Raw genomic sequence first — 72,089 nt, forward strand, 5'->3', positions numbered from 1 at the left:
TTGTATTACTTATGATATAAAAAAATTTGAAGAATAATTCGGAAGCATAGAGGTGTATCTCCATGCCTTACTTTTTGTTATATGACAAAATGGTCTAAATTACGAATGTAAATTAAAAAATATTTTTTCGAGTATTGTATTGCTTAAGCTATAAAAAATTCAATTTAAGTAATAACTTAAAATCACTTCTCTAGATCTCCATGCATTGCTTTTTGTCATATGACAAAGTGGTCTAATGTTGTTATTGTCGTTGTCTGCAAGGATGTGCTTTTGTAGTTTCCTATTGTGAGTGTTGAACGACACTTGATTGTCGAGCTCGCCGAGTGGCTCCGTCTTTGTGACTTTGTAAGTCTTTGTACTGCAACTAATATAGACACAAGTTTTAATATAATTCAAATATTTTATACAGTTAATTCAATATAACTGATTACAACTGTTATAGATGAATTTCAACAATAAGTGATACATATCTCAAATTTATTTTTAAATGCACTTTAAAAAAATAATTACAACCTAATTTTTTAGTTTTAAAATTAAACATTATGGACAGCATTCGATGTAATTCACGCTATACTTTATATATATATTAATTTTTCTTAAAATTTAAGAAAACAAAAGAGGCTGTTATATTTTATTCTTGAAAATAACGTTAATCTGTCTATCGTTTTAAATAACATAACCTAATAACAATAACTTGAGTGCAATCCCACTTAGAATTAAATTACTACCATCCCACCAACGAATGAAAATCTTTTAAATTTAAACTATAATTTATATATTATAAAAACTATCGTCATACAAATCATTTTATATTATATATAGTTTTTTTTTCATATATTCAAATTTAATACCAATACTTCATTTTTTATTTAGTAAGTTTGTAGAACTTTTAGTAAGGCGAAATGATTTTTAAATATGTTGTATATTTTGGGCATTTAATTTTGATAAATATATATATATATATATGTATATATATATATATATTTAAAGACATATATAAATATTAAATAACAAAAAAGGTTTTAAACCATGAATTTAAAGTTTAAATAATGTCTCAGATCAAAACTTACAGTTTAAAACTTAACTTCAAAGAACAAATGAAAATCCTGAAAAGCAACTTGAATGTCTGATATTATATTAAAATAGTTTAAATAATTTAATATATTTTAAAGTATTATTAAAATTAAAATGTACCAAAATCAATATATGATAAAAATAATAAAATAAAAAGTTATGTATAATATTAAAAAAAAAAATAAAACTAAAAAAAATGTCGTAAATATCGTGATTTCGTAAAGTACCTAAACCAAGTTCACCGCGGAATTTGGTCGCGTTCGCGTTTTAACTCGGGTGATTTTAACTTTTAACGTTCAAGCCAAATTGAATGTACATTAAATTTTAGGGTAAATAAAAAAAAAATAAGCTTAAAGTTATTTAGGGAAATTATTATTTTATTTAATATAAATTATGTTTTTTTATTATGAGAGTTAATGTATGTAACAACTACTCGGTCAGTTGTTTATGATTTCAGTTTGTACAATATTATTAAGTTTAAATAATAGAATATATATTATTATTTTCCCAATTAAATATTGTTCATATGAAATTATTTTATTAAAACAAAACAAAAAAATCTACAAATCTGCATACACAACCCTTTTATATATGTTATATATAAAATATCTATTATAAACTAAAAAAATTATAACATTAAATCTTTAATATCTGAAACTTTACAATCATAAATTTTGCATACTTACATATTACAGATATTAGAAATATTTTTATTTGAATATTATTGAACATGAAAACATCCATATATAGTTTTAATGACAACAATATATCTAAATTCAGAAAATTTGTTTGAAATCAATAGCTATATTTTTGTAATTTTATTTTATGAATTCTTGTGTACGAATGAATTACTACAAAAAATTATATATATATATATAAATAACAAAATATATTAAAAGTAAAAAGTATAGAAATTGAAAAAATATCTTTAAATCTTGGAATAAAAATTCAATATATTTGTATCAATATTTCTTATAATGTTCGAATGATTAAAAAATATACTTAAAGGAATTAGGAACATTATTAGTGGGAGACAATTATAAAAATATATATATATATGCATAAACATTATATATTGTCATATATATCTATATATATATATATATATATATATTTATATAGATGTTGAAATAAATATTCATAAAGTAAATAAAATTGTGTATTAAATAATCTATGGTATAGAGGCCAATAATGAGAAAAGGTGGGAATATGTATTATTTATTTATTCTTGTAAAAGCATGGATCGAAGATAGACAAAGGGCGTACGTGCATTTTACAGATTTTCAGTTCACTTCATGCACTATTTAACAAAAGTTTAAGTATTATTTTACAAGACCTTTGTAAAGTGACAAAAGGTGCGTATATCATACTTGGAAAAATATGATCAAACAGTTATAAACTGCACGGAACGTGGCAACAAAAGGGATGGTGAACTCTTCATGATGCGTCAGAGATGATAAACTATGAAAAGATGAAAGAATAGATTACAGAACAAGCTTTGAATTGTTTTCTTCCAAAAAACAGGCGATGAAAATCAGAAGTAATATAGTCTCAAAATTGAGAAGGAAATGTAATAAGTGAAGCCAGGTACGCCAGGCTAACTTGCGTAGTCTGACGCTATAAATTTAGAGATATTATTGTCGGACAATATATATATTAAAAAACATAGTCGACGATTGAATGCGCTTATTAAAAAAACGTAATGTAGGTGCATGCTGCACCATTATTAAGTAACACTAAATTAGAAAAATATAGTTCATATATACGTTAAAATTCGACAAGGAACGATTAATTAATAGGATGAGATCACGCTGTGTAGCGAGAGCTATTAGTTTTGAACTTAAGATTATATTATATATAATAATAATAATAAAGAGTAGACGTGAAACTTGCCCAACAGCCGGTACTGCGGCCAGAAGAGTCCTATTGTAACAGTTTCACTATTGATTAAAAAAAGCCCCTTAAAGCTTTGTGAATAAAGTCTAGAACTTAGAGAAGAGTACTTAATCTGCTCTGGTGACAGAAATTCTTTATGAAATAGGTTTCTTCTGTGTGTTATTAAAGCTGGACAGTTACAAAGAATGTTCATGGTCGTTTCCTCATCTTCTAGGCATAATCTGCATTCCGAGTTAGCAGATAATTGTAGTTTATCAAGGTGATATTTCAGACCATAATGACCTGTAATGATACCCGTTATCAACCTTAAATTACATTTTGAGAATTTAAGAATGCCTTTGTAGGAGTACGGTGTTATCAGTGCTTTGCTTTGTCTGAGTCCTGGAAAGTTTACCCAGTGCTTCAGCCGCATATGATTTTCCATTTCCTTGATAATCTGTTTTGTGCTGGCTTAGTATATTCCACAAAAAGGTTGAGGGCCTATAAAAGCAGTTTTTGATGCAGCTCTGGCTAGCTCATCAGCTTTTTCATTTCCCAAAACTCTCCTGTGGCCCGAAACCCAGTAAAGGCTTACCTTATTCCGAGTTGCAAGTGATTGCAGAAGCTCGTAACACTCTAGGACCTGTTTTGATTTGAAAGTCCAAGAAGAAAGAGCTTTAAGAGCACCTATATTATATATAAATATATATATAAAAATTTTTTAAAGAATGAAAAATTAATAATTCTGTGTTTTGTGTGGAATAAAACCGTTGGAGTTTAAGTTGGGTTAGAGAGGCGATCTCGTGCTCAAAGCCTACTTAAACTTAAAATATGGTCAGTTGTGATAACATACACCGGGTTATTCGAAATACATTTTCTTTTTAAGAGAATATGTTCATCGCAAAAAGGTTCGAATTTTTGAAACGTGTATTCATGGCCCACATCCAAAAACCACTAACTTGAAAGGAATAAGCATGTACATCACAGAGAATTACAGAGTCATAATTTTAATACTTAGAGTATATTTATAAAAAAACAAGCATAGATGCATATGAGATGATTTATAAGAACATATTTGCGTTAATGAGTTGTGAAAGTACTGCTGAAAGTAGTCGTCAATGCATTTGAGTATTTATTTTTGCTCTCAGTTAGTATTTTTAATTAAACACCATTAAATAATAATAGACTCTATGTTATAAGTAAGTAGAAGTACTTTTAGTTTTATACATGACACAAGTGGAGTTGAGTAAAAAAAAAAAAGAGTATATGAGTAAAGTGCCGCCAATATTCGAGTATGATTCAAGTGTTGAGTCCTCATTGCAATTATGTGGTACATGCCTGAACTAAATAATACTTTAGAATAGGGATCTGAAAAAGATTTTGATTATAGGTTAAGCCCTGGCGTATATGTGTAGTTCAAAATGAAAACTATATTTTTAGGGAGGCAGAACAAATACATTACACTAATTAATGGTTTAAAAACTTATTAAACAAAGGATATACGCCAATTTTCTAACTTGTATGCCTTCAATTTATAATGTGGTTATGCTTAAAGACTCTAGTCTGCTGATATCAAGGAGCAAAATCAATATTGTTATATTTCTATCAAGTAGAATAGCGCAATTATTGTTATATCTGAGAATTGAGTTCTCTTTTCCAACTATATTTTATTATTAATATATTACATTTAAAAATGCTAAATATATAAATACATATTCGTTGCTTGCTAATATATTTATATAGATAATGCTTTACGCTTTATTTTTTATTGAGCTAATTTCAATAGATATAATTCAAATAACATGTTTACTGAACGCATAAGTCACTGAAACTGAGAAGTTGTTTTTCTATTTTGAAAATTTATAATACACAAACTATTATGTATATATATCGTTTATTTATATATAACTTCAAAATCGTTTATTTATAACTTAAACGCAATTAGTACGCTACATAGTTTAAGCAATAATTTTAGTAATTTTTAGAGGTGGTCCATGTCATTACACTTTGAAAAGTCATAGCATCATAAAATATTTATAATTATTTTGTGATATATTTTAGATTTTATTGAAGTGAGAAAATAAAAAAATAAATAAATTCTAAAATAATTTAGAAAATTTTTTTTATATGCATTAAGGAATATATTGTATTAAATGCGCTAACTTTGACTGTTATGTGTAAACCTTCGGGTTCTTTACAAAGCCAGTTAGAGACGTGGTTAAATTGCAAAATCTTATTTTCTTTACAGAACTGCGATCGTATATATCGCATGAGTGTTTCACTCATCTAAATTCTACTGCTTCTTCTAATTTTAGAAATAAGTTCAGGCAATGTCTGTGTTTAGTTGGAAATTTCCGCTTCTCGCTTTAGCCTAAACACTGTATCACACCAAAATGCTTTATATATTTCTTTGTAGGGCCATGTATGTACATATCACATGTGTCAAAGTTTATTTTGTAGCTTGCATGTTGCTTATAACACTGTTTTTGTTCAATATTATTTTTAGAAAAGAATGTCCTATCACCACGTAGTCAGTTTCTTCTTATAACATATAAGCTACAGGTCAGTCTTTAACTCTTTGAATTACAAAACTTCTGACCTCTTTGTATAACTGTTTTATTAATATAGAAATATATAGGCATTGTTGAGCACCAATTATAATAAGATCGTTTGCGTCTTCAAAACTTTCCAAGTTTCTTTGTTTAGGAACTCAAAACATATAAAATCTTTTTTTATTTTCCGATACTATACTATACATATACTGACGAATAGTTAGTACTACTATTGCTATATTTGTATATACTATACTATTATTGCTTGCATTCGAATATGTTTCTAGAAAAAGAACTTCGTAAACTTCCACATTTCTATTTTTAGAAAACCATACAGCATAAATGGAGTGTTTAGCCGTTCTATTGTAAGTTAATGAATTGCTTAAGTACATTTCTGGAAACTGTATTATGAGTTGCTATCTATAGATAATTGTAAAATTCTAGAAAGCGAAAATATAGTACCATATGTACTCAAATTAACAACTTTTCATTTTCAATTCAAAACAAAAACTTTTAAATAAGTAAGTTTCAAGATTTTAATTTAATATAATGATAATATTGATTTCACATATGAAACGAAAGTTTAATCATTTTAAATTGATAGGTGCTGTTATTCAAAAATTAATTAAAGAATTTTTCTCTGATTAGCGGATATATATGGATAATTAATACACCCTAGCACCTCACTCAACTATTACTAATTTTGTTAAATAACTTATTAGTTGGCTTTTATGCTCATAAATAATGATTCTTACGAATGTAGAACCTTTAATGGGGAATTCCATAAATTTTACAATTTAAATTTTTATTAATAAAAATTATTTTTATTTTTTCTAATATTGATTGTGGGAATAATAACAAATGTTTATTGTGTTTATTCGTGATTGAAAAAGCTCAATTGTGTTGGTAATATATTAATAAAATAAAAAAAAATTGAAATAATTGACTAGGTTAAGTTAGATTGGAGCGGCGGCCTTGTGCTCAAAGCCCACTTGAGCTTAAATAATGGCTGTGATATCCGGTTGTGATATCATGGACTAGCGTTGTTCATATGTGAAGTAGAGGTCAGCGTACAAACAACGCTAAAAGATGCGACTTTCTTATTCAAATGAGAGTGAACTAACATAACAAATCTGCAAACATGGCCAATTCCCTAATTTTATAAGATAACAGGTCTATCAGGTCGTTAAGATAAGGTACCTCAAACATTTTAAATCTTCTCTTGGTCAATGATGGATACTGACATATAAATGACTTTACTAGCTATTTACTAGCTATCAACCTAATGGCGAAAATTAAATACAGTAGTGGTATTCACAACCTAGAATAACTAGATCGGTAAACGAGTGTTTTGCTGCTGTTAGTTTGCACTGATACTATATTAGTGAGCAAGCTCTCGTTACTCGAGATTAGGTTTAAATTGCTCATACAGTCAGCCAAGTATTGTGTAGTGAATACTGTTATTATAGTTAATGAGTTCAAGAGAAGTAATTACTATTCTCTAATATAAATATTAATTTTAAATATTTACGCTTTTATTAGATGATGATGGTTGGTTTATTGGAATTGGTATCAATCAGCACCTTTACTATAAATAATTGATAGACCTTCTGTAAATCTTACTGTAACTTTAACAAATGTAGTATTTCCATGTACTTGTGTACTTAGAAGTAAACCGGAAGTCTCTAGGTTAATATTTGTTCTAACGGAACACTAGACAATATGACGGCATGAAGCCAGGCTTAGCCTACCCTGTCGTATTACTTGTAAAACATGTTTTCCGGCATTCGAGGAAAAGACACCAGAGCATCTGTTGTACCTATCTGATCACCAACTGTGATGCACTAGGCCGCAGAAGACTAGGCAAAAGTTTAGGTGTATATCAACTAGAGGATGAAGACCTTTAAAAGCTCCTTCCGTAAGAGCTGGTATGTTTCCTCGAGATACTAAATTTTTAAATACAAAGGGTTGCACAATAGATCAAGCTAGTCGCAGTGCATAAAAGTTCTTAGTCTAACCCATAAACAGTTACGATTATCGTTATCATCTGTTGTATCTATGTTCAGGCTTGTCTAGAATTAGGCTTAAGCTTTTTTGGTTGTTCCATTCTTTAACACACTCGACGATACTTTCAACATAAGTATTAGTCAGATACATACTTTTATAAATATTCATTTGGCTGGTTATAATATGCTCATTCTTTTCCCACTATTATTTGTCTAAGTTGGCGGATTCGTTTCGACTTTTCTGTCACCTATGTATCTAATATATTTGGTAAAGAAGGCTATATTTGAATGTTTAAGTGAAAGAGGTTATTGATAAGAGTTGAAAATTTTGTATTTATTTAACTACTGTTTATAACCTTATTTCCTAAAATTTACTATTAACGGAGTCTAGTCTATTTAAACTGAATTTCTGATCAGAGGTAAACATCATCATCATTCGTGACTAAACAGACCGTGTAGGACCTAAGCCTATTTAACAATAGTCTTCCATTCTTCTCTGTTTTTTGCTTTTGTTTTCCAATTTCTTATGTTCATTTCTTCTACGTCCTGCTGCACACTGTCTTTCCATCGCTTTCTCCTACCTCGTTCCTATAAATTTTAAGCGGTACTCTCATATCCGGCATTCTTATCACATGTCTAACCCTGGTTGGATCGCTGGTTTTTCATAAATTTGTTGATTGTATCACTTTCAGCTGGACGTTCTAGCTCGTGGTTGTATCTAATGCGATACATTCCGTTTACTTTCACAGGTTCAAACATTTTTCTAAGTATTTTCCTTTCAAACACTGCTATCTAGCTTGCTTCAGTTTCAGTTTTGTATTTATTTAACTTATTTTTTAAAGTTTTTCCTTGTATTTACTATGTACTTATTGTAGATTCTTATAAGTAGTATAAATAATTAGGAGTTCTACTCTGGCCATGATGTAGGGAGATATATAAACCACATTTGCACAATAGGCTGATTTCCTGCATTCTAAAGAGGTTACACTAAATATTATCCAATAAGTTATTTGCTTTTGACATTTTTTTGAAAAACTATACCATATATAACAAAAAACTCGTATGTTTGTATGTGAACATGCATCAACAGTTTAAAAAACAAACAACTTAAATATATAAGCACCCAGTTTTTTAGTTATTCATTCAGCTTTTTAAATAGAATCACTGTCGCTTCTTATCAGTTAACAAATAAAAAAAAAGCTTAAACTGAGAACAGTTTTTTGTTCTCTTCTGGCCTATTTTTATTTCTCTCATTCTCTATTTATTAGGGGTTCAATTTTTATTTGCTTGAGTGCTAAGACGCGTGTCCGACGAGGTGGTTGTGTATTTTCGGCTTTGTTTTGCTATCAAGTTTTGGGTAACTTGATTTTGCTGACGTTTTGTGCGACACAACGACGAAAACAGCTTCTACAGCTACAGCTCAGGGCACAAACAGTTCATGTGTTTCTTGTTTTTTATGAACTATTCACTCTGTTTATTAATTTTAAACAATTTATATTATCGTCGTCATATCAGCAAAAAACAACGATATGTGTGAAGAAAACAAAAATTGATATTAAATTGATATTAAAGTGAAATGAATTGAATTGAGTTGAGTTGAATCAAACGCTACAATATTATGAGAAAAAGCGATACTTGCACGTTATTAAGCGTCAGTGAAGCGATACATTGGCGAGAGTGTGCATCATGGCAGCGTACATAGCCGCATTGGATGTGGGCACCACAACTGTGCGGTGCTTCATAATAAAATCATGTAATGGAAGTCTTGATATACAGGGATCAGCTTCGGAATTAGTAAGTTAATTAAATGTTATTTAATAAACTAAAGACTCAAAATATATACCTACATATATTTATATACAAATATGCATTTATTTCAAGGTAACGTTAATAAATCCTCAGCCCGGTTATTTTGAAATTGAACCGGAAACGCTTTGGCTGCAAATCGTTAGAGTTATAAATGGCGCTGTAAAAGGTAAGATAATTCATAGGTTAAAGGAATTTACAATAAAAAACTATTAACTAATTTGTTGCATAAGTGATTGCTATTACTAAATATAACTTAACGAGCTGTTAGTGCTTAAGTGCTTTTAAATTTTTAAGTATTATACGTACACATTTTTCAGTAAAAATAGTTTAAGATCCCAAACAGCTTAAGCTAATATCGGTTACTTTGCATGTGAGTGCTTAATCTATATATTTATGAAATATATTTAATCATAACATCGTAATCAGATTAATATAAATTTTCAAAACAGTTCTGATATGTTTGTGTTTATAAATAGATAAGAATATTTTATTTTGTATTTGCTTATATTAATTAATGTCAACAAATATTATTATTTAGACGGATTCGAATAGCAAAGAAAAGACAAGGACAAAAATTTGTTGTATGGTCAGCCAAATTTCAATAAATTAAATAAATTTTTGTCCTTGTCTTTTCTTTGCTATTCAAATTCATCTAACATTTAAATAGTTTCTTTTCGTCATAAGGACGCGTCACTCTCGGCAAGAAAAAATTAACAATAAAATATTATTATATTTCTATGGATATGAAATTAACACATACCTTACTTCCCGGTTACTTAGTTTTAATAGCGGATAAATGTGTTATGTTATTAATATTATTAAATAATAGGCTATGAATGTACCTATTGTGTGCGTAAAGACCCAACTAAAACAATTCTAGTCTAAACTAATTATATACTATGAATTTCGTATTTTGCTGGGGGCTTAATTTTACCTATTTAATTTGAATCTAAGATCCCGCTTTGAAGGTAGTCGAGTCTTGCCGCCGCTGGGCAGTCGCATAGTCGACAGGAAGCTCTTTCTACCGCACCTATAATTTCGAAATGTGTTATATATATTAATATTAACAAAGATACACTTTTTTTTTTAATAGAAGTTTACCAAAAAAAAGTATTTAGTCATATTAATTTTATTTCCTGGATGCAAAGGTGTAAAAACTGCGCCAATTAACGCAGTATCAGTCTTTTAAATATCACATGTAAGGTGATATCAAAAGTACTATGTGAAACGTTGAAACTAATCGTCAAAAAACTGATTGAATCTTATTAGCGTGGCCTCAGACCTGGCAAATCTACCATTGACTAGATAATCACTGTGCGTCAAGTCCTGGAAAGGACCCAAAACAAACAAAAAAAAAAATACAAATTGATACACACCATTTATTTGTCGATTTCAAAGCCACTTTTGACACTACGACTAGAAGAACTTTATACCGCTATGTCTGAATTTGGTATCTCAGTAAACCTTATACGGCTATAAGTTTTACCTTATACGGCTATAAGTTTTACTGAGTTAAGCAAATACCACCAGCTCCGATAGAATTGTAAAAAATTCTCTCGTGGACGATGTGTCAGACATCATTGTCACTCAAATAATGTCAAATAATTTCTTCAATTTAAGTTTGGAAACTATTATCCGAGCAGCAGTTTTTAAACCGGATGGCATGATATGTGATAAAAGTGTGATGCAGCTTGCGTGTGCCGACGAAATTGATATCGTTGGCTTGAAAACGTGTGGTTTTTGCAAATTAGAATAACAAGAGAAGCACAGAGATCTAGTGGCAAATGCGAAAAAAAATTCAGTCTGTCAAGAAACAAATCCCCTGAGCGTCTTGGGATCTACGTCACTATTGAAAATTACAAGTTTGAAGTTGTGAAAGATTTTGTTTATCTGGGAATCAGCGTAAGCACTGAAAATGAACGTCAGCCTAGAAGTATCACTCCTGTCGACAGATGTTATTTGGCGCTAAGTAGGTAATGGAGAAATAAAGCCCCCTCTCATTAAACAAAAAACACACTCTACAAATCGATGTCGTTTATGGCATTCGGAAGAAAAATTCTTTGGAATATATATGGTCCCTTATGCATTAGTATTGAGTATAGAATTAGATGGAACGATGACCCATATAAGTTATACCGCGACGTTCACATAGTTAAGCGCAAAAAATTTCGAAGTTTCGCTGACTTGGTCATGTCGTGCGATAAGGAAAAAAAGGTTTATGTCACTGTATCAGGGAAATAAATTTTTTTGCTTTCTTCTAACCTATATAATGTCAGCTCTAAGCTGTAAGCTCTAAACTGTTGAACAAAACATAACGCAAAAAGTCAAAGTAGGTTTGGAAGGCACTAGCATTTTCGAATATAAAAAATATTTTGTCCTAATGTTTGAACACGATCTTCATAATGCATCAGTATTTTGATATATTAAAAATGTTTAATTAAAATTGACCATTGTAATGCTCAACCACCAATTTGTTTAATTTCAAATTTACATTTGAAAACTATAACTTTTTTTTAAAAAAATGTTTTATAATTTTTTTTAGAAAACATTATTTATCTCAAAGTTCTTATTCAATTCGTTTTAGTCGGTTTTTCATGTTTAATTAGATTATTTATTACTAATATAAATTAGTTTCTTGCACATGTTTCTTTTTTGTTTTATTTTTGTATCTTATATTTTTTATTTCTGTACATTTTTATATTTATGTAAAATTAATAAAAAAAATTGTATAAATATGACTATCAATATATGTGAATATGTGGAGGAGCCTTTTAAGATGCTTATCTAGGTTTAATTATTTGCAAAAGAGTTTTAATTAATCATGCATAGATTTTTAGCTATCGGCCTTTGAAGCACCTATTGCTGTTTTCTACAAATATTTCTTACTTTATAATACTTATATTTGCTATTTGGTATATAACCTAAGTTTTATGGACGACCCGTTTTTGAGATATAGTGATATGTATGACTGCATGAATTTTCACATAAAGTTCTATAAAACACCCTGTATCTCGGTTTATATTGGATATGGAACTTAGTCCCCATATCTTGTTTTTAATGTCTTGGACCAAGAAATAATTTCATCCAGTATTTATGGCAGTTATGGTGGAAACACCCTGTATAAAATATTGTTTATGTTAACTTTTTTAACCTTAATGAAGTGTTCATATAAACTTGATTTTATTTACAAAGTCTTGAAATGGAATATGTCTGTTTTGTTAAAAATACAAAGTACAACAAAACTAATTAAATATAAATTTAATTAAAAATTTTTTTAATATCTTAAATAAAATTTAAATTATAAAAACATTTTTATATTTTTATTATACTATTATAAAGTAATTAATCTCTTTAGATGCTCAGTTGAAACCTTCACAGATTACTTGCTTAACCTTATCAACCCAACGATGTACATTTTTGACATGGAATCATCGTACTAAAGAATATTATCACAATTTTATAACATGGAAGGATTTACGTTCGGATACGTTAGTAGATCAATGGAATTCAGGACTTAAGCTGCAAACCATGAATAAAATTTCATATGGCCTATATCTTATAACACGTAGTAAAAGATTTTTAGCTGGTAGTGTGCTAAAAATGATGAATGGTCAGGTTAGTTATTTTTGTATATATTGATCACATTAGTATTTAAATAAATAAAAAAAAATTTTAATAAAGGTCACTTTACGTTTATTGTATGAAATCGAAAATAATATTCGATTGCAACAAGCTTTAAAACAGAAGACTGCACGAGTTGAGCTCTTAGATTCTTGGATTTTATATAAACTGCGGTCAGTTAAGAATGTTAAAATATAATTAATTTTATCTAGTATACCTATTTATTTTAGATCGGGAAATGGTTTAGATTGCAATGTTGAGCATATAACTGACATTACTTCATGTACTGCAACTGGTTTATTTGATCCATTTACACTAAGTTGGTCTTCAATGATTAAACTTGTATTCGGAATAGATGTGAGTAAAATGTATAATGTATGTCACATGTTAGATACATATTGGCGTTATATATTGTTTGTACATACATATATTCTCTATTAAGAGAAAAGAAATGAAAATATGTATATAATAACTGAAGGATTGAAAAAAATAATATAGAATAAAAAGGGAATAAATCGTGATAACTGAAATATATCGGACAGAATTTCCCAACAAAACTCCACAAGACTTTAAAAAAACGCTAAAGCAAGTGATGTGTACCTACTACTCGTAAGGAAACATGAAACATCTGTCCATTTTTTTAACTTGTGTATTGTCCACAAACAAATATATCACTCTTAACTAGTTTTCATTGAATCGAAAGAGATCTAGAAATCTCAAATTAACTTAATCTCTGTTACACAATGAGACAACACGATATATTGCGGTTAATTGTTATATCTTTTAATAATAATAATCATATTTAAATATAAGAATATAAGAAAGAATAGTGTTTGGTCATACTATATATAATTCCTTGATTAATATTACTTTAGGTTACTTTGCTGCCCAAAATTGTTGATAATGCTTATAAGCATTTTGGCAACGTTCATCCCGCAGCCTTAGGAGCAGATTGGCAAAATACCGAAATACCTATTTCTAGCTCAATAAGTGATCAAACGGCTTCAATATGGGGCTCTCAGTGTTTTGAAGAAGGAGATGTTAAAATAACAATAGGCACAGGTATTTATTCGATTTATTTTATTATTATCATAATATAATATACATTTTTCTTATCATGCAGGAGCTTTCCTTAACACTATAACTGGTAAAAGTTGTCACGCGTCAATTATGGGATTATATCCTCTTGTGGCGTGGCAATTTAGAAGAAAAATGTCTCATACGTTACTGCCAAACACAATATTTTGTGTAGAAGGTGCTGCTCATGATATGGGAACTGTTATTAGTTGGGCGCAAGCTTGTGGTCTTTTTACTGATCCATTCGAGACAGCTGCTATCGCTGAATCTGTAGAAGATACATGCGATGTATTTTTTATACCCGCCTTTAGCGGTTTAGGTGTGAGTATACAATAAATTTTTTATGTAGAAAAATATCCAATATATTTTCAATATAATTTATAGCCACCCATTAATGATCATAAAGCTACATCTGGTTTTATAGGAATAACTCCATCTACAAAACGTGCTCATTTAGTTCGTGCAGTTTTAGAAAGTATTGTATTTCGTTTAGTGCAATTATGTGAAACCACTGAAAAAGAAACAAAATACAAAATAAAACTCTTAAGGTAATATATTAAAATATTTAAAGAAATATATTTTTAAAAAACTATTTTCTTCTTGTCTTCTTATAGAGTCGATGGAGGTGTGTCACGCAATAATTTTGTATGCCAATTTTTAGCCGATGCAAGCGGAAAAAAAGTCGAAAGGTCTCAAAATGCTGAATCAAGTATTATGGGTGCCACTTATATGGCTGGACTTAATTATGGATTGTGGGATGATTTAGAGAGTATACGAAAATTTCGTAAAATTGATCGTATATTTGAACCCGACATAAACAAATATATTAGTATAAAGCGGAGAATTTCTGTATGGAATAAAGCAATAGAAAGGTTTGGGAATTGGTATTAAGATTGGTTTTTAAATAATGGTTGTTAAATCTTATTAATTAGAAAAAAGACAAATCTTGCTCAAAGCATAAAAGCAAATAATATTTTAAAAGAAATTTTACATTTAATGTAAACATTTAAAAATAAATATTTTAATATATTTTTATAAATCATAGCAATGTCTTTTGTTCAAATTTCAAAGTTGAAGAAGTTAAGCCCTTAGTTTTGATTAAATCTTAATGTAACTTGAGATAATATATTTGAAACTTATTTAAACTAGAATATATCAACATGGTAGAGTAACAATTCCCTTACTAAAGAACAAATCGGGGCAAGCGTATCTTGTCAACCACTTATGTTACTGCTTTAAGGTTGACGTTTGGCTAGAACAAGAACTACATAACCAGGCAATAATGATGATACTCATATCTTTTCAAGTGACATCAAAAGTGTTTTAATAAGCTAAATATCCTTGTCCAAAACAATCACGAATGAATTAAATGGAAGGTAAAATGGGAGCTTTGTAGCCCTGGAATCAGGAGAGCATTAAATGAAATGGCTGGATTGAGATAATATACTAAGTGTTATTGCTTATAGGGATCTTTAAACTAAATTGTATTAAAAATTCTATAAAATTTATTAAAAATTATCATTAAATAAATCTTGATAGGGCAATGTAAATTGAATAAACTCTTAACAAAATTAAATATATTCTAAATTCGAGGGAATGTGCTGTTTTTTCAGGCAAGGGACTGCAATAGTTAAACATATATTAGCAGATTGCCAAATCACACAAACCGTTAAATCAGATCACACATTCTAAATCTATAACAGAGCTTCATAATTTTTTACATTTCAATCGCATTTCCTATTGGTAAAAAATTTTTAATTATCAAGATACCCTAAACAAAAAGATAAAGCGTCAGGAGCATTTTGACATGAAATATTTTGTTTATAGTAATAACAACAGCCAAAGTGCCAGTAGTTATAGAAACTACTGGCAAAGAATAAAAAAAAAATTAATAACTTCATGAGAATACAAGTAAAAGAAACTGCTGTAAAAAATATATTTTTCAAAATAAGAAAAAAATAAATTTGAAACAAAAATAAAAATTAATTAATAAAATAAAAAAAAATAAAATTTTTTCTTATAAATAAAATATTTATAAACATTTATAATGTTAATGTACCTATTGTGACCTGACCGTAAGAAATATATAATATCATCCAGCATTTTTTAACTAATAGCTCATTTGCATACATAAGGAACATTTATATGTAAATAAAATCGATAAAGTATATATCGAGTTATAAAACTAATAACACTTAGAATTTTATTAAGAATGAAATATATATATATTTATTTATATACTTTTATTATTATTATTATTATTTTATTATTATTATTTTATTATTATTATTTTAATTGTTTTTTATTTTTTATAATTGTATTTTACTCATAAATGTAACTTATTATTTTAATGATATAACTTGGCAAAAATTATAAAAATAAATATATTATTCTTTATGTATAATAACGTTATATGTATATAATTTTGAAACTAAAGAGTGTCCTCACCGATTAAAGATACTTATTTCTATATGTAATTTTTTATAGTTTGTTTCATATTTATATATGTTAATAGGACTTATATGAAGATAAAAACAATTTATTAGTTTTTGTTTTATTTTTTTATATAATTTTAATAATAATATCTTCCTCAATATGGAGCATGTAACAGTTAAAACTAAAATTAAAATATATATATTACATTTATAAATATATGTAAGATATTTTTCGAACAGTACAGGCATTTTATATTATTTTAATTAAATGAATTTTTGGCTGACCATACAGCTGTTTCGAGTATTGCTAAATACCCATCATCAGTGGTCTTGGAAATAATTCTTGTATTTATGGTAATTATTCGTAAATAATTTTTCGAGACTGCAAGTACCAGGAATCGAACTGGTGTTCTGCCAAATTTGGAGCTCAGAGTCAGCTTATAAGATATGTATATTAATTATTTTTTTTTTGTGAAGTTAAAACTTAAAATTAAGATAACTTTAAATTTTAAATATGTAACAATTATTATTATTATAATTATAAAACTATTAAAACTAAAATTAAAATTTTAAATATATTTTTTATGTGATATTTAAATAAAATTAAATTTTCTTATATGATTAAAAGTGTTAGATACGTAGACGTAACGTAATAGTTAATACTTTTTATGGTTTAGAAATACAACAGTGCGTGATTCTTTTAATGCCAAATAAAGTGCAGAATTTTCTGTTATAAAAAGTTTTTCATTCTGTTGTGAATGCTCATTGTGTTAACACGGGAAGGTTATTGTGTGTGATATTTAAGCTGCGGAACAAAATTAGTTTGTGAAAATTTTGAAACATATTTTTATTATATATAAAAGGAATTTCAATACAAACTTGAATAGAATTGAAATACATAAAACTGTGAGCTTCTATAAAAAACAAATGTGTTTAAAAAATTAATCACAAGAATTTTAGATTTTTGAAAAGAAAAATCAATTAGAAATACAAAATTTGTTTATTTGGTTAGAAAATTGTGAGAAATGTCGAACGTAGAATCATCTACTGCTGCTATGCAACAGCCGCCGTCCTCTACTAGTCACCTAAATCCAGTAGGAGCAGCTGAAATGTTGCCCGAAAATGCTGGCCAAATGCCTCAACAGGAAACTGTTGGTACGGCTGGGGGGCCCAATAGTGTTGGACAATTACGCAGCAGTAGCGTAAATCTTAATAGTCCTAATGGTGGAGGCTCTAATTTAGTTATAAATGAGCAGGGAGGCAATGGCAATAATGAAATAGACGCAAGTGAACCACCTACAAAGAAACCTATGTTAGATCACCCTAGCACTTCATCAGGTGGGCACGAGAAACTAGAGTATCGTTTAGGTGGCATATTATGTTGTGCCGTATGTTTAGACTTGCCGCGTACTGCAATGTATCAAGTAAGTAAAACTTTCCAATATTTATTAAATACTTCAAACAAAAAAAAAATAGACAAAATATTTTAAAACATTGAATGAAAAAAAAATATTTAAATTTTATTTATTTTGGAGAAGTAAAGGATCAATTAATTGATACATACATATATTTATATATTTGTTTAGCCATAAATATCAAATCTGACAATTTTGGGAACTATTTATTTTTGTTACCTGCTTCACAAAAAATATATATTCCGTTAAATATTGAATATATTATCACTAATAGCATACATAATAAAGTTGATATCCTTCTCTAAATAATGATAAGAAAAAGACCAAAATAAAAATGCTAATGGCTTCTGATTTAAATTTTTCTACGTGCCTTTAATTCTATACCAACAATATGTATCTGTACATGCGTACTGATGTGCGTATTTATTTTTATTTTTTCTGTTGTTTTTTCGTGCTCGGCATACAAACAAATTTTATCTACTCAGCTGTGTTGTGTTTTTATCAGAACTTGTTCCCTTACTTGTTTGCACGATTTTTCAACTCAGCTGAGTTTTGTTTGATAAAATTTTTTTAAAAAAAAATATCTATTAACAGCAGGATATTTTTGTTGTTCGTTTGGTTTAGATTAAAAATTGTTCACATATATATATATGTACTTCTATATAAATCCATGTACAACCATTTATATATATGTACATAGATATATGTACATATACGTATGTATGTATGTTATGGAAGAGAATGTAACTAAAAACGCACTAGGCACTTGCAGTGATGTTCAAATAATTTAAGGGAAACGCAATAGTGAAAATTGATAAAAAAAAAATCCTTTATGCATGTGCCTGGATGCATTATATGTATGTGTGTAATGAATTTAGGAATACCTAACTACGCTATTTGATTTATGCTGTGTAAATAAAAAACATTTCATATATGTATGTATGTTACTGATAACCAACTACAATACATAAAAAAAATTACCCAGATATTTTCCACAACATTTATATCGTTATGATCTAGAGAGTTCATAAATATACATACATATATTTATATATATTTATGCATGTATATACGCATATTTTATTAAGCTGTCAGAAGCTATAAAATTGCCTTGAATGATATTGTAGCGACTTTGTTGCTACATAGATTATCAACATCCATACTGTAATCTATTTTATAAGGCTTATGACTGACTTATAAGATGACAGGGACGTGGGAAGTTAGAAAACGAGTTTTTATAATGACTAATTTAGTAATTTAACTTCCTTCTTCATCCCTTTTGTTCTTAGCTGCATATTTACTATTGTCTATACACTCACGTGTGTGCGAATATATTAGCAATAGCGATGACATTTAAACAAATTATTTTCACTTAAGTAAAGCCTCTCATAGTGTAGGAACAGTCATGTGTTGTAACTTAATCTTTTTTTTTTTTTGCATAGTTGAAAATATTTCTGCGCAATTAAAACATATTTTATACTATTTTACCTAAATAACTTAGATTCGTAGCTTTAATTTTATATTCGTGCACACCCAATTAAACAAGTTCAATATATAATATATAGTTCTATTTATAAGAATATAAAGTTTATTTGACTTTTAACTTAAGTGTAAATAATGTATGTAGAAATATTTACGAAACTTACACTTTAAAATTATTTATGTATATTCAAATAATTATTTTAACTCAAATTAAATCAGGTTAAATTACATTAGATCTGCAAAAAACAATATACAGTGGACGTCCAATATAACGAATTTTATGTTGCACCCCTTGTTCGTTATATCGAAAAATTCGTAATATCGAATGTTATACATTTACCTACCAATATGGTTATTTTTAGGAGATTTCATATATTTGAGTTCATAAATTAACTTATAAACACGTACGAGTATATATTTATTTAAAAGTATTTTTTATTCGGTTGTTACAAAAATTATTTATAAGAAAGGACGCATTCAATCATAGTGTAGAGTAAAAAAAATCATTAATTTTTGTTTGTTTTTTACTACACTCAAGACTTTTCTGAACAGTTTTTTCTTGTAGTTCTCTTAGTACAGCTAATTTTGTCAAAATTAATTTTTAAATGATATTTTCAAACAAATACATATTAAATATAAACACCTTAATATGTACATATGTATGTCTGGATAGTATTTCGTATATGATAAACTGAATTTGTGAACAACAGATCAGTGGCGCCTGCATATATGCATTTTGCCATATATAGGCATTTTTCTCAGAAAAAAAAAACGATCAATTACATGCATATTCTAAGCTGAATAATGCTGGTTTTATAGTAAAATTATATTCAAAAGCATAATTTGTACAAAACAAAAACGAATAAGAAAAAAAAAATTTTTTGTTCGTAATATGGAGCAGAATTTTTTTTTTCGTTCGTTATATAGAACAATCAATGTAAATATTTTGGGTGTTCGTTATATCGAAAATTCGTAATATCGAGCGTTCGTTATACTGGACGACCACTGTAATTAGAAATATTTTTGTTAATTATGTAAAATAATACAGCATTTCTTATTATATTAAAAGACTATAATATAATGGGTGTATATGATTTTGTCTTGTATTGTTACTTCGATATAATTTCAAGAGGTTTTTATTACAGCTTCGGTAGTACTTGAGAAAGCCTTTTTGCTTAACTCTCCTTTCTTGTGTTATAGCTCCGATGCAAATTATTAACAATATCCAGTCATCGATAACAAGTGGTTCCCTTAGATTGATAAAGCCACTCCATAAAATATTTAAATTGATATGAGTAACGTGCATGGTTCGTACTTGTTTCAAATATAGAAATTTGCAAATTGTTGTGAGCGATAGTTGATCGTTGATGACATATACTCAGCCTTAAATCACTTATAAAACTGCAACTATTTTTATATATCCTTTCAGGACATTCATTGCTGTTTAGCTTTTAGAAGTCGAAATAGGTGCGATAACCTCAAAAATTACTATGGAATATGGTTAATATTAAAATTCTATTAAGAGTTTTAATACTAAAATGTTAGTTTTGTTTTTAAATCGGTTTTGTTTTTTCAAAATTTTAACTTTTATTACGATCGTTGTTTTTTTGTTTGTTCTTTAGACGTCATGATAGGTGCAATAACTTTAATTTAGGACTATGAAATATGGATAATATCAATATTCTATTGAAACTAAATCTTGGAATTAGTTTTAAGGTAAAAAGCATCGATGATATCATTTGTATTTAGCATTAAAAAGTCGTAATAGGTTTAGAACTATGGAATATGGTTAATATCAAAATTCTAATAAGACTAAATATTGGTATAAGTTTTAAAATAAAGAGCATCAGTACTGTTAGTGTTGTTTGTCGTTTAAAAGTCGTAATAGGTGTGATAACTTAAATTTAGGAGTATGAAATATAGGTTATAGACAAAATTCTGTAAATGCGAGCTTATTTAGACTAAACATTAGTAATAATATTAAATGTAAAAGGCTTTGTGCTTAAACATAAAACATACTTAGGTATGTATACCCGTGCGCAGCAGGGTAGCAGTGGTCTATATCTGCTATGAAAGTGAGTGAATTGAAGATGAAGAGCAGTTTATAATTTTTAGTTGTACTTATTATAACAAAATGTGCTTAATTCATGTCCCTGTAGCTAATTTAGGAATATATAATATATATATATTTGTAGGTATGTCATCAAAAATATATATATTTTATACACTATTTTTATACATACCCATATACATACATACATACAAACATATATGAAAGATTAAGAAGTATCAAGTAAAAACATCAACTGTCTGTATAGAGAGGAAAATCATTTGCATTTTCCGAAGAAATTTTTGTATTTTATTTAAATGAAGGCTGTTATTTTATTTTTAGACAAAGATTTTGTAAACAATTTTAAAGTTATATAAAAAATTTAACATAGAAGTGACGTGGTTGGCAGGAATTGTTTCTTTATACATATTTCTATCAAGAAGCAAAATGAAAATACTATTAGTGCGGAATAATTCATCTTGCAAGCATATCACACCCAGTAAATAAATCTTCAATAAAATATAATTATTTATTTTTTTTTTTATGTCCAATGTTTCTTTATATGTTAACATGTTTATAAGCACTTTAAAGTTATTTAATTTATTTTGGGAGAAAAAAAAACGCCTATCGAATACAATATAAGAAAATGTAATTTAATAATAATTCTTAATTTACTGCATTATTGCCTGCATACCAACAACAATGTGTTGCTATATACATACATATGTACATTTTGTACATTATGAAAAATTGTTGAATGAAGTCAAAATGAGGCGATAGTAAATAATTTAATGAGATTTGAAAATATGTTATTTAAAAATGCATTTTTCTAATTGAAAACATAGTTGAAGAAAATACATTTTGAAAACATTACGACGTAAATATAAAAATGAAATGCCTCGAATATATCTATACAAGAAGTGTATGAATGTATGTATGTATGTATATATATGTATGAATAAGTAAATATGTGCATATTCTATATCAGTTTTATATAACCGAATGCTATTGACGATGGTGGTGACTGTTGACTACACCCATACACAATACAACGAAAGCTATAAAAATGTTGAAAAAATATAAATAAACTACGTAATAAACGCTACCTACAACTACGTCGCTTATGTTTACGCCGTCTCAGTCAGAATTAAAATTATTAAATAGGAACATTTTTGATTTTTGTTATGTTGCTTATTTTCTTGTTTGCTGCGCTTGTGAATATCGAAGTGGGTATTTGGGTTCATTTGTTTTTATGTACATATTATGATGATGTCTAGTTGACATTATTGTATCTCTCGCCAACAAGAATTGAATATCAATTTATTGTTTGTTATTTTCTCTATTCTCTTTTTCGACAATTTAGCTTATAGATTAAAGCATTTCTACATTTCTATATTTTCATTCCAGTTTATATGAAAATACATACGTAATTTTTTTACAACTACTTCCCCTTGCTGCGTTATTGTTGACTGACATGCGTTGTTGTTAGTGTATATTATATATATTATTTATGTATACTTTGAATATGCATATGCATTGTAATAAGTGCAAGTGCGATAGAAAAGGTCAGCTGTTTTTGACAGCAGTTTGTTTTTGTTTGGGCTTGTGTATGTGTGTGTGTATGTGTAAAGTTTTTTGTTTTGGTTCCTCATTTATAAAAATAAACGCAAAACCAAAGCACAGCTAAGCAAATTAGCAATTGCTGTAATTTAAAGACAAAATTGAAAACAATTAGTAAGCTATATTTTGATTTTTTTTCTTCTTATTGATATCAACAATTAATCAAATTAAAATGTTTTTTTTTTGAAATAAAAATTATTTCGTTTGTAGTGGGTAAATTATTAACACATATAAATAATTACTTTATTATATTTTAGTAGCTTTTTATAATAAAATTGTAAGTAATTTGAGGTACTTTTAATAACAGAGACAAATTAATAATACAATTTTTTTTTGTTATCGTTTTAAACTTTAGTGCATTTAAATATTAGAGTCAAATTAATATCACTTAAATATGAAATAAATCCAAATTAAAGTTAGAGCCAATGTAGTATTAAAGCCAATTTAAAAAAAAATGATATGGTTTAGGTTCTTTTATTGTGCTATTAAATATAAATTTATGTATGTTTATACTTACAGAAATTTGTTACTGCATTTTCATATGCTATATACATACATATATAATTATTTCAATAGCTAGAAAGATAAAAATATTTCATTAGAAACGTTATAGTTAATTTTATACCTAATTTTCTTGCTAGGCTGAGTTATTGCAACTGTTTGAATTGTTATATGTAATATATAATATTATATATTATATATATATATATAATTTTATTTATTATATATATATATATAATATTATATATTATATATATATATATAATATTATATATATATATATATATATAATATATATATATATATATATATATAATATTAATGTATACAATATCAATATATTATATATAATAATAAATATTTATTAAATACGTTATGCGTATGTGTATATAATATTATATATTATATATATATATAATATTAATGTATACAATATCAGTATACATATAACAATAATAACTATTTATTAAATACGTTAGTTTTCACATAAGAATATTTATTTATTATTATTATTATTTTTATATAACATTATATACAATTTTTGTTTTAATGATCCAAAATTTTAAATATTATTTTAATTTTTAAAACTGTATTGTTCAAACAATACACAACTTTTTAAATAATTTTTAAAAATTATTAATTGTTTTCATCAATAATTGGACTATAGTGGATGCATATAGATGCCTATAGACTATAGTCGAAATATTTGCGAGAATAAAATATAATTTTTTTAAAATAACTTCAAATGTTGTTTATTAAAAATTTTTAATATTAATCAATAGTAAACATTTTTTTAAATAGTAATAAAAGTTATAAATTATTTTATATAAAAATTAGATATAACAGTTATAATAAAATTAAATAAAATATTATAAATAATATAAATAATCTTATAATATATAATAATATATTTTATATATAATATATAAAATTATTCTTATTTTATATATTATATATAAAATTATTATTTTATATAAAAATTATTATTATATATAAAATTATTTTATATATAAATTCTATGTAACAGTTATAATGCTAATATTACTAACTATAATATTTAAAAAAAACTTAATAATGCCATTATCAATATACATACACTGTCTTCTGTATAGTTGATTTCTATGTTTTTATTAATAAATAAATAGGTTTTACACTTATTTATTTATGAAAGTTGCACATAAGCATGAAATGTTTATTAATTCTGCTATACAATAGAGAGTGTTTTTGTGATACTCCTCCTCTTATTGTAATTAGAACCATTATAGGCCTTATGGTTTTTTATCGTAGATATATAAAAATAGAAAAATAGTTGAGTTGTGATTGTTTTGTTTTATTTTTAATTTATATTTCAATGATCAGGCATTGAAGAACTTGTCATAGCAATAGCCAATATGTACAGGTTGCATTTTGTAAACAATACCATTTTATTTTCTTACCTCGAGATGTAGTAAGTAACGTATAGTATAATAATGTATTTCATTTATGAAACTGGTTTTACAGGTTCTTATCGTACGATTTATTTATTTTGCTTGACTTTCTTTTCAATTGATTTTTCTGTATTAGTTTTTTTTTCGGTTTAGTTATTTTTTTTTGGATGTGTTCAACATTAACAGCTGAGTTTGTGCATCAAAACAAATTGTTATAAACAGAATAAAAACAAAACTAAATAAAAAGTATCTTCTTTCTTTTTCAAATGTAATTTTCTACAGAAAACTGGATTTTGATTACGACGCAGTTACATTAATTTAAGTCTTTTTTTACACATTAGATGAAATCTAAAAGAGAAGCTAGCAAAACATTTTTCTAATATAAATGTAGATTATTGTCTACTATAAACTCTACTAGGTTCCAAAAGAATTTTGCACTGTATATAATATTACTTTCGAAAGAAAAAAAAAAGTTCATTCAACCTTTAAAGCGCTTTATGAGTTTTATTTAGTGTATGACAAAATGAGTACATATCAACATATCAGCAGGCAAAACTAACAGCAAAAATAATCAACATTTATATATGTATGTTATGTCTGTATAAACTGAATTAAATTATATTATATATTTCTTGGTTTTTTTTTATTGTAAATATATTTAAAACTTAAGAAGTTTAGTTCACAAATTTCTTTCCTTTACGTAATTTGAGATTTGTTTATTTTTTTTCGATCAAACATTTGTGTAAATACAGAAAAAAAATCTTTGTTCGAGTATTCGACAAACATATATTTGTCATGGTCATGGTCATTAGCATTGTGAATCTCTTAGATAGTGGTTGTAAATGTTTTATAAAAATACTTGAATTTATTTTATTTTTTCTTAAAACATTTTTTTTTCTTTTTAACTAATAAAATATGTATACAAAAATTTATTGTATTTGAAGCCTATATTCTATAAATAATAGCATTTAATTAAATATACACATGTACACATCATATTTGTACAAAATGGAAAAAGCATTTAATAAGTATATAATAGCACAGTTTTTGTGAATAAATTGCTTAAAACCATTTTAACAATGAAATGAGTTTTTAGTTGAAACAGCTGCTAAAATTTGGTGACCCAATTAAATTCAACTAATGCTGCTGGCCTTGTGCACAAAACACAAAAAGGGAGAAATACATATACAAAATAATGTGGGCTTGATTTTCTGTTAATTTAAATAAACATAAATTCAAATAAAATACAATATATATAAGTATCATGTGTTAATACGAGTTTTTAATTAGATTACAAAAACAGCCAAGACCAGCTTGGTACACTTTCACGCATTTCCCTTTTCTATCAGCTAGTACGAGTATAACAAAATATAAGAAGAATTTGCGTGAAAAGAATATAATAGAATGTTTCCACTGCTTACTTAGTATGTGTAACTTACCACACAAAGAACTTCCATCCTTTTTAACTTACTTAAAATTAAAGTAAGGAAAATTAGATTAAAAATGTCGAATTGAACCCTTAAAAAGAAATTTCCCTCAAGAGAAATGATCAATATTTGAGATATTTGTCATATGTTTTATATGTAAAATGTAAACAAACAACAGCTGAGCTGTAAACAAACGTACTGAGAAAGTGAGTGTTTAATAAAACCATTGTTTCTTTAAATTGAATACGTAATACGTAATAGATTTATATTATATATATATATCTAATTTTTTGTATGCTATATTATTGAGTTAAATTTTTCTAAACAAATAGAAGCACTCCTAAAACTTTCAAAGAACTTTCTGACACACAAAAGTTCTTTGTCACGCAATAATTAACTTATATCAGTGGAAACGACAAAATCTTAAAGTTACTTAAGTAACTTACTAAGTAGACAGTGGAAACATGCTATAAAGCAACATTTCCATTCTTATGTTGTGCGTTTAATCTATGATGTAGAATAATTGTTTTTTTTTTATAATCTGTAAGCTTTCTTTAGCTTTCAACATGTATTAGCGAGCATTGTTTTCTTACGCTGTATGAATTATAGTACAAACTTTATCTTTAGTAAATTTATTGCTTATCCTTTTGTTATCTGAAACTCCATACTATGGTCTTGAAACAGGTACTTCCCAGTTAATGTTTCATCATTTTTAAAACAGAAAAGTTGTAATTTTGTTGTTACCTAAATTATAATATGGATAAGCATAGTATTTTCCATAAGTTAAAAATGTATTCTACATTTGTATTATGTCGCTATATCAATTATAGTACAAATATTATCGTTCCCAAATTATTTTTGTATCCTTTTTTATATATATTCTTATCTAATTATTATCCATAGTTATTGCATTAGTATTTTTTCACTCTTTATTAATGGTTTATGTATTTAAACTTAAATATTTTTGATTACTACTCTTGTTCTTAATCTTATATAAAAATTTGAACTTTCTATAGGAGTGTTTCTCTTATTGTTTAGCTAAAGTTAAATCTACTTTCTAGCTAAAAGTTTACACTAGTCGTAAAGAGTTGACCTTATTAATAATTAATATATAGAAATATGCTAATTTAATTGAGTACTTAAAAAAAATTATTAATGAATGCATTCGTTTTAAAGACGCAAACTCTTAAGCAACTAAATGCCAGACAATTTTTAGCATCTATTGGGTTTAAGGAATCCGTGCTATTCTTTATCTAAAAACATATATTATCTGCCACAGATTTTTGAAGATTTAATACAGCGCCATATATGTTGCTTTTATTATAGTCTTTCTTGACTAAAGCACATTACTAAAACCCGTCCCGCTGGATAATATAAAAAAATAACTATTTTAAACTTATAACTGATGTCATGGAAACTATTTTTCAATATGGATTTGGATATTTAAATTTTTTTCAAAGTGTACATATTGTATTACGTGATGAATTAAAAAATATGTACTTTTTTAGGTAGATTATTTATAGTTGTTTGAGAAATCTATAATATCAATGTTCCCTCTAACGGCAAGACTTTAAAAAGTTATTCTTTAAGTCTGTTTTCAATATCATAATATTATATTAATAACAAATTATATAATGCTATTTTTAACACTTAAGAAAGTATTAGTTTATTTATAGTAGATTATTTTAAAAGAAATAGTATTTTTTATGTTTATACAATAATTTATCGTTCAACTCAAATTTCTAGATAATGACAGTTTTGTTTGGTTTAAAACAGAACATTTCTAATATTATGTTTATCTACTTATCTAGTACTTTATCTACTACTTATTTTAATACAAATATCTGTTTATGTTGTACATTCAACAAATAATTTAGTATATCTAACATTTAATATAATGGAAAACTCAAATATAAAAAAATATCATATGTTTATAAGCTCTTTTTCATTTTATTTGTCTACTGAAATAGTAAATTCTATAATATAAATATATATATATAATATATAATAATATTAATAATATATATAATATAATATATATAATATAAATATATATATAAATATATCAAAGACCTCAATGAAGTATGTATTTATAAGAAATTTATTTAGTTAAATTTATATTTAAAAATAATATGCAACATTAATTTATAAATACATAAAAATTAAAATAAAATGTTATAGCTGTTCGAAAAAATTTTATATCAAAAGTCTATTATCATTATTTCTAATTATTATATAATTCTATTCACCTAAACCTTATTGGTATAAGTAGGTGTAGATCTGTTGTTGCTATAGTAACCAAAATTATTTTATCATTCCTGTAAATGGTGAAACTCCTGCGAAGGTAAATTACGTTATTGGGTCGTCGTAGGCTCTAGCAAAACCCAGAGTATCTATTCTTTAAAATAATTAATATTATTAGAAAATATTTTTATTATATATTAATAACAGATATAGCTAACAATATTTAATAGCTTCGAAAAGAGGCTATTATTAGAAATTAAGTAATTTCTATAGTGAAAAAATAATAACATAAAATTTTTTATATGTCACTATATAGGAAAATATACAATATTAATAAAATTAATAAAATCCTCATTATAGTATAATTTTTCTAACCCGCATTTACAACATGCGAGTCAACATTTTTATATTTAATAATTAACATTATCTCTTTATCACAATCGACCTTCGATGTATTCTAAGTATTTGTGGGTAAAATTATCCACAGTATTACGCTTTAATTTGAGCATTATAATCAGGATTATAGTAGTAAAAATATTAAATATTTTTATGATCTTTAATCATTTAATTGTTTATTAATTATGTTGATTTTATTTATGTCAAATAAATAAATTTTGTAATAGTTGTATAAAAGATATAGTACCAATCTATATATTTATAGGTTTATATTTATAGGTCAACCTAATATATTTTTATATTTTGAGCATAAGATATTTCAAAAAATAAGAAATATATATATAAATATAATATACTACCATATAATGTATGAGTATTGCGTATCCAAATATTGAAAAAAGCTGTACACGTTTTCTACAAGATAGGAAAATAGTAATTTCATTATAAGATTAGGTATATTTACGTATTTATAGTTGAAAAGCATTTAGATAAAGAACAATATATTTTTTTATCATTCAATAAATTTTTAATCAGTTAAATATTACGTATTTGAAATAGTGATACTTGCAGGTATTTTCTAAGTTCAAAGTACATGTATATATATGTAGATGTTTAGGCTGAATAATATAATATATAAGAAAAAAAAGAGTTTAAAAACTAAATAAAAAATAAATAAAATATTTTAAAAGATCTTTTATCTTACTTAATAATCCGAAAAATAAATTTGTATAGAAAAAATAATTTGATAATTATTACTTTATTTTATTACATTATTTAATATAGTATCTTAATTAGGTATTTGCACAATTTATTCTATTTAGGTATAGATCGTCTTTATGTACCAGACACGTTGAAATAAAAAATAATTATTTTAGTAATAAAATAAAAATAATAATTAAGTCAAATGTGAAATTATTTATTTAAAATAATTATTATATAAAACAAATTATTTTTATTAAAAGTATTTTTGTTTTTTTTTTCGCATAGACTAGCGACTTTCAGTAAATTATTATTTAATTATAAAATATTAAAATTTGTATTTTGTATGAGTTTTAAAAAGTCAATTTTTTTTAAATATTCTATTTAATTATTAGTTTATTAACTAGTTCGATTTTTTTTAAACTTTCCATACGATTACGAAAAATACTTGATAGAAATAATATTATTTTAGTTTTTTTAACTGTTACCATTGCCTGAATATAAAACGTATGTAATTAAAAAAAAATATAAAAACAAAATGAAAATGTAATTTAATGTAAGTAAAAAGTAAAGATTGTTAAACTATAAGAAAAATGTCTTTTATACATATACATCAAATGGATAAATGTCTATAAAAATAATTTATATAATATTTAATAGAACAAAAAATTGTATTGCTAATTTAAAATTGAATTTATCAATAAAAAATAACATCATAAAGTTGAAAATAAAAAAAATGCAGTTTTTTATTTCAAAATTAAAGCAATTTTTCCTTAAATTTTCCTCCTTATCCTTACAAATTTTCATCAATCATCATTCATGATATATCTTCCTTGTGTCACTTTATCATTAAATAAACGAACAAACAAAAAAAAAACATTTATATAAATAAATATTAAAATACGGTCATACTAATGGTATCTCTTTTCTTTTTCCCATTTTCAGGAATTTTCTGTGTTTAGTTAATTATTTAGCCAATATTCTTCATTATCTATAGCATTAGTTAAAATTCATATAACTTTAATGGAATTTATTTGTTTTTAATTTCAGTGTCAGATGGGTCATTTAATGTGCGCTGCATGCTTCACACATTTGCTAGCAGATGGACGGTATGAATGTCAATTAATATTTTAAATTACACCACATATAATTATTAAAACAGTTAATTGATATCTATTATATGTACCCACTATTTAATTAATGAATATTTTTATTATTAACATTGATACATGTTTTGATTAATAACATTAATAAATATGTTTGTTTTTAATTTATTTTTATTCTTATATTAACATAGTTTACGTGATCAAATAGCTACATGTCCTAATTGTCGCGTTGAGATATCTAAAACTACAGCCTCCCGCAATCTAGCGGTCGAGAAAGCTGCATCCGAGCTGCCAAGTGAATGTCAGGTAAGCTCCTGAAACTTTAAACTATGTAAAACCTAATAATTTTTATTAGACCTACAAATCAACAAACTAATATACACATTTATTAATATTAATACTGATCCATTTGCATATTATATAGTATTGCAATAAGGAGTTCCCATACAAATCGCTTGAACGCCATGAAGTACGCGAGTGCCAAGAAAGGCCCACCAACTGTAAATATGCACGTATTGGTTGTCAATGGCGTGGACCATATCATGAAAGTATTTATTTCATTAATATTATATAAAAAAATTTTTTTACAAAAATCTATCCCAATCATTTACTTTTAGCCACCGAACATGAACGCAATTGTTTACATCCATCAAAGAAAGGATTCGAGATTATGGCTGCTTTGGAGGCTCATGACGCAAAAATTAAACAGGAGAAAACTGTTTTTAATACTTTGATTGATCTTCTCAGTTATGAAAAGATCATTTTTAATGGTATATTTAAGAATTTCAATAATATCAAAATAATTAATTCTACTTACACATAAAATATAACCCAATTTTAGATCTTCAAATGAAACCATATCGTACTGATGAGTATGTTCATAAATTATTTTATGAAACTGCAAGGTTTTCGGCTTTTAATCATCAGTGGGTGGTTAAGGCTCGCATAAATAATAGCCAGCGAGATCCACATCAATCTAATGAAAGAACTGTCACTTATCAGGTTCGGTTTTATATAAAAATAAATTTATTAAAAATGATAAGTCTACACAAACGAATTACTTATTCAGTCATAAAAAAACTAAAAAAACCCATAATCATTGCGATGACTGGCTGTAATTCATTTGAGGGCTTTTAATATATTTTATTTGTTACATGTGTATAATTTCATTAAATAAAATGTTTCAGCAGATATATAGATATATACTATTTATAACATAATCTTTAATTTTTAATAGCTTATATTGAAGACAAAAACTACCACACCTTTAAGCATCCATTTCTTTGCACTCCGGGGTCCATTTTCTGATATGAAGGTAGCAACACAAATTTATCGTCATGATTTTACTGATCAGGTAATTAAATTTAATATGAATTGTTTTGTTAAAATAATGTTACTTTGTTTACTCATTGTTTATTTGTAAAGTACTTGTTTCATACTTGTTTAAAAAAAATAGTAGATTTATTAAACCGTTTGGCACTGCAATTTGCAGATCAGATTTCTGATGCAGATGGGTTAGAAAAGCGGATCAGGGTCTCAAATTCTCTATACTGCAAATCTGCAAAATCATGCTTTCCATCACTGCTTAATGATGAAGCTGGGTATATATCTATGAATATCTAATTGTCTCTTTATATTCATAGCAATGTCTGCATTCGTTCGACTTACAGATTCTTAGTTTGTAGAAATACAGTCGCATCAGTTAACTCGTACTACATCCTCTTTTGCATTTTTGAAGACAAGCAGTAATTACCTTGTGAATATTATTCCCTTTTTCTTCAGACATCTGCACGTACTAAACATATCTAAATATCTGTGAGTAGTCAGTTTGTTTCGCAGTACATTTAATATCATTCAGATATTAGCTTAACCGTATCTAACCATATAACAATTCTATGTAGGGGGCTTTAATTTCTATTTTGGGTTATTTTTCTATATCCTACTCATCTTGTTCCAGCGTTTCAGTTTATTTCGGCACTTACAGGATTCGAGTGTTGCTTTTTGCTCAAAAATGTAGCTTTTTAATTCCAATTGGATGTTTGATAAGTTGTATAAATTGATATCAGAGGTTTCATTCAACTATTAAATCTATTGCAAAGACTTCTGCATTAAATATGATACCATTTCTTTTGAGAAGAAATAAAATCCTACAACTGAAACCAATCAATCTTGCAGCCATTCTTTATCTTACCTAATACCACTACATAATCCCCTCCATCTCTCTTTTGTATACGTTGTATATTTGCTTACTAGAATCCGTTGGGATACAATGACAAATATATATTCTAGATAAATTAAAAATGACACCAGGACTTTGTATCATTTTGTAATCAAACTAGCTGGATACCTTCCAATCTTAAAGGGAAGTAAAAATTATAGCATATTACAACGTTATTAGCTGTAAAGAAAATAGTTTGATAATTTTATGATTTACATAAAAAAAATTAATAACATAAAAAAAGATTAATACAATTTATCTATATATTTTATTATATCAATTATAAATAAAATTTAATTTTAGTGTACAGAAAGTGACTATTATGTACTCCCATTACCGGATAGTTCGGAATGTAACCGTCTTTTATCAAATAAGGGCATCAACTTTAGGTAACATTTTATATATTATTTCTTTTTAAAAATAAATATTAAATATATTTTTTTCTTTTTCAGGCTCTTAATGTTTCTCCTGAATAAGTAATAACCTTTTATTTTTATATACTATTTTTATATTAATTTAAAGAACTCCGCATAAAATAAAAATAAATCATCTTTTGATATTATGAAAAAAATTAATATATATATATATATTATATATATATATGTATTTATTTACCCTTCAAACAATATATAGTATCTTTTAATATTGTATTACAATTTTTCAAAAAAGTTTATTAAATGCTTTAAACCAACAATTCAAATCTGTTCAGAAATTATTGAGAATTTTTAGTTTATAGATATCTACGTTAACACCTTTAATATACATTTTTGGCAATGTCTAAAGATTAGCTTATTTCTTTGTTTTTTTTTTATTCCTTTGTTTTTTTTTCTTTGTTTTCTTATTTATTTATTTTTTTTATTTATTTATTTTTTTTATTTAATTATTTGTTTTTTTTTAATTATTTATTTTTTTATTTTATATTTATTATTTATAGTTCGTTATTTTTTTTTCTTTAATATTTTTATTTATTTATTTATCTTACTTTTTATATATTTATTTTTCTTTTTATATATTTATTTTTTATATATATTTATTTTTTATATATATTTATTTTTTTATATATAATTTTTTATATATATTTATTTATTTTGTTTATTTATTTATTTATTTTTTATATATATTTTTTTTCTTTCAAAGGTAAATAGTTTTGCCAATAAAGCTACGCTTAGCAATGTGCATAACAAATGTCTCTACAAAAAGAATGACTTTGAAATATAAAAATAAGCAATAAGCAAAAGTTAACTTTCAATTCGTTGAACTTGTATTTCCAAATAAAGCTGTAATTTATAAGCTCGTTCTAATTTAAAGTACGGCAAGTTCTTTGGTTAATCTCATTAATTAAATAAAAAAGTGACAAAAAACCTGGAACTTGAGTACGGAAAGTTTGTGCAGCCTTGGCTACCTGTGGAAAAACACGATTAGTCATAGCTTCTAATTTGACAGGCACAAGCCTAAGAGCCTGGCACTTGCAGTCCAAACAAATTATATACGGACTATAAACTAATTAAGAAATTCGGATATTTCCTAAGACCACTAATGATGAGTACTTGGCAATACTCGAAACAGTGTTGTATGGCCAGCCAAATTTCAAGAAATTAACTAAATTTTTGTGTTTGTCCTTTCTTTGCTATTTGAAGCCCTCTAAATTTTTTTTTTTGTTTTATTATATTATTTAAATATAATTTTTTTTTAATTTAAATATAATTTTTTTATTTTAATATAATTTTTTTAATATTTTTTTTATTTTAATTTCAAATTTTTTATATATATTTTTTATTTATTTGTTTATATATATGTATATATTATATTTACTTATTTTACTTTATTTATTAACTAATTTTATTTTTGGTTATTTGTCTTTTTTACATTTTTTTCATGTTTTTAATTTTATATATTTATTTATTTTATTTATTTTTAATGAATGCAAGTGTATTCTTTTCCTTCTTACTTCTTTTTTTCTTCTTTTCATTCTTTTATTAAAAATAATTTTTATACTATATAACTTAAGCGTGCCTCATGTTAATTAGAAATACTCGATACTTATGTACAGAATATTGATATACAAAATACAACTTTAATATATGATTTTATTTTAAATATCATATAACAGCTCTTCCAAATCATAGTACAGTAAATCTTTAAAAGTACTCAAAACAAAATTAACGATATAATTAGGATATATTAAAGATCTGTAACTGTATGTCCACTCGGTCCTCAATTTTAGAAAGGTGTATGCTTTTCTTATTCTTTGTTAAACACTAATCATTTCTGTGAAGTCAAGCAAAGTGGTAAATTCTATTAAAACTTAATAATTTAATAATACGGCAACTATAAGTGTGAAGGGTATTTAAATTTCGTACAATCAATTCTAGTTTTAAATTGTTTTGGTTATTTTAATTAAGTATTTATAGTATATTACTATAATAAATTACAAAAATTTTCAAAAGATGTTTATTTTATAAATTATGACATAATAGCCTAGTCTGTAAAAATTTCATTGTAGTCTCAATAATTGGGAAACTTTATATTTAAAAATTTTTAACTTAACGGGCTATGCAATAAGCTTGAAATTAAATTTTCATATATATTTTTTTAATATAATAATATAAAAATATATAATTCACTCATTTCAATATATTCAAATTTTTTTCTTTCTTTTTCTTTTTTCAATTATGCAAACTAAAAGCCTATAAAGTGAAGTAGTTAACTGCATACGCGACTAAGAATTTAAATATTTATTTATGTTTAAAAATTTGGAAGTAAATTTTATATATATTAAGTCATAATACTTGTATGTTGTATACATATATATTTTAAATGTATTTCTTAGTTAAAACAATATATTTTTACTAATAATTAAGTTTATTATAACTGAAATTTATATACACTTTATGTCTAAACTAAATAATTTAAATAAAAAGCATATTATTTAAATTGCCATTTTAGTGATATCTTTAAAAATGTAAAAAAAGAAAATGAGCAAATGGAGAATATACAAATTACATCAAAACACGCTTTTAGAATGTTTTCAATTAAAACATTTTTTATATAATACATAAAATATATGTAATATTTTGATTTTAATGGTACATATTTATTAAGATCTGTATTTGTTATTGCAATATTTAATCTAAGCATAATTTAAAAAAAAATTAAATCGTTAAGTGTAATATATGCAATGATCTCATCTGCTTCAACAAATGAGAAAGAAAATTAAAAATAATTATCTTAAAAGAAAATTAAATTTTATTGTAACCAAAAATTTAAACCAGTAACTATAAGTATTTTGTATTTGTAATTATTTGTTATTATTGTTTTATTTTCTCTATATACATATATATCTGTAATATCTACTTATGCTGTAAGACAAAACACCAAGCGTTACGAATGATGAACAGAAGGATATCAATTTTTTTCTCATATGTTAATTCCTGAATAATGATGATCTGTATTGTTTTCAAATATTTAATGATATTTAAATAAATTAAAAAGATCAAGTCGCTTGGAATCTTTACTCTAGCCTATTTAATTCTGTTTTTAAAAGTACATCATCTCTAATGTTAGTATTTTTATTAATCTTAATTTTCATGTATGCGCTTTCTTAAGCAGAATTGGTTTATAATTCAATGGCATACATATTTAAAACAATACAGTATCCATTTCCTTCAGTCTTAACAAATTTGAAAAATTTAATATTGACTGTATAACTGCTTTCTAAATATATGAAATTTATTGTTAAAGCTACAACAATCTCATAAGATCTATTTATACAAAAAAAAAAAAATAAATTAAATATTAAATTGTACTAAATATTTAAGAACAATACACGAGAAACAAAATAGTATAATTATATTAACACACTTTGTACATTAAAATATAAACCTACTACAAATGCTAAATTCAAAGTGTTTTATAGATAAGGCTAATAGATGAATACAATATTTGGTTATAATTTTATTGAATAGATGAATTCTCCATTTGCATTCATATATAATAATAAGTAAAGTAATTATTGTATTGCAAATAATAAAAAAAAAAAACTTAAACCAAACTTTTTGTGTTAGTTAAATTTAAAAATATTCCGACCATCAAATTTTTCACTTATTTAATTTGAGAAAAGTAAGAGTAATTATCACAATCATACACGATTTATTATGCATATTTGAATAATATGGTAGTTTGTTTGAAGCGTTTCTTTCATAATTTTATTGCGTAGAAACGTTATAAATAAGATTGTTTAGATTGATACAGAAAAATGTAGATACTAGAGCATCAAATATTATTTGAGCTATATGTACTTCGACTGCTTCAAGTATACTTTGAGCATTTGGTGGCACAGTCGCTTGATAGTGATAGATTTTATACATATAATACAAACCGAATATAAAACGAAGCATAAAGCATTTCCTCTAAGAGCATTTCAAATATATATGGTTGATTTCACAGTCGAATTTAAATCTCGATACTAACCTTAGGTGAGGCTAGGTTAGTTTGGAATAACGGGTCTGTCTCTAAAGCCCATAATGTTAAACTTAGCCAATTCTCCATTTTGCTGGATAACAGCTGTGTCAAATTGGTAAGAAAAGGAGCTCCAAAGATTGTAAATCTTCTAGCCAATTATGGACGCTGACATTTGAGGTGGAGTACAGTTTTCTCCTCAATTCTTTCAACCACGAAGAAGGAGATTATAGGGTCGACCTTAAATCATAGTGTGTATTCATTGTATGCAGTGACCTTGCAACACCGATACTGGATGTCGTATGTGAAATATTGTGGTATTTATATATATATATATTGCTGGTGGTCGTTAAGAGTGAATCCTGAAAATATAAATTGAGCCTACCGACAAGCGAATAGAATAACCTAACAGGATATATGTTTTGTATTAATAAGGTTTTCAGCTGCTTAAAGTTCTTTCACCATTTAAATGCCGCATAGAACTTGATTCAAAATAAACGACAGTTCTTTTGTCTGTTGCTAGATTGAATCTGTTCTTTGTAATTTCTAGTTACGTTAATGCATTTACTCGTATAGGTTATTTTTGGATTCTTTTTTAAATTGTTCAATATATTTTTTAAATCTTTAAAATCCATATATGATATTGGACATTTTATTTTAAATTAAATATTTTCATTAATATATACAGTTTCATAATTTTAATAATGAGTATTGTTATTAATATTAAGGTAGTAGTTGTGTCTATATTTTTAATGAGTAAGATATAAGTTCTAGAATGCATTTTGTTTTTTTTATTTATAATTTTTATTTATTTCATTATAATCTATTTAACAAATTATTTAACATTAGACATTAATGTTTCTTAATGCTTGCTTTTTTATATAAGATTTGAAGTGTGCATGAGTTTTACATATTAATAATATAATTACTATAATGAAAATCATGTATATTATTGTTGTCGTGTTGTTTGAGGTGATGTTCGATATTGCTATATTATTGCTGATGACTTTTTCATTGATTTTGGGTACCACCTATGGTGATCAAGTTTTTGTAGCTGATTTCTCAAATTATTTTTGTCGCTTTGAGTCGCCTGTTTTTTTTTTTTTGTTGATTGTTAAGCTTTTGCGCTTTGATTTCTTTTATTCTTTCACTAGGATTTCTTTTTTTATATTCTTTAAATGTCAGAGAGCAGAGTGCGTGCCTTGGCAAGAGCATCTGACCTGCAGTTGCCCGAGATATCTCTGTATTCAGATACCTCTGTACAGCGATACCATACTGACCTTATTCGTGTTTAAGTTTGCTGATTTAAGTCAGTTTTCACTCTTAATGACAATTGGAGAATCGTTCATTAAAATTTTAAATTTAATTTACTCGAGCTTTTTAAACACAGAAATGCTGACAGAAAAACATATCCTTAACATAACACATATTAATTAATTGATATTCAATAATATGCTTTAATATATTATTTTACTATGATTTCAAATAGCACAGAAATTATTTATGAAAAAAATTGATAACATTTCTTTATCTTAAGCTGCGAATAATGAATTCATTAATTAAAAAACAGCTTTATTTAAGAAAACTTATATTAAAAAAATTAAACCTATAAACACTTGAATGAATTTGTTAATATTATTTATTTATAAATCCAATAGACCATGTGTATACTTTATGTGAAATGCGATAGCTTCACGTGGATTCTTCTTGAAATCAGGATGTTTAAGCAATGCTTGATAAGAATTTGCTTGACTAATAAGTTTATTTTGTTTTTGCCTAAATTTCTGTTTAGGATTTAATTTTTGTGGTTCTTCATCAAATTCTTTAACACCAGTTTTGATATTGCCTTTTGCTTTGGTCATTTTGAAAAGTTCATCTAGAGAAGGCAGTGCATCCTTTAGTGGCTTCAAATCACCTACTACAGCAGTCTTCTCTCTATTTTTACGTGCATTCTCTTCTTTACGTTTTGCTGCCATCGTAACAAATTTATTCATTAAATTTTTATGTTTTCGTTTCAGTTTGTCCTTTTTTTTGCCAATTTTTTTTGGTGTAATTGTTTTATGAAGCATTTCATTCTTATTTACTTCGTCAATTAAGGAATCTGTGATTTCATTTCCCTTTTTCAATTTTTGAACTGCTATTTTCGCCCTATTTCTTATATTTTTATTTAGTTTTCTCATTTTTTATTAACAAATCCCAAAGTATAAACAATAATAATCACACTTCAATTTGACAGATGCTCCACACAGCATGTCGGTAAACTGGGTTGACGAAAACCTCAAAAGTACATTTTGTTGGAAAAAGTACTTTTGCAGAACATTGTCGCTACTTAAATATTGTATATCCATTTATTTCATCAGAACATATCAATTTTAAATATATTAACTCTTATTTTTTAGATTGCGTAAATGAACTAACCATAAAATGATTCCGCAAAATTGAGATATAAATAAAACTGACAGAAATCGTATATACGAAATGGAAATCAACTTTCAGCTTTTAATAATACATGGTTGAAAATTGAAAAGAAAGCAAAGAACAATTAAAAATATTTTAAAAAGACAAATAAACATTATAGAAACAAATGTTTTTTTTTAACAAGATAAATTGTTATTTTATGCTTGTTTTAAGATTAAATTAATTACTTAATAAAATCAATAATTATTTTAATAAAGTATTAGTGTTGCTGTAAAGCTAGACTTACTTTGTATAGTGACAAAGAAGCTTTATTAAATTTTTAGAAGGGTTTTAGAATAACAAAGAAAGAAATAAAGGACAAACACAATTTGTTTGCAGTCCAAACAAATTATATACGGACTATAAACTAATTAAAAAAATTCTATTATTCCCAAAGACCACTGATGAAGAGTACTTGGCAATACTCGAAACAGCGTTGTATGGTCAGCCAAATTTCAATAAAATTAAAAATAAATTTTTGTGTTTGTCCTTTATTTCTTTCTTTGTTATTCGAAAACCCTTCTAAAAATAATTATTTTAATTAGTAACTGTGTATTCTATTTTATTAAAAGCTATAAATTATTTACAGGAGTTGTATATCCTTCAGTATTACCCATTCTCCATATTTCTCGCCCATGCTTTCTGGTTTAGATGAACCTAGTCCACTAGGTATTAAGTCTATCTGATTACTGAAATGAGGTTTCCACATTGCTGTGGAAATCTTCTCCATACATTCCGAAGAGATGGTTTCAGTGGGTTCAAGTCTCACACTGTGGCTTTCGATGCTTTCCATCTACAGCAAAAAAAAGGAGTTGTGTATATTCCTTTTTATATAACAAAAAAAAATTAAATTCTTTTATGTACTAATTTTTTAATTTGCTTCAAATATCAAATTATAGGTGGCACCCAATAACTTGCTCTCGATGTGATTGTCTTGGAAGATACATACAAAATTGTGTGGAATAAGAGAAATATTCATTTTTCACAGTTACCGCATACATTCTCAACAAATAAAAATTTGTTTTTACTAAGAAGTATATTGTATCATTTGTAATATAATAATGACAACAAAGCAACCAGTGTAAGACCGAATAACGTAAAAATGCTGAAATAGTCTATATGCGACTTTCACTAATGGTTCCCCAAGTAGGCAATGAATAATCTTTAATTGACGTGATGTTATAACCAATAATATGACTACAGTAAAACCTTAGAAATTTCAAAAACTGTAGTTGAAAAGACATTCTAATACTTTAATTAAGTGTATTTAATTTACAGTTATGCTAATAATTTATTTCAATTTAATTTATTTGTATTTTTATATATAAGATTTATCAGTAAACTCCCACAACAATTACCAAAAGATTTTGAACATTATAATTTGAAGTTTCTTTAACATTTCGATTAATGGTTCTTTTAGTTGTATTTGCATATCCCAGAACTTGATTTCATTAATAAGGCGTTTAATTTGTCCTGTTAAATTATTGCAATTACCAATGTTTTTAATTTTATTTAATATTAATAGATGTAGAACAAAAATATATATATAGGACAAAACATCATTCAAATCAGAAAAAAAATACAAGTACATTTAAATCTATATTTTATGAAACTATTTGTTTATTTTAAGAGATTATTAAAAGTCAACTAAATTGTTTAAATGATATTTTAAATTTGTTGTTTCATCTTTTTTATAAAGAAACGAAAATACTTTAAATATTGTTAAATCGTTTAGGGAGAGTTTGATATATCCATGTTATCCGATTTTTCCACACTAACAGATTTCCGAGATTTAGAATCTGAACTAGGACGTGTAGTTTTTATTTCGGAGTCCTCTATTATCGCCTTCAATTTGCGATCGGGTGTACGTGAACGCCGTTTTGAAGATGAAGTCTTTGAAGTTGGTGGTGCTACATCTCTGCGACTAGAGCGAGAGCGTACAGATGAAGGAGAAATGGAAGTTCGACGTTTACTACGCGAACGCGAAGAACGTGATCGTTTTTCTTCTCTTGTTCTATGAGAACGTTTACGTTCACGAGATCTGGAACGCTTTCCACGGGAACGTGAGCGTCTAGTTCTTGAAGTACTTCTTCTATGTCTTGAACGTGATCTTTTGCTACGACGTTCGCGCGAACGTGTGCGTCGTTTAGAACGTGAACGTGATCGACTCTTACGACGAGAGCGTGACCGTTTATGTGATCGGGAACGCTTCCTCGATCGAGAACTGCGAGAGTGTGAACGAGAACGTCTTTTAGATTTACTGCGAGTGCGTTTACGTGTACGCGAACGGGAACGTCTTCGAGATCGAGAACGATGTGATCTGGAACGACTAGTACGACGCTCACGAGAGCGAGATCGTGAACGCGACCGACGTCGTTTATCTTTTGCCAACATTCCAATTACAGGGTCAATTGCAGCTGAAATCATATTTTGAGCTTCTTTTACAATTGTCATTGCCTCCTCAATTTCGGCTTGTGCGGCTTCATTTGATTTAGCTTCAGGTTTAACAATAGAATCTGTTGAATGATATACATTAAGATATCCACTTTTAAACTCATGACCTTGCATTTTTAACGCATGTATAATGCTTGGCTGTTCACAAAATTCTATCATACAGTAAGTTTTGTTATCTTTTTCAGCCCAGCGCGCATATTTAACTTCTCCTGCACGTTGAAAGCATTCCATTAAATCATCAAGGCGCCATTCGTTTTTAACATCACATACGATTATCGTACGACGAATCTCTTCTATTTTTCTACCATCATAAAAAGAAGGTAATGCAGGATATTCTGGTAAATTATTATCCACTAGTTTTGGATCATAAGTTTTTATTACCTAAATGTAGATTTATTTAAGTAGATTTATTATTGAGTAAATAATAATGAGTGATTCAAATATACCTGCTGAGGCGATTGGCCCTCAATCCTATTAACTACCTCCGGTGGTAGTTTCGAATCTGGTTTTTGTAAGCCCGGCACAATCGTACCATTCTTAGACATTTCCAGTGCGCGATATTCATCAGGTATAGCTAATACAGGTATAACAATAAGAGCCCGGTCAATAAAGACCGTATTTGTTAAATGTTGAGCCACCGGTACAGAATTACTATCTTCATATTTTACATAGCAAATTCTTGATTGAACGGGACAAGAAACATCACGTACTGTTGGATACAATCGAATTTCCTCAATTTTACCAATATTACCAAATAGCGTTTGCATTTGGTCTTTTGTCGCTTGAGGTGCAATATTGGTAATTTGGACAACGCGTGGTGAATTACCACCCGCCATTATAGACTTTCACTGTGCACAAGTTGTTGTTAAATTATTTTCTTTAAGTATGTTAATGAATACGTGCGTTGTTCAAAACATATTATATTGAACAATTTGGTTATTTAAACACCAATTTTAATTTGCAAAAATGTTATTGCAAACGCTGCTATATAGATTTTTCGGCAAAACGCACAATAAGGGATTTACCATTGAACAATAATTTTAGGACATATTTCGTTAAGTTTACATCGCTGCCAGATAAAATATTTGAACAAATGTTTCTTTTATGTGCCTTGTAATGGTAGTTGATCTCTGAGTAGTGATTAATATGTATTTAAACTTGAGTTTTAAAATAAACGTGTATTAACATAAATATGGGAATTTGTGTGAGTCAAAACATCATGAATTTAAATTATCACAATTTTACATGGTTAATTCTTATTAATACTAATTTTCAGTGTTACATATTTAAAATGAACTACATTTTTAAATTGAACTACTAACACAATCGACTCGACAAATGTTTAGCAATAAATATTATTTTTTATACAATTTTCATTTCGTATCTTATGAATATCGTCAGGATAGAGATGTGTCCAATATATCAATAACATTAATATTATTCATTGAAGTTGTTTTATCACTGATAAAACTCACGTTTTATACAAATTTAATAAACATAATTTAGTAACAAATATTTTCAATAAAATATTAAATAATAAAGTTTTATTTATAAAATTTATTATATTATATTTATTATTATATAAGCCAATGTTGAAAAGTTTACCGAAAAAAATTTTAATCGACATGCTCGTCGTATGCTGCTTGGATAATTTGCATTTTTTCCATATACATACATACTGTTTCTATTTATCAGTTTGTTACTTGATATAAATGCAAAACAAAATTGGATGAAATGTATGGAGTGATTTATAAATTAATATCATCCTTCTCCATCTCATTCTTTACCGAATACAGAGTTAATACAGAGTTAATGATTTGGTTTATTGACATTTTATTTCATGTGACAAATAAGTCAAATTTTGGTAATTGCCCTTTAAGGAAGTATATTTTTCAATGTTACATTCAACATTTTTGGTGTAATTTTAATTTATTTATTCTTAACTAAATTAAGATTAGTTAATCAACTTCATTAGCAACCTAAATCAAATAAACCGATTTAATGAAGGTAATGTGAATATAGTATTAAATTTGAATTCCCCAAATACGAGCTCAGGTGCTTTGGTAATTCGGAATAGTTTAGGATAATATCATTGAACAATTATGTTGGTTATTGAGTGTTGACTTATTAAGTTTGTTCTGAATATCTCTAATTTATATACCTACATTTGAATTTTTTGAATTTGTATATCATTTCAGATTAAATTTTGGTTCATATTCTATAAAACGTTTCATATGACATCTTTTACTAAGTTCGATCAGAGTACCATTAATTTATATAAATTTACTTTTGTGTATTTTATTCAAATAAAGTTATGATTCAAATTGTTGTTGTTTTGCGTACATTTCGTCTAGTATAGGCCAGCAACTTGCTGTTTTTTGCCATACTTGCGAGCCACTGAAAACGCATATTATATATCAAGGGTGCAATTAGACATAATTATATTGAAAATTTGTTTGAAAAATTAAAATACCAAGTTATTATATGTTTGTCTTTAATTATATTCAAATAAAGAAAAATAAAATATTTTATTTGAAAATCAATTTATCAATAGCCGTAATTTTTTCTTTCTGAGTTGTTTACTTTCGTAAGTTGCGAGTATTTTTTTTTTTTTGGTCTGAAAAAGAAAAAATTACGGCTATCATATGTATATGCAGTGTAGTAAAAGGTTAAATTTTTTCTAATTTTATTTGAATATAAATTATATGATTTTTCAACACTTAACCATTCGTCAAATATATTTGCTCTTATTGTCCATCATTCTCTTCAGTACCTTGGTAAATGCTTTTTGTGTCTGGTTGTAGGTACTGATGGTTTTTTGAAAGTTTATTGTTTTAAATTTAATGTGATAGATAAAATATAAAATTATTTGTGCAAAAAATAAATTGAAAAATGTTTTAAAAAATTTTGATCAAATATAAAAATATATAAAATAACTTTGAAATAAGTGAAAATGTTGGCTGTGTATTTGAAAAAGAAATCAGCAGCAACAAAAACAAAAACTACCACAAAAGCAATAATAACAAGAAAAGAAAACAGCATACAAGCAAAGCTAATAAAAGCACTAATTTTTCCTAAGTAATCAAAGAAAAAAATGTAAGAAATAATATGCAAAATTTAATGTGGCTATTTAAGAAAATATTAATTAAATTAGAAAATACGCAATTGGAAAAATTTGTAACTGGGTGCTACTGCTAGTCAGCAGAAGTCATTTACTCACCACCCCCTCCCTTTAATCTTTAAACGTCCTTGGCAGATAACACTTTTTTCCCATCTTCTTAATACAAACGTCACACATAAATATAATTATAAAGGTGGAAACTATGACGACTTCTGAAAATGTTGGAAATCGTTTGACTAAATTAATACTTAACGAACAGAATCATCTAACAGTAGCAGCAACAGCAACAGCAACATCAGCAGCATCAACGACAGCCCTAACGACACCACCAGCAGACATGCAAACACTTCAAACGCAGTCACAAACAACACAGCAGCAGCAACAACAACAACACAATAATGTCATTGTTATAAGAAAATTGAATAATGCTGGTGGTGAAACTTTAAAAAATGGTACTGCGTCTATTGTAACATCTCCCACATCACCCGGTGATATGTCAAACAATGAGCTGAAAGCATTAAAACGAGAATCCGATCCACAGTTTTCTAGATTTGCTGACTATTTTGTTATATGTGGTTTAGATTTGGATACTGGATTGGAACCTGACCGTTTTGCTGGTAATTATTATACATGTTTTATTACTCGTATAATTATTATTAAAATTTAAATTTCCTTCAAAAATTATAATTGAAGGTGATAATTTACATTGCTCCCCCTTGGATCGTGCCTACAAAAGTAAACCTTTGGCTCATTATCCAGAAAATGTTTCTTGGAACCCATTTGATGCACATGGTATCTGCATGGTATGTGTATTCTCTACTCAATGCTTATATTGTAGATATATTTTAATACATACAATCAATGTTTATCGTATATACAAATTATTTTATGAATAAGTCGCTTTGTGTTCAATATTGCAGTCTGCCAATTGAACTTAATTAAAGTTGAATATGATTGTAATGGAAAGTAAAGTAAATATATGAAGAGATATAAATAAAATAAATACAAAATTTATGCATGACTGCAGATCAAAATTAAATATCTACACGATGAGTAAAATGGTGATAGCAGGCTTAAGTAGTTTATAAAATAAAAATATTAATTTTACAGATCATATATACTTGCACATATGTTTATGTGGAAATGTTTCTAATGATCTTGAAAAGTTTTGTATTTCTTTGCTATATTTTATTAATGCAGTGATGTATTATATATCAGATGTATGCATAAGTTTTTTTCGGTTTTGTTTTGGTAAAGAAAATACGTTATTTCCAAAGGAAATTTTTTTGGTATTCAAAATACTAGCCATCTGCGTCTATACATTTATTCATCCTTCAGATAATTTATGTATACCATCCCAGAAAACTGGATGTTTTTTGCGGCAAATCATTTGTTGCTCAAGTGCTGCTCTACGAGCGCGTGTCTCATTGATCAGATCAGTACTGGACTGGAAGTAAAACGGAAAAAATTTATGCATATCTTATGCATATATATATTAAATCTTTGCGAACAGTATAAAAAAAACTGTCATATGAGTTTTTTTATTTCTTGTGTCAATTAATATGCCGTTTGTATATCATGATATACTGAAAGTCCTTGTATTATATATATGTATATTTTATATGAATGGTGATTTTTTGATTGAAATACTAAAACACCTTGTAATATACATACAATAAAACTTTCATAACTCGAACTTCTATAACTCGAATTTTCTATAACTCGAACAAAATAGGGTGTAACAGGATTTAGAGAGCAAATTACATACAATTACAAAAAAATTCTTTTAGTTTAAGAAAAGTCTCCATAAGTCGACTTTTTTTATTTTCTTTACAAAATGGTACTTCGAGTTTTGGAAGTTTGACTGTATTTATTATATATAAATGGTGATACTTTGATTGAAGAAACTCCCACAAGAAAAGAAAACATAAGTTTTGTAGCAAGAAATACGTCACCTATGGGAATAATATTTTAGTACCCATATGTGCTGATGTACCAAAACATCTTGTAATATATAAATATATATTAGATAAGTGTTTGTTCTGATTCTTTGGTTCAAGAAACTCATGAGTTTTTTATGTCTTTTACCAAGAAATCATATGCCACCTATATTTATGTGATAATTTACCAAAACAACTTCTAATATATATATATATATATATATATATAGAAACATATAAAAGATTATATATAGAAACAATGTTTACTTAATTGGCGATTGCTTGTGTGTATAGTATTTTTTTTAATACGCCTTTTATTAATGTTCGTTTAACAAACAATAAACAAAACATAACTTTCTCCTATTTTATTTTAAGGCAAAAAATTATTCGCTTATATAGTAAATCTTCTCTTCAACAAAAAATTTCTCTTTATTAAATATAATTAGTTGATAATCAGAGTTTAATAAATAATAAAAAAAATTTTAAAAGTTTATTATAATCTCTTTTTATGAACTAAGAAATACATTTAAAATTTTTATTATTATCTTTTAAATTAATTTGTTATCAGTTGTTGAGTAAAATATAAATTATTTAATGATTGACATAATAATCTTTTTTATTAAGAAACAAAAACGTCAGTCGTTATCAATTATTAGAAATTTAAGCTTCTGTGATTTAACACCGTTCGAAACTATCAATATATATGATTACATATACAGTTTTCATACGTTAATTAGCTTTAGTCAATTAGATTTTTCCAAACGTTTATATTAAGTAATGAAAACCACTAACCATTAATAATGTTAATATCTTTAATGCATTATTTTTATCTATACCATTAGTTATCTTTACCGCAAGGGTTGCGTTTTCGAACTCAAAAGCACAACATAACGCCAAAGTTTCATTCTTTTGCCACAACTCGAGAGGATGGAAAACGTTGCTATGGATTTAGCTTGGTGTTTTATGAGGAAATACGCAATAGAAACATTTGTAGTGCTATGCATACGTTGCAGGTAAAACAAATTTTAACATTTAATAATTTTTCTAAGTTTTCTAATTTTGAATTAAAAATAATATATAATTATTATTTTAGTCTATGTTTATAACTGAACTCTCTAGTGGTCAACAAAATCATTCATTAGGAAGAATAAAGGAAACCTCTGTGAGCAGATCATTGCCTCGTCATTTTAAGGTTGCAGGTCAAGCACCACAATCCGCACAAAGTTATTATGATATAACCAAGGATAAACTCTACGTTGCCAAAAGTATCTCTTTAATATGTCAGATTCCTTATGCTTTTGCAGCTGAAATGTTTTTAACAAATTTGTACAAGTAAATATATATATATATTATATATATATAACTGTGAATTAGTAGAATAAACTAAATTTTTATTTTATAGATGTCTTCCGCGTCAACCCGGAGCTGGTATTAGTCTCGAATCATATGTTTATAATATACTCTATGAAGTGATGCTACCTCAACCTGGTAAATCAATAAGAATTTATTTGCCACCAATCGAACCACATTTAGCTGGTCTAGCACTTACATTACAACGTCCAGAATTGAGTGTTGAGTTGCCACTTCTTGATTTTCCTTTACGTTTATTATTCACCTATTTAGGTGTTGAATGCGTTATACAATTACTAACGTGCGTATTGTTAGAAAATCAAGTGTTATTACGTTCTACCGGTAAACTATTATATATATATATAATTTTTGTATCCTATATTAATATATAAATATTTTTTCTCTAAAGATTATCAAAAACTAATGATTGTTGGTGAATGTATTACATCTATATTATTTCCGTTCGTTTGGCCGCATGTATATGCACCCATCTTGCCAGCAGCATTGCATCATTTTTTAGATGCTCCAGTTCCTTTTGTTATGGGTCTACATGCTGAATGCGAAGCCGCCAATAAAATTGGCACAGAAGCAACACTATGTTTTGTTGATATAGACAAAAAAATTATACAACTGCCAGAAGAGCTTCCTGTATTTCCCCATAAAACTGATTTCATGGCGGAAGTAATATCTATTTTAGATAAATTCGATATAGAACGTGATCGTTCTCATGAACCAATACTCAAAAATGGTTACGCTTCACGTGATCATGATGTCATGATATCTAGTTGTACCTTGCCAACCGGTCTACAAGCTACACGCCGCAGCAGGGAACGTTTTAATCAATTACAAGAAACTGTCTATACATTAGGCAATAATAATGGTACGAATCATGTTAATCTCGAATATCAACCACTCATTGCGCATCCTTCAAAAATTGATCATGTACCACGAATTGCAGATTTTTTACGCCGTAAAGGAGGCATGCGCACACAATCTCCAAGTGCTGTTACGTCTTTTGGTGATACAAGCACTGATATAGTTGATGCCACAATGTCACCTACGAAAGCTGCTGCTTTAGGCCAAAAGACGAAAGTGACACCAACAATAATTACCAATGAAGAGCAATATTATCAAGATTTACGCATTAATAATTCTTTGCGTGAAATATTCCTTAATCGCTTTGTTCATATGTTTTACTCATATGAATTTTTTGTAATATATCCTAATCAAGATAAAGAAGAATGGCTGTCGAATCGTGAATCTCTACAAAATTTTGATAAAAATTCATTTTTATCAGATCAACCTGAACATCATCGTGCATTTTTGTCACGATTTTTAGAATCTCAAATGTTTGCAACACTAATAGATAATAAAATATTGTCTGTTTGGGAGAAGGAACCAGAAGCTAATTTAAGACTATTTGATCAACGAGTTAAATTATTAAGGTAAATATATAAAACTAATGTATATTAGCAAATATTTAAGTTAATGGATAATATATCTGTATATATATTATATTTTTAAATACACATTTTATTATAAAACGGCCCGAAGTATAAACTTTATATAAGTTTATATAAGTTCTAGATCAATATACTGATTTAAAGGCGATAAAATAAGATTGACACATTTTTGTGTATTACATTTAATACGTACGGATACTTTCTACAATGTAGTTGTTTTTAATTTTGTTACACGACTATTGTCACTATTTTTAACATTTCTTTAATCTATTTAGTGTGGTATTTATTTGAATTAAATTGTGTATATCGGTATAGTTGGGTTTATATTTAATGTTTATATACTGAAATTCTAATACATATAACTTTATTCATTTTGTTTTAGAAACTGTTTTTGTTTCAAAGTATATAACTCGGTATTTCTCTAAAACTCAGTTCAATCGATAAAACTAAAAATTTACAATATTATTAAATTTAAACTCAACATCTAGCTTAGACTTTTGCAAATTAACTTAGTATTTGGATTATATATGCAAATATGCACCTTACATATATTAAGTATTTTTTTTAAAAAATTAATATAACATTAGGATATAAGTTGTACTATATTATATGTAAATAATATATTACTTACTTTCATATTGCAGAAAACGTCACGGTGAAAATATGATTTGTGCAACCAGTTATGAACCATGTGTGATGAGTCAGGAAGCGCAGCAAGTATTTGAGAAACGTTTAAGTTGTGTCGACATTGAAGTGACGCCACCAAGCGAAATACTTTCAAATCGTGCAGCATATTTTCGAAGTTTTCCTATATTAGAAAAATCTGTTTTAAATCAGGAATGTGCATCGAGGTAGTTCACACAATAATAATAAAAACTTAAATTTATTGTAATCGATTTAGTCTCGTTTTTCGGAATGCTATTTTACATATATATATATACATATCACAAATGAAACTATTGTATAGTATTTATTATTTATTAATATTATTTGTAAAACACAAAAGATTGTTTTTTATTAAAAGTGTCTTCCGATATTATAAGTTTGTTTTTCTTTTTAATTGATATTATTGTTAATAAAATATATTTTAATGTTAATGCAGTTTGTTTAGTTTTCATTTCTTAGGGTAGATAATAATTACATTACATTCATACCAAATGAATTAATAACTATAATTTGTTCACTATTATAATTAATTTAATGGAATTTTTTTTAGTATGGAGTAACTATAATTATTTAGGTTGAATTTGTTACAGCTCATATTTTGCTTTTACAATTATCAAATGTATCACTTAAAACACACATTACATATTACAAACTTTTAAATGTTACGTATTAATATTTTCTTTTACATATGGCCCGATTTGTTCTCTATATAACTAAACAAATTTGCAGGGGAAACAGCTTGAGACGCGTTAAAAACGGTAACAAATGGCGTGCCAAAGAAATCTGTTTAGATCCCAAAACTACAAATTCCGTTAATCGTCTGTCAGCCAATTTATCTACCACCGAAGTGAGTCCAGCTTTAATAGCACAAGCTAATTGGACGTTTGTTGAACGTTTACTTAAGGTGCGGTAATACACAAAATAATGATTTACATTTATACAACATTTATAATTAATAATATAACATTAGGATATTAAATCAAAAACGAAGCGAATGTTATTGGAAAAAATGGGTACAGAAGCTGTAGCACTTGGTCTCAAGGGTGATGGTATCGAAGAAAACACATTGATTGCATCATTGTGCGATTTGTTAGAAAAAATTTGGTCTCATGGATTACAAACAAAGCAAGGAAAATCCGCTCTGTGGTCACATTTGCAATCATATTTAGAATTGCAGGAATCGCGCATAAATAATACATCTACTACCTCAAATAGTACATCACCAAAAACATCTGGAAGTGGTAATAAAATTGGTACTGGAAGTTATGCAGCAACTACACCAGGTATAAAATTTATTTAAAAAATCAAAAATAAAAATATAATAATAGATTTGTAAAAATTAATTAATGAAAATTACTAACAATTCTCTAAAAAATAATAAAATATAAAGGTAATAATAAAAAAGCATACTACTTTATAATTATTATTAAAAAATGAATATTAAAGTAAAAAAAAAACATCTAATTTTATTACGAAATTATATTTTATTATTTTAATATTAAGCGCTTGCTTGGAATGTTATGCGTAAACGTATGGATTGTAAGTTAATGCAGACAAATAAAGAAATTTGGAATAAAGAAATCTAATCATGTTTTCTTTTATAGATTTATCAACATTCCAAACTGATATTGAAAACTCTCCTCCAAGTCCAAACCGTAGTCGTTCGCGTGATCGCAACAAATTTGTAGGGCTTGAACAATTGTGTCCACTTCCCGAGTCGTTAGAATTTGATGTTAAGTATGTTTAATAACGTACAATAAACTGAAAACTAAATATATATTTCCAATTTATTATATAAATATAACTTTCTTTTCAGAAATGTTTTAGCTATGGCTGATATTAAAACACATATTGGTTATACTCGTGCTTGGGTACGTCTGTCACTAGAAAAGAAATTGCTTTCACGACATTTTCGAACATTGTTGTCTGATGAATCGTTATTGCGCTCATTATACAAGAGATCTGCATTTTTACGTTGTGAAGAGGAGAAAGAGCAGTTTTTATATCATTTGTTAACGTTAAATACAGTGGATTATTTTTCTTTTACTAATACGTATCCTTCAACAAGTAAGTAGAAATTTTGTAGATTTCTTAATAACTTTAGAAAAAAATAAACTTTTTTTGCTATATACAGAGTTACCTTATCGCGTTGTAATATTTCCATCTCGTAAGCATGGTGTGTACCACACTTCCAGCAATGTTTGGATTATCGTGTCTGGCACCATGAATGAAACACAACGTGTACCAGTCCCTAAAGGTTCTTTAGAATTTATATTTCACGTGAGTAATAAAATAAAAAATTATATATCTTGATAAAATTGTATAATTATATTTTTCCTGTTTAGTATAAAAATTTAGGTCTCTTAACAACAATGCGTATCGGACACGATAATTCAGGAGCTTCATCTAAGTGGCTAGTGGAACATATAGTTATGCGAAATGAAGTAACTGGTCATACATATAAGTATGAAAAATGTTTATATAACTATAGGCACATGTATTCTATGTAAGTAACATTATACATATTATCTTTAGATTTCCTTGTGGTCGTTGGTTAGGAAAAGGCGTTGATGATGATTCCACAGAACGTTTACTTGTAGGACAACGAGCATCAACAAATGCTAAAAATTCTGAACTTGTACAAGCTAATCATACACCACCACGTACTCGTAGTCCAAGTGTACAGCGTCCAGAAATGATACCACCATCTGAAATCCAACATCAGTTAGGAAACTGTGTGAATGTCATAGTAAAGTGGCATTATAAACCAAGTCGTACTCGTGATGTTGGTACATTGACTAATTTATTGTGCGGTGATAATGGGTTGGTAAAGTGTATGGAACAAGTATTCACATGTGGCTATCGTTCAACCAGATTTTTCAGTAAAAATTTATATATTTGGGATTATTTCAGTAAGACATAAAGTTCAATATATTTGATTTTAATTATAATTCATTTTCTTATACTACAGCAAAAATTAAAGAACAATTTGAACAATATTTGCAATATGAACAACAACAACAAATTGACGATTCCGGTTCCAGTATGGACTCATCCTTTAGTGAAAATGGTATTAATAGCATGCAACGCAGAGAATTGGCAGCTATTTGGCGCTATTATATACATCTCATGGATGAAATAAATACTGCCGGAAGTACACTTGGAAAGGATGGAAAATTTCAATTGCTTATATGTCTAAGTTTGAGGTATTAATATATAATTAAATAATGTCAATTAAAAATGAAATTATTTGTTAGTGTTTGCGTAAAGGAACATTTATAATTTAGAGAGGTTTCGAACAGAAAAGTGAATGGTAACAGCATTTCATTTATTTTTAATTGAGTTTTTGGCTGACCGTAAAGCTTTTTCGAATATTACCAAATTACCCATTAGCAGTGGTCTTGAAATTATTTCTTTAATGTAGTTGTTTGCAAATAATGCAGTTACAAAAATAAGTATTTACAAATAATTAAATATAAGAAATGATTCCAAGATCACTGATAGTGAATATTTGGCAATACTCGAAACAGCTGAAAGTTCAGCCAAAAATTTAATTAATAAAAATAAATAAATATTTTGTTGCTACAGTTCACTACTCTTCGAAATCTCTCTAATAAATACAATAGTTTCTATTAAGTAAAATAGTCTCTATCGTTATTACTAACGTTAGAATCAAATTTAATTTATAACTAATTACTTTTTATAATTTTTCAGTTAATATTAAACTTTTATTTTTATTATGCACCTTTATTTGTGTAAGAAAAATTGTTTAATTAATATAAAAATTTAATAATTTTATTTTTGTCTTATAGAGACCACTTACTAACACGTATGATAAAACCAATGGCTATGACAAAAGTAACACAAGAAATGTATGAGGAGGAAAGCTTTATGAGGCGTAAAAATTTATTAACATTTCTTATACAAATTTTGGAACCTTTGGATGATTGCCACATAATACTTGAAAATTCAATAACTCAAGGAATTCCATCACAATGTTAATTTAAAAAAATATATATATATTAGTAACGAATTTTAATGTAATCTTAATTATTCATAATCGTTGTTCTCTATAATTTATTAAGCAATTTCATCTTGCCCTTAATTCTTACCAATTTTTAACTATATGAAGATTTATTTTTAATTAATTGTGTGAACAATTTCCAGTAATTTTACCAAAGTTCAAAGAAATTATGAATTTTATTTTTTAATTCCATTTATAAATTTAAATGTATTTATTTTTTTTATCAAATTGAAATTATATGTGCAATTATATAAAGCAAAGATATTACATTTTAAAATTATTATATTCTATACAACAAAAAAGAAAAAAACAAATATTTATATATATATATAAAAAGATTTTATTTTTTATTTTAAATATAAGATGAATTTAGTTTGTGTTTGTTTTAAACAAACTTTTAAATGGTAGCTTTTTTTTATAAACCAAAGATATTTTTCCTTTAGTTGTAACTATAGACTTTTGAATGAGATTATTTATTATTATACATCAATCTATGCACATCACTTATTTTAAGTTATTTCTGCAAAATTTCTTACTTATATTATAATAATTAATTTAATGAAATGTTTGGTTTTTATGGATTTTTGTGAAATTTATTTTAAGTAAATGAATGTGGTTTGATAGCATGTCTTAGTATAAGTAAAAAGTGTTCAAAGAAATAAAAACTATACTTCATGTTTTAAAATCAATAACTATTGTTACTTTAAAATATTAATTTTAAACTTAATTATTATAGTTTTTGTTGTTCCCATATATAATTGGTTTCACCAATCCGTGTAATAGCTATGAGGCAGATCAAAATTGAAACGGCAATAATAACATATTATTTGGAATTATTAGTAACTTAAAAGTAAAACTATAACTAAAAAGTACATGATTAGCGTGATGATCAGTGAAGGTTTTTTTTTTTGATGACTACTAGATATAAAGTAATCTAACAGAAGATTTATTGACTGTTATTTGTATTTATGAGTAATATCTTCATGGTGTATCATAATGAGAATATTGGATTTCCTTTTAGGGAAAGTAGCCAAATTGCATATAGATGACTGCATATCGTTGAATCTTCCCATCTTTAGGAATCCCCTTTCTTGAGGATTTTAATCAATACAACATCTAACAGTAAATAGCATTCTAAACTTCGCCAAAGGTTCTAAGTCGTTTCAAACCCTGTGTTTCTTCTATATACGGCAACACAATGGTCAAATAGGCATAAGTGGGTTCGTCGGTATAACCTAACTTAATCTAACCTAATTGTATTTATGTTTTTCATTAGTATAGTTTAGAAAATATCAATCGACATCTAAAATTTCATTTGAATCAATCTTTGGAAAAATTTAGTATATTACAACTTACAAATCTGCATCATATAAGCTGCAAATCTAACCTGTTATATTCGCTATATAACAAGTTATATGGTTATATTTTGCAAATCTAAAATTTTGGATTGAGTAAACTCTACGTTTTTTAAATATGTGCTATTCTGCTTTCAGTTCGATTTACCATAAAATCGAAAGGTTATTATTATTATAATAGTTCATTTCACACCCAAATAGGTTCATTCGAAGTGCAAACGAATTTATTTAATATACAAACCAAACCAATTATATGTAGAGTACAAAATTTAAATTCAAGCTTATATTTTAATTCTATAAAATCTAGTGTATTTTAAGACTCGAATGCGTTAATAATTACATTGCGTTTATCACAATTTATATAATACAAGTTTCAGATACCATAATATGTTTAGATATTATTATCTTCCCTTTTAGTATGGATTTTATATAAAAAAATGTAAGTTTAAACTGCGTATTTGGTGAGTTAATTGCGATAATGTAAACATACTGCATATAATGTGCATAATTAATAGTTAATAAAGGCATGCAATTTTCCGGGTATCTCATATATACTTATTCTATTAAGAATATCAATCTGGATAGACGATACTCTTGAATAATAGGTTTTAGAATTGCATATTTTTATGTTAAAGTAAAAGTAGTTACGACATCAGGCGTTAACTAATAAATAAAATTCTTGAGTTTATTACACAAACGATGGTTAATAACATTTTAAAACAGTATATTATGTCAATTGTGCGATATATAAATAATAAAAATAAATAAAATCTTACAAAATACTTTACAAACATCAAATACGATATTTGTGTACGATATATTAAAGAAAATATGTACATGGTGCATTATTATGTTAAGATTACACAGTAGTACACTTTTTATAAAAGTTTTATTTTGCTATACAGCAACCCTGTTTTATGTTTTGGTACAAAATCGATTTTAAGTGATTTTAGTTAGTTTTTATTTGCAAATGGGTGCGTAGTGTGTGTTTTGTTATTCGGTTTAAATTGGTTTTGATCTATTACAAGTGATTGAAAATATTGAGATGCTCTTTAATACTAAACAAAAGCATTGACAATTGTTAAAAAGGATCATATTCTTTTAAATAAACATACCATATTGTAATCATTATATAAAAGGTCAGTGTCATTTATAAATTAATATACCTATAACTTTCAAAAGTTTTATAAAATGGAAATTATATAGCACTCATAAGTAAAATACTGTATTAGATAATTCCTAAGGTTAAGAATATAATGATGTAAAAACATTTACTTGGGAGATGTGTTTTTTCTTTTGTGCTTTAGTTTTTGCTGATGAAATAATCTGATACGTTTCTTTCGCTTAATCTGTTATAAAACTTTTAATTACAGATTTTTATCAGCAAAAAATCTTATTAGCGTGCAATTTTATGCCATGTGTCTCCATATGACATAAAATGTTGAATTTTTTTTTTATATTAGTAATACTGGTCCATTTATATATTAGCATTAGTTTTGAATACAATTTTCCAAGTTTCAATTTCCCAAAAATAGAGAATTCTTGTTGATAAAATAAAACTTCGATATTTGCAAATTTTTTTTAAAATTAATCATAAAAAAATTTTTTATATAACATGAAAAATATAATTATAAGTTAATTTAGAAATGTTCATTGCAAATAAATTTTATTGCATTTCTTTAAAAATTAATTTTAATTCCTTTCCAAATTTAAATAAAGTAAACATATTCGTTCAATAACAGTACATATTGCCCGTATTTTTTTTGCTTTGTGTTTTTTTGTTATGAAAATAGTTAACTTTTCAATTGCTTTAAAAAAATTATATTATTTTCATACTACAATTTAATTACAAATTTTTTGTCTTATTTTCAGTATTTAATAATATCAGTATTTATAACTATGACTTACATAAATTACATATATTGTTAAGTTTTTCTTGATATCTGTTATACATCGATGTAAAAATGCAGGTAAAGGTTTATTAAGCTATTAATATGGTAAAAAATGGTATTAATACATTAAATACCATAATACTATTAAAAATGGTATTTAATACATTATTGCATCATTCATTGTTTATTTGTTGTGTCCAAGCATATAAAAAATAAGACCAGGTGCAAAAAGGATGCCAATTATTAGTAAATAACTTAGTATGACAAGGGCATATATTTTTGCTTTATGGGGTAAAAAATCCGGCAAATCATCTGTTAGTGATTTTGTTGTGGGCATCCAAAATAAATAGTTAATTCAAAGAGAAGAAAAGGGAAGAGGATCAGCTATAAAAATGATCGTTCTTACACCCTTAAAAAACTGCACAAATTATTTTAAACAGTAAAAATTGAGTCGGTATGAGAACTGTCCGACACAGATTGCCGTGGTCGACTTAATCAATCGTCGTTCTCCCAGGAAGTCACTTTTAATTACAAATATGAGTCAATAAGTTATGGAGGTGGCAAAACAACATTGTAATTGGACTTTAAATGATTGGAAATAAGTATACCCTAGAATGTGAGTTTAAATTCAATACGTTTGAATGAAATTAGAGTGTGAGAAAGAAAAATTAAAGAAATGTCACACCGACTAGTCTATTAAAGTAATTGTTGGATGAACTGGTAGTCCAACGCTTTGGGGTTGTTTTTCATACTATGAAATTGTACATCTGGCATTAATTAGTATGATTCCTACTACTCAGAAGTTTGATCCTTTCAACTGAAAAACACTTTTTACAGATGTACGACTTCAAAATGCTTATGTGGCATTTGTTAAATGTTGCATGTCAAATTAATAACTACAACTATAATATTTGTTAAATGTTGCATGTCAGATTAATAACTTTCTACATATTAAAATAATTTTTATATGATTTTGTTTACAAATAAAAATTGTTTATTTAAAAAATGACCTTTCGTTATTAATGTAACCCGCAGGGATCTAAAATGCAGTTCTATTTGTATAGTTCCTTTGTGTGTGGCGAACGGCACTTCGTCGTCGAAATCAATGAAAGGCTCTATGACGTAAACCCGGCCGTTCGTTTGTCAATAGATTCACGTACCAAATATCAGCTCTACACTCAATTAAAAAGAGATATAGCTAAAGTACTGATAACAAAGGTAAAGCCTTTAACATTGCCTGGATTGGATCCAGTCATCATAAAAATGTGGTATGACGAAACTCCAAAGCAATCTTAAACTTTAAACCTAAAAGAGTTCCTACATAAGTGTTAGTTTAAGACTATTTTTAATAACAAATATTTGTATTTACTTAAGATATTAGTCTTTTTTCTCGAGATTATATTAACAAGACTAAATTAAGATATAAGTTCTAAAATCTTAATGCTTTGATCTATCGTTAATAATAATGGTTGGTTGTTGTGTAAACAAACCTTCCTCTTGGAATTGATGAAATAAAGAAATGAGATGATACATTGACCTCCAATTAAAATTTGTCATTGCACCTTGTTGTTGTTGTTTGAACCCTTTGTAAGAGTTGTGAGCGGCGTTTGAATATTGAGACAGATGAGTGGTTTTAGGATGTACATCCAGCTGTTGTTGGAACCATTATTCCTTTTCCAATGCCACAGTTTTCTCTAAAGAAATATAACGAAATACAAAGTAAAAAAAGATAATTTCGGTTTTATTTGAATTTTTAATTCTTTATGCTTTAGTTATGGAAAACTTCGCTTTGCGTATTTAATATTTTTTGTGATATTTTGTCAAATTTCTTTAAACTACTTCTGTTGAGATGTCTTCATTCTCTGAACTCCTATTTTGACGTTATACCTAATGCGGCATTGGTGTATAGTCTATGTAAGTAACATATAACATAACATATATTCCCTGATAAGAGTGACAATGAAAATTTTTAAAATGAATTAACCTTCTATAAGTTTCTTGTATATATGTATTGTTTTTAGTTACTTGATAGTAGTATGTAAGTATGATCTCAAGTTCCGCATGTACTCTAAAAAAAATTAAGTTTATGTATATATGTTTATGTTGAATATATATAGAAGCAAATAACATTAATATGTAATGAAAACCATTGAAGTGCATAACATCTCCTTGAACTCAATTGTTTTAATGTATAAAATGTCTATAAGTATAAAAATAACAGCTGCTTCTGCCAAATATTAGGTTTTGTTGTGCTTAAAACGCTATTATTGATTTCAGCCCCTACCGGCTAAAAAAAGTACATGTGGTATTGAGTGCATATATCGCTTAGAATATATTTTATTTTTGTATACACGAAAGCATAATTTCACTGCGATTCAAACTAATCTGTTAAATATTTTTGTTTACATTAAGTAAAATAAAACGCAGATACATATTTGAAATTGTAAACAATTTGCTTAGATGGTAAACGTGTGAGTGAACACGTCATCATTGTGGGCTGTTATCTTAGATGTAAACGAAGAAAATCACACCATCCCTCATGTGTTCGTTTTGACTAAAGATTTTACAATAAATTGTAAGGTTATATAATACTCGTAAATATTTACTTATAAGATTTCTATATTTGAAACTAAGAGACGTGAAAATAAATTGTTTTGATTTTATTTAATTTTATGCAGCGTCATATATAATTGTCATGTATTTATAGACAGACATTTAGCATTTATTATTTATATATACATCAGTTAAATTTCGATTATTTTTAATTTATTTATTTATTGGCACTAATAGAAGCTAATATTGTATTGAGTGACAATATAAAGACAAAAGCAATCATTGATATGGAATATATACCTTCTGCTCAAAAAGTATCCGGATTTTGTTGTTTGTTAACTACTCCTTAAATAATAGACCTTTTTCATAAAATTTTTTGTTATGTTAATACACCCTTTCTTGACATATGGTACAAATTTGAGTGCCATCTGTCAATTAGTTTGTTTATAGCAGCTGTTAATGTGAGACTACCTCAAGTGCATTTAGCAATTTTTACTATCGAAAATTCTTGTTCTACGCGATTTTTTGACCAAACACGGCACCACTGTCATCGCTCAGGCACCATATTCCACAGATCTGGCACCGTGCGACTTTTTCCTGTTCCCGAAACTCAAATTGCCCCTTCGTGGTAAGCGTTTTAAGTCGATTGAATCGGTAAAAGAAAATTTGCCGAAGGAACTAAAAGCTATATCTCCACGGGCATACGAAAAATGTATGGAAGATTGGGTTAAGCGTTGGCATATGTGTATCGCTTCAGAAGAAGCATATTTTGAAGGAGATAAAATAAATTTGGAATAAAATTTGAATTTGTGTGTTTTATTTACAAAATTCGGGTATTTTTTGAGCTGACGGTATATTGAGTGATATAACATATATTCGTGATTTTTTGCAACTTTTTTGAACAAAAATTTTATTTATTGAAAATCAGTTTTAATAAAATATATATTGGATATTATAATAGTTTCTTATTAGTTTATTAATTTTATAGATGTGAAACTTCTGCACTGGCCGCTAGAAATCACTTCCAAGTCAACAAATTTCTAACCATTAAGACAGTTTTGCAGCGACCGTAACAAATGATAGATGGTTCAAATTTCGGGCTATATGGCGGATGTGTCAAAACTTCCCAACCAAGTTATGTAAATTTTTGAGTTTTCAAAGATTTGTGTGTTTTGGCTTTGTTTTGATGGAACACAATTTGTTTTTTTTTTGTTAGCCAATTCTGGTCAGTTGCCCTTCCCACTTTTCGGTTTCAATTTGTTTTTAAGAATTTTTAATGTTATATTATTGGCTCTCTTTTTCATTTTGTTATTCCATCAGTTTATTGATTCCTTAAACTAAGAGTCAATTTGAAAATCAGTATCAAAGTTAAATATTTTGAAGTCAACAACCCAACTGACCTAAGTAGATCCATAGCACCACCTTAATCTTTTTATGTTATTCTAAAGTTATTACTTTAAGAATTTTAAAAATTTATGGCGAAGTGCCCACAGGTATTTTTTGATATATCGCCATAATACTATAAACTATAGTAAGAGTTTCGCACCCGAAATCTATGACTAACATCTATAATTCGATAATAAAATTTTAACTTATAATCATGATAAATATAATTTTTAACTATGAAAGAAATTGTTTTCTTTTCATAAGTTCATACTATTGAAATTTTATTTAAATGTGTAATCAAACATCTTTACGATAATACGCTTATATAGTTAATTTTTATGATTATTATTATTTTTTAAAAATTCTATTTTAAATTATTTTTCAAGTTCAAATGATTCGTTATCATCTTGCATATATTTAAATATATAAAATTATTTTTGTTTAAATATAAATATTAAAGATAGTTTAATCTTAAGTATAAGTGTAAGGTTCATGAGCAAAGAAAAATTAGTTATGCATGAATTTTTAGTATATCAAGAGGTCATTGTTCATTTAAAAAAAAAAATTAAAATGAAAATTTTTTTTGTTTAAAAGCAAAAAATTATGAATAATTTTACAAAATATATAATTATTTTTATACTCCAATTACTACTGAACTTTGGACTATCGTACGATTTTAAATATCATCATAACTCAGTGATGTATACGTTGACTCACATAGAAAATGAAAAAAAAAAAATTGACTACTGCACGATTTTATTCTTTTTTTCGCTGCCGTACAACTTCGTTATGTACCCGCACAGGCCACGTATGAAATAAAACGCTGAGATAGACTTTACTCGAGATAGACTCGAACGCTAAGCAACAGCACTTGTAGAAAATACGTACACTCGTGTGAGTATCAAGTAGCGCTTTCAACTTGACACCTAAGATTGCATGTTAAGATGTGTGACATAAGATGTTATATCAGAGATACTCTTTTTTGTACTCATTCATAGAACTTAATGATATAAGCTGATATGGTGTATTATGTAAATGTTGAAAGTGATAAACACAGCTAGAGAGTTAGGAATAAAAAATTACAAGTCATCAGTTGTCTTATATGTATGTTTACATTGTTTAAGTGCATATGTTTCGCGATCTGATAGAGTTTTATGAATGAAACTTACATTAATTTTAATATTATGTTAACATGGATTGATTAGTGAAAGACGTGTAACTCAGAGAACGTGACGTATGCGTAGTGTATAACTATCTGTACTTAAAGTATAAATAAACTATTATAACGATGTTTACGTCACTATGGTTTGAAAATATTTATATTTATTCAATTGTTTTTAAACGAAATTAGAATTGAATATTTTATATTAAAATTAAAAAAACATATTAAAATAATAGTTCATATCAAGGCTTAGAAAACTGAAAATCGAAAATAAAATGATATCTTTGGCGGTAAGTAAACGGAATTATATATATTTAATATAACTTGTAATTTAACGTCAAATTTTTCAGACGGAAGTGACTATTATATTTAATAAAAACTAGTATATTTCATAAAGAGGTTTTTAGAACAGTAATGAACTACAACAACAAAAAATAATATAAAATTAATTTTTGTTGTTGTAGTCCACTACAGTGCTAAAAACCTCTTTATATTTAATATATATAATATTTTTTCTTTAACCTATATATGTTTTTACATTGAACCGTAACGGGTAAAATTTCCAGTTAAAAGCTTAGATTTTTATTATAATATTCACATAATAATAATAACGTTCACATAATAAGTTATTTATGGAGCTATTTGTTACCCCACAGAAGGACTCTGGACCAATGAAAGGAGTACATGCACCCTTCTTTGCTAGGGAGTCTGCTATTTCATTGCCCTCATGCCCTTTATGTCCCGGTGCCCACATAAGAGTAACATAGTTCCTTGGCATTCTCTTGCACATAGCTGTAAAGCATGGACCTCTGCCTGAAATATGGCAGCAGGTTTTCCCATAGCGATTGCTTTGTGGAATTTCGGTTCCATAACTTCTGCTCTTGCACTGCCATTTTCCATTTTGGACCCATCAGTATACCATAGCTCAGAGCTCTGTTTTAAGTTAATTTCATTGTTTCTCATTGTTTGGCCACCATGCCAAAGGTAAATGAAAAGTATATTAATTTTAATTGAATTATTTATAGGAAAAGTTAAATTAGTTAAATATGTAATTTATTTTAAGTAAGATTTCTATTTTTAAAACTATATTGATTATTATATCAACCAATTGTGTAGGTAATAGTTTGTGTTATAAATACCTACAATAATGTCCTACATTTACATCCTACCTTAAGGACTCATTTATTACTATAAGTTCACCCATAATTTGGTTTCCCAGTTCACTACTATTGTGCGCAGATTTATAAACTATCTATAGAACCATCTAACTTTAGAAAATATTAAGTTAGAAAAATATTTTTAAAACTTTGTCGATTTCTAAAATTTTATGATATTTTTCCATGTTGTATATTATCATCTTTGAATTGGCAAATACTTTAAATTCTGGATAATAATTCCTACAGTTTCATTTAACTTATATTCGGTCAGTGGTTGATATTCAACTTTTGTTGTCTTTCAGTTCCATCCACTAGAAATGAAGATGACGCCTTTTTATCTGTTGTTTTTTCTTTTTTGGGGAGTAATATATTAATTAATGGCATGCGAAAAACTTAATTTAAACTTTATTCGAATTTGGTTGCTCCATTATTAGGTGCAAAAAAGATAACTGAATATATTTACCACTCACTTCAACGCAAACATGGACGTGAAAGGTTCTACATGTTTAAATTCGCCAATTTTTTCGAAAAAAATTAACCGTTCTAACATTTTAGATATATCTAATATTCTAGTTTTAATGTTAATGCTACTGTAACTAACCTTATTTGTAATGACTTAAAGATCAATATAGTCAAATTTTGTAAACATTTTTTTTGGGGGCTTGTTTAAAAGAGTGTACTGAGGACATTTTTAAAGTCTGATTACTAAATAATGTTGTCGATTTTTCTTTTTTATTCTGGGTTTTTAGTGCATTTAGTTGGGATTTTCAATGTCTGACTTAAATAATTTAATAAATGATAATGAATAATGTTTGACTAACCTCTTAGGGTCAAATTTATTTAAATGAATTCTGCTGTTATAAATTGTTTAATATAAAAAAATATGAAAAATTGTTAATAATGTTTTTTTACATATTTTCTATTCGGCTATAGGACACATTCTGTTAAAATTAAAACTAAACGTTTGTTTAATATTTTTTAAAATATTCTATATTTCAACTCTCCTTGAGAGTCATCATCAGGATCAGAATCTAACATAAATTAATAAAATCATAAAGAGGTGTTTTCGAACAGTAGTGAAACTACAACAACAAAAATTCATTTTATATTATTTTAATTAATTGAATTTTTGGCTGATCATACAGCTGTTTCGAGTACTACCAAATACCCATCATCAGTGGTTTTGGAAAAAATTTTTGTATTTAATTATTCATAAATAATTTTTTTGAGACTGCAAGTACCAGGAATCGAACTCGTGTCCTGCCAAATTTGTAGCTCAGAGTCAGCGCACCTGACTTTATATCTATATCTAAACGTAATGCTTTTGATTCTGTTGTCTATATTGCAAATTGTTAAACTAAATAATTTTCTTTTTTTTTCAATCTAATAATAATAATAATGCTCTGATAAGTGTAATTTTTTTAATCATTTTTATGTGTTAAAGAAACGACCTAGGCCCGGTGAAAATCAAAAAATTTAATCTATAAGATTATAATAAACTGTTATTAAAAATAGTGTTTTAAAATATACAAAAAATTTTTTGTTATTTGTGTTTAAAATATTAGATTAGAACCATTTAAATTAACTAAAAAAATTAATAAATTATGTTTTGTTGTACGAGTATATAAAATTGTGTTAATTTCTTATATACATATAGAAATATATTTATATTTTCTGCTCTTCCGTTGTATATAGGTCACATTCTTGATTTTATTTTATTTGTTTTTATGAATTGTTGTATCACTTTCTACTTTCTACATTCTTGAGAATACATATATGTACATGTGTATATAGATATATCTTTAAAGTGTTGTTTGCTATCAATAGACATACGAGTAGTCTATTGATACGCATTCGTGCATACGCACAACCCGTTTAATTCATAAAATTATCTATACGCAATGTTGTATCTGTAACCGCAATTCAGTGCTTGTGGGTAAAAACGTCATCAATTGAATGTGTGACAAGTGCCGGTATTTTGTACGTAACGAATTCATGTTTGAATATTGTTAAAATAAAAAAAAAAATAAGAAAAATGACATACTCAGGCGTGTTTCTGCTATTTGAAGCACTTGAATAAGATACAAAATCTCTTTAACGGACAACAAAATCCAAGTGTCCAATAATGGATGGATGTAGTATTTTTAGTTAATCGCCGTAAACAATAATGAATAAAAACTGTTTTATTTTCCTTGACAACAATTCGCGAATATAGTATATTCGACGTGGTTTATCGAATTTCTTACGTATGTAGTTCATAGGTTTTATACTTTTTTTACTATAATTTCTTTCATTTTTTCGCATAGGTGAATGGACTTTACCCATGTTTGCTTTATTTTAGGTTTAATAGTGGAAATAATGATTCACACTTTGTATGTTGAGTTTTTTTTGGAACGTGGAACGTTTTGTATTTCAGCTACATCCGTTTAAAATAATTTCTTTTATTTGCTTAAATATTCGTATATTATAATTGCAAACTGATAATGGAATTAAAAATATGGACTTTTCGCAAATAAAAAAATGTCGGGAATACATATAAATGATAACCTCTATAAAAATCTGAAATTCACTTTAAAAATGAATACAAAAATAATTGACGTATATGGAATTTTTGCAGAATATTTTTAGTTATATATTTTTCCCAACACACATACCCTTTAAATATATCATATGTTGCGTCAGTTTCTTAGTAAAAAAAAAAAATTGTGGTGTCAGTAAAATCTTTAAAATAAAAATAAACCAAATTTAGCAAATTAGCTGAAAATTAGTAAAAAATAACATCATAATTGTTTTAAATCTACATTTATGCAGTATATACGGGTTATATGTTTGGTTGAAATTGCGATCCGTATTGGAAACGTAACTGTCAAGACAGTTGTGGTCCAGTATAATAATTGTTGATATAACATACTTTTTTGCAACTTCATTAATCACTCTAAATAGTAAATATTTACAAAATTAATCACTTATTGAAATGTATGTCTGCTGTTATTTGCTGAATCTTCAAAATTTTATATTCTGTACAGTTTTATGAAATTGTGATGAAATGGTGAAGAAAATGTGAAGATCTTGCAAATTTAATTCTTACAATGGTGATTGGCATTAACAGTCTTCAGATAAAATCTTTAAAAATAATATGTTTGTCATTACTAGATATACTTTAATATAGAACACTAAGAGTCTTGAAAAAATGTGGGTTATGACTTAATTGCAAAAGTCACTACTGATTACGATAATACGCCATTTGAATTATCCGACACTGAGGAAGTGGCCAACCGAAGTAGCTATTCAAACAATAAATCATATTGACGTAGTTAATGTTTTAAGAACGTGCTTTAATCGGACTGAAAAATTTGGTGTCGAACTTTCTAAATGTCTTTATTTATAGAATAATTGCTAATAATAACTTCCTGGTACATTTATTTTTAGATTTTATTATGATTATAAAATTTTTGTAATTTTTATTTTATTGTAATCCCTATATTGATTGCAATAATCTATATATTATTAACCTATTTTATATAGATTTTATATATATATTTTATGTATTTATATTTTATGTACATATATTTTATATATATATATATTATATATATATATTTTATATATATATATTATATATATATTTTTTATACATATATATTATATAAATTTATATTTTATATATATATATATTTTATGTATATATATTTTCTATAAATTATTATATTCATATATTTTATATATTTATAAGTTGGATATTTTTTTGTTGTTTTTGTAGGGCACCCATTTATGTATCTATTGATCAACTATTATCAACTAAGAAGATCTTTAGTTGGCTTAATTTTAACCCATATAAAAATAATTAGATTAACGTGACAATTCGTTTATAAGGGGTTTATTATAGTTTTTGAGTCTAAAGTCATGCAATGTAGCTTATTTTTTAATATAGGATTGTAGAAAGATTGTGTATAAGTTATAAGATATAAATTTCAATTATGTATATAAGTCTTATACAATCTTAAAATGGTAGAAGTTTTTAGGTCATAATTTATACTGTGTTCCTGGGTAATATAATTATATTAATATGAAGAAATTTAGTAATATTAGTCTATCTATTTGTCAGTCCTGTTTATGATTTAAAGCGAATTTAATGAGATGACCTAAGTTGATGTATGACTGAAATTGATTTATCTATGATTGATTTAATGAATATTTTAAGTAAAAATATATTTAATATATTTTTGATTTATTGTTTAATTATGTATATGTGTGAAGGGTATTGAAAATTTGGAAAAAACCAGAAATAACTTATTTTCTTCTTTTTATTTAACATATTACATTGATTTTAATGTTGTATTTTATATAAATACACTTAAATCGAATGATGATTTTTAAAGTACATTGACTTTTATTTGCTGATATGTGATTTTGCAAAAATTTATTCAATTTATGCATTGTACTTTTGTAATTTTGTGCATTTGGGCTTATTCCAATTGGCTAGATATCTATTTTTTCTTCGTTGTCCTTATTAAATAAATTTATTTATTTTTAACATACATAAAAACTAATTTAATTTAAAGATAATTTTAATATGTTATATTTACCATAATTAAAATAAAATTTTTAGTGAATTTATTTTTATTTATTAAGTATACATATATTGTGGATTACGATTAGACTTTCAACAAATACGTTGATAAAATCTATTGACTTTGATATAAGACTTTAAAACTGCAAACTTTTAATATGAATCAATTAATAAGTTTTTGCGGAATTTTATATAAGTCAGAGTTTGCAAGTCGAGATATTGTTATCACGTGAATATAAATACTTTATCGTTGTGGCAATTGATTTATTTTTTTAGCTTCTTTCTCAGTGTTTTTATATTTGTCGAGAAAATATTCTGTATTTGTGAAATTATAAAGCTTTTTAAGTAGTACAAAACGTTATCCTGAAGTTAAAAAGGCAATAAGAATTAAAACTTTGCTTATCTACAATTGGTGAAAATCGGAATGTCTCGGAATGTATTCTTTCTTATACTCATAATTATAGTGATTGGATCATAATTATTATTAAATGATATAATCCAATCATTATATGCATTTTATTATTAGACTGATGTGTAGTTCAGTAGAGAATTGCTAGTTTCCAGTACGAGCGCTTCGAAATAATATATAATTTTAAATTATAATCATAATTTATATTATTAAATGGTATAATCCAATCTTTTAATACGATTTATTAATAAGACTGATGTGTAGTTCAGTAGAGAATTGCTAGTTTCCAGTACGAGCTTTTCGAAAACTCTAGTATCTGTGTATAGTCATGACGGTTTGCTCTCATTCACCTAATCTATATAGCAGTACGTAATATAGGCATGTATGTACATAGACTTATGCATATATTTTTAAAAGAATTCCACACTATATATGATGTGATATATGTCATCATTAAAGGCGATTCTAATTGAATGTTGATCTATGATGTGATTTTCATAAACAGTAATGGCGCAACGATCCTAGTTGAATCTTGGCCTCTCTATGATTAGGTATGTTAAAATTATATCAAAACAATTTAAAATGCTCTTATCTGAACAATAAATATTATGTTTTAAATAGCGAATACCTATTGTACTCAATGAATATATAGTAAAATATTAAATATACATATTTTTGATTATCAACTTTTTTTTGATAACAAAACTTTCTAGTAAATAACTTACGCGGAATAATTGATAATAATTAAAGACTTTAATAATAAGCAATTAAAAATTTCTTTTTTTTTTTTGATCAAAACAAACGCGTTCTTTGTTATCTTCACGTGCTTACCTTGAAATTTTCTAGCCAATAAATTTAGAATAAAATAATTTAAATATTAAGATTATTTTGTATTACATTTTCTTGGTATTATACTTGCACATAAGATTGAAAGCATGTAGTTAATGCTTATCCGGAGTTTAGAGTATCTACAAAGTGCAATATATAATTATAGTGCTTAGTATAATAAAAATCGAATGATTTTATTGATTATAAGTACGAGTATTTGAAGGAAAATATTTGCACTTTTCCCTATTAATCAGCGTGTGTTAATCAACTATTGATTTGATAAGACTAACATTATTTATACAATATAAAATTATATTCTATGATTAATTTGTTGGCTAATCTTATATTGTTGAAGTACAGATAAATTCTTTGCTGGGGTGATGTTAATAAATGATTTCGCTAACATGAAATAATAATGCATTATTTTGTATATTTAAAATATATGAAATTATTTATCAAGTACAATATACAACTTTGTTATAATTTGTTACTAAATCATGATGAATTCAAAAATAAAATATAGTGATTTATGCAAAATTAGTCATTCGTTTGAAATTTATATTTTTGTTAGTGTACTATTTAAAAACAAACTTTTGAAATAATGTTTAAACCAGTAGTCACTATTCGGAAACGTGTTTTTTTGGGTTCTCAAAGTCTACCGTCTACCATAGTGTCAATTAACAGTTTAACGTGTGCTACTTCGTAGAAATTGTTTATCTGTAGATAGATACATATCTACATTACTGGTACCTGGCAACATAAATGTTTATACTGTTCTTATAAACACTGCACGATGTATAAATAAATTTTGTTGGCATATTAAGTATAAACTAAAACAATAAGAATTTTTTATCTACTATTTTTTGAAATAACAGTTCACGACTGGTTTATACCAACATATATAAGTATTGAAACACATCTGTATATCTATTTTTTTTAGCTAAAAAATTAGCCACTACTGTAATAAAATTTATTGAGTCACGTTTGTTTTTATAGATACTGCTTGCTCATATTTATATTAAATTTGTATAAAAACTTATATATAGAACTTTTAAGTTTAAGTCCTTATAAATTTTACCAAAGATCGGTTAAACTATCAGCTGTCAAAAAAGAAGAACAACCGGGATTGATTAACCGTTTCAAAGTTATTACGCTGCAAAAGCAAGTGAATGGATCCCACATTATAATTTCGTGCATAATTTTGACATTAATATATATAAAATATTTTGTACATATGTTATTTATTTAATTTAATTTGAATATACAAATAAAAGTTAATTTTATTACTATTTATTGCTAATGTGTACCTCAGCAACAAATTGAACCCGTTTGCATCTGTATTTATATAATACGTGTACAGTCAAGTAGAGATCACACCATTACCCTATTCGGTATTTTTTGCATAACTCCTAAATGGTTGTTATAATATGCTATATTGCAAGTCAAAAGTAAGTAGAGGTTCATCAGTTACCTGATTAGACAAGATATTATATTAGAGTCTTTAAAAGTTTTTCATAACTTCTGACTGCTTCTTTCTTAGCGTACCGCACCTGGGTGGACCAGTGCTTTCATAACTAATTTTTACTAACTGACTCGACTAACTTCTAATCGCTCACGCGTAACTTCATTAAATCTTCTTCAGCACATAACTTTCTGACTACTTCTTATAATATACTGTAGTTAGTGGCAATTCAAAATCAAGTAGAGGTTCGTTAGTTAACTTATTATACAAGAATAGCGCGGGTCTATCTTGTACAGGTAGATCGCTTTGATAGATCTAAAGCGATATTATATTAGAGTTCTTAAAATC

At 26.6% G+C, this 72,089-nt stretch overlaps 5 protein-coding genes across 9 annotated transcripts; 3 read left to right on the plus strand and 2 right to left on the minus strand.

Annotated features, from left to right (window-relative positions):
* The first annotated feature begins 8,813 nt into the window (after nucleotides 1-8,813).
* Nucleotides 8,814-14,977, plus strand: LOC119672449 (putative glycerol kinase 5). Its single transcript, XM_038083502.1, has 9 exons — nucleotides 8,814-9,301; nucleotides 9,389-9,482; nucleotides 12,672-12,931; nucleotides 12,998-13,110; nucleotides 13,168-13,294; nucleotides 13,813-13,999; nucleotides 14,061-14,335; nucleotides 14,399-14,562; nucleotides 14,629-14,977. Exons 1-9 carry the CDS (start codon nucleotides 9,194-9,196, stop codon nucleotides 14,903-14,905), a joined length of 1,605 nt encoding a protein of 534 aa, XP_037939430.1. The 5' UTR covers nucleotides 8,814-9,193; the 3' UTR covers nucleotides 14,906-14,977.
* A 2,231-nt stretch (nucleotides 14,978-17,208) lies between these two features.
* Nucleotides 17,209-40,053, plus strand: LOC119668521 (cysteine and histidine-rich protein 1 homolog). 3 transcript variants are annotated; one of them, XM_038078062.1, is made up of 11 exons: nucleotides 17,209-17,355; nucleotides 17,410-17,873; nucleotides 30,761-30,819; nucleotides 31,008-31,122; nucleotides 31,241-31,364; nucleotides 31,434-31,586; nucleotides 31,658-31,818; nucleotides 32,054-32,170; nucleotides 33,338-33,423; nucleotides 33,487-33,510; nucleotides 39,892-40,053. In XM_038078062.1, exons 2-11 carry the CDS (start codon nucleotides 17,475-17,477, stop codon nucleotides 39,902-39,904), a joined length of 1,251 nt encoding a protein of 416 aa, XP_037933990.1. In that variant the 5' UTR covers nucleotides 17,209-17,355; nucleotides 17,410-17,474; the 3' UTR covers nucleotides 39,905-40,053. The 3 variants fall into 3 exon arrangements, with proteins under 3 accessions (XP_037933990.1, XP_037933997.1, XP_037934005.1); XM_038078069.1 differs by lacking the exons at nucleotides 17,209-17,355; nucleotides 39,892-40,053 and adding an exon at nucleotides 35,721-35,813 and having other exon boundaries at nucleotides 17,393-17,873; XM_038078077.1 differs by lacking the exons at nucleotides 17,209-17,355; nucleotides 39,892-40,053 and having other exon boundaries at nucleotides 17,393-17,873; nucleotides 33,487-33,514.
* Nucleotides 38,482-39,757, minus strand: LOC119668544 (protein FAM207A). The gene has a single exon (XM_038078087.1). The coding sequence runs from the start codon at nucleotides 39,670-39,672 to the stop codon at nucleotides 39,136-39,138; it is 537 nt and encodes a 178-aa protein (XP_037934015.1). The 5' UTR covers nucleotides 39,673-39,757; the 3' UTR covers nucleotides 38,482-39,135.
* A 1,549-nt stretch (nucleotides 40,054-41,602) lies between the features above and the next one.
* Nucleotides 41,603-43,488, minus strand: LOC119668977 (probable splicing factor, arginine/serine-rich 7). The gene is made up of 2 exons (XM_038078690.1): nucleotides 42,850-43,488; nucleotides 41,603-42,784 (listed from the first exon to the last, which is right to left on the minus strand). The coding sequence occupies exons 1-2, from the start codon at nucleotides 43,237-43,239 to the stop codon at nucleotides 41,681-41,683; spliced, it is 1,494 nt and encodes a 497-aa protein (XP_037934618.1). The 5' UTR covers nucleotides 43,240-43,488; the 3' UTR covers nucleotides 41,603-41,680.
* A 1,830-nt stretch (nucleotides 43,489-45,318) lies between these two features.
* On the plus strand, nucleotides 45,319-55,084 carry LOC119675979 (DENN domain-containing protein 5B). Of its 3 annotated transcripts, XM_038087351.1 has the most exons (19): nucleotides 45,319-45,499; nucleotides 45,558-46,141; nucleotides 46,218-46,327; nucleotides 48,307-48,477; nucleotides 48,558-48,796; nucleotides 48,867-49,156; nucleotides 49,224-49,694; nucleotides 49,773-50,259; nucleotides 50,922-51,128; nucleotides 51,673-51,847; nucleotides 51,914-52,226; nucleotides 52,447-52,482; nucleotides 52,548-52,680; nucleotides 52,760-53,010; nucleotides 53,078-53,223; nucleotides 53,289-53,407; nucleotides 53,479-53,855; nucleotides 53,915-54,149; nucleotides 54,756-55,084. In XM_038087351.1, the coding sequence occupies exons 2-19, from the start codon at nucleotides 45,727-45,729 to the stop codon at nucleotides 54,943-54,945; spliced, it is 4,365 nt and encodes a 1,454-aa protein (XP_037943279.1). In that variant the 5' UTR covers nucleotides 45,319-45,499; nucleotides 45,558-45,726; the 3' UTR covers nucleotides 54,946-55,084. The 3 variants fall into 3 exon arrangements, with proteins under 3 accessions (XP_037943279.1, XP_037943150.1, XP_037943215.1); XM_038087222.1 differs by having other exon boundaries at nucleotides 49,224-50,259; nucleotides 54,756-55,082; XM_038087287.1 differs by lacking the exon at nucleotides 52,447-52,482 and having other exon boundaries at nucleotides 49,224-50,259; nucleotides 54,756-55,081.
* Nucleotides 55,085-72,089: the final 17,005 nt, after the last annotated feature.

The sequence above is a fragment of the Teleopsis dalmanni genome, chromosome 1 (assembly GCF_002237135.1).
Source record: "Teleopsis dalmanni isolate 2A chromosome 1, ASM223713v2, whole genome shotgun sequence".
Lineage (NCBI taxonomy): Eukaryota > Metazoa > Arthropoda > Insecta > Diptera > Diopsidae > Teleopsis > Teleopsis dalmanni.

Excerpts from the sequence above, each read along its gene's own strand:
- LOC119675979 (XM_038087222.1), top strand. The coding sequence starts at position 45,727 with ATGACGACTTCTGAAAATGTTGGAAATCGTTTGACTAAATTAATACTT. Across the intron at positions 53,011-53,077 it reads TAATACGTATCCTTCAACAA|AGTTACCTTATCGCGTTGTA; the intron begins GTAAGTAGAAAT and ends TGCTATATACAG. Across the intron at positions 53,856-53,914 it reads ATATATTTGGGATTATTTCA|CAAAAATTAAAGAACAATTT; the intron begins GTAAGACATAAA and ends CTTATACTACAG.
- LOC119672449 (XM_038083502.1), top strand. The coding sequence starts at position 9,194 with ATGGCAGCGTACATAGCCGCATTGGATGTGGGCACCACAACTGTGCGG. Across the intron at positions 9,302-9,388 it reads AGGGATCAGCTTCGGAATTA|GTAACGTTAATAAATCCTCA; the intron begins GTAAGTTAATTA and ends ATTTATTTCAAG. Across the intron at positions 12,932-12,997 it reads TAAAAATGATGAATGGTCAG|GTCACTTTACGTTTATTGTA; the intron begins GTTAGTTATTTT and ends ATTTTAATAAAG.
- LOC119668521 (XM_038078062.1), top strand. The coding sequence starts at position 17,475 with ATGTCGAACGTAGAATCATCTACTGCTGCTATGCAACAGCCGCCGTCC. Across the intron at positions 31,123-31,240 it reads AGCTGCCAAGTGAATGTCAG|TATTGCAATAAGGAGTTCCC; the intron begins GTAAGCTCCTGA and ends CATATTATATAG. Across the intron at positions 31,587-31,657 it reads TGAAAAGATCATTTTTAATG|ATCTTCAAATGAAACCATAT; the intron begins GTATATTTAAGA and ends ACCCAATTTTAG.
- LOC119668544 (XM_038078087.1), bottom strand. The coding sequence starts at position 39,672 with ATGAGAAAACTAAATAAAAATATAAGAAATAGGGCGAAAATAGCAGTT.
- LOC119668977 (XM_038078690.1), bottom strand. The coding sequence starts at position 43,239 with ATGGCGGGTGGTAATTCACCACGCGTTGTCCAAATTACCAATATTGCA. Across the intron at positions 42,785-42,849 it reads AGGGCCAATCGCCTCAGCAG|GTAATAAAAACTTATGATCC; the intron begins GTATATTTGAAT and ends ATCTACATTTAG.